Source organism: Pteropus alecto, unplaced genomic scaffold, assembly GCF_000325575.1.
Source record: "Pteropus alecto unplaced genomic scaffold, ASM32557v1 scaffold3, whole genome shotgun sequence".
Classification (NCBI taxonomy): domain Eukaryota; kingdom Metazoa; phylum Chordata; class Mammalia; order Chiroptera; family Pteropodidae; genus Pteropus; species Pteropus alecto.
Genome location: NW_006442484.1, coordinates 33058336 through 33130424, shown reverse-complemented (window position 1 = coordinate 33130424; position 72089 = coordinate 33058336). Strand labels below are relative to the sequence as shown.

The window sequence follows — 72089 nt, the reverse complement described above, 5'->3', positions numbered from 1 at the left end:
CACTTATTTCACCTAGAATCTCACCTAGAATTCTCTCCCAGTTCCAGTCTCCTTAGCATTAATCATTAACCTTTTCTTATAGTATGAACAGTCTAAAGAGACAAATATTTCTCGAAGTAACTTTAAATATTTTATAAAACTTATTTCCATACATGTTATATGATTCCATTTATGTGAAATATCCAGAATAGGTAAATCCATAGAGACAGAAAAACAGATTTGTGCTTGCCAGGGAGTGGGAATAGGGAGGAATGGAGAGAAATGCTTAATAGGTAAAGGGTTTCCTTCTGGGGTGATGACGACGTTTTGGAACTAGATAGAGGTGGTGGTAATTCAGTGTTGTAAATATACTAAATGCCACTGAACTGTCAACCTTAAAATGGTTAATTTTATCACATATGAATTTCACCTCAATAAAAAAAAAATAATTCTCAGAAGAAAAAGAAAATGGATGAGGTTACTTAAGGGTTTCATTAACTCTGTGAGCTCATTACAGATAAAGAAAATTTTATTTATTTTTATTATTGATCGTATTAGAAGGAAGGAGTGAAGACTGTACAAGGTATTTCATCAAAGAAATAATTTCACTATTACCATGTCTCAGAGCTTCACAGCATACTTCATGGGTATTTCAAATGGGTAAATTATTTCAGTTTCCATCTTACCATTAGTTAGAATTATTTTAAATTTGAATTTCCAGAAGTCCTCTTTCAGAATGTATTGATTTGGCTTGAGTTGGTTTGAAATGAACCATTCTTTTCTTACCAATAAGTTTAGACAGATTCATTCACCTTTCTGTTCTCTTATTCATCTTATTACAGAGAAAGAGAAGTGGGCTTATCCCACCAAAAAAGCACAGAAATCACAGCACTTCTTATTGAAAGCCAGTTCCTCATAATGTTATCTCTGGTAAAGGGATAGCAAATGCTTTTTTTTTTTTTTTTGCTTGATCTGGGTCATCATATTCCAATACTTGAGCAAAAGAGCATATTTGAAGAGAGAAGAGAAATGGGAAATAAGAAAGATTTAACACAGTGGCATATCCTGGGATGTGTTTAAAAGCCACAGGGCAAATCTAATGTTTATAGTGCATAGGAAGCATTTACGTTTTATCTGCTGCAACTAAATATTTTTGAATGTGGGTAATAGGGGTATTACAAATAATACAGTTGATCAGAGAGGTTAATAAACTAGTCAAGTGGGATGAGGCTTCTAATAGAATTGTGATATAGGTCAAACAGGAAATTGGATGTGGGGAAAATGCTAGTTAGTTGAAATATATCTTGATGTTCAGAAATATGTTTTTCCATTTTACCTGTCTTTAAATCCTATATGGTTCAGGGCACGTGTAGTTTTTTAAATGTTCCATTTGTAAGAGGGTATAATACATTTTATAAAACTTTAAATGCAGTTATCCTAATATTTTTCTTTCTCCTTTCAGTTTTACTTTTTATTGTACCTTTTATTACCATTTCATTTGTTTAAAAAAAAAAAAAAAAGCCACCCTACAAAAGCAACCTCTTTATCATGTGTTTTCTTTCAGGTATCCAAACCTTGAATCCTTTGCTCTAGATGTCAGGCTTGTTTTTGACAACTGTGAAACATTTAATGAAGATGATTCTGATATAGGCAGAGCTGGCCACAGTATGAGGAAGTATTTTGAAAAAAAGTGGGCAGATACTTTCAAAGTGAGCTGAAGTTATAATAATCTTTTTTTTTTCCTTTTAAACAAGGACAAATGAGACCAGCAGTGTGAACTCTATTTACGTAAATGTGCAAGGCACATACATAATGACTTTTTTTTTCTTAAAATAAGTATCACAAAAAAAAAAAGTATCAGAAGAATGATACCATTTTTAAAGGCTTCACTCCTACAACAACCAAGGCCCTTGGTTATTGGTTTGTGTGATTTATCAGCTACTTTAGGTAGAACAGGGAAGCACACCCAAAGAATTTTCAAAGGAAAGGGTGTTATAGTGCAATAGCAATTAAAATATATCAAATCGCACTGAATATTCAACACCAGAGCTCTAACGTGGGAAATGGTTCTCCTTTCCCTCTCAATAAATATCTATTTTTCATTTTTTTACTTTGTAGTTTATTTTTTAGTGAATGTATTTAATTTTATGAATTATTTATGATTAAACCACATCCAGAATCTTCGTTTTCTGTGAAAAGGAAGAACTAGAAAATTGCTTTAAATCTTGAAAATACAACAAGGAATGTTTTAAAATATAAAACAAAGCCAAGTTAAACTGTTTACACTGATGTGCTATAAAAGCACCAAAAATAAACTTTACTGTAGAGTTACAAGTACATTTATATATATACATATATATATGTTGCTGCATCACTTGTGTAGTAAATTGTATTTCAAGACAGTGAAGAAAAATCGACATGTATATACTGTTCATTATTGTTTATATTGTCTTGTTTTAAATATGTATTATGTGTATATATTGTTTGCAAACATTATTGTTTATGCCTTAGAAGGATTGTAGCATTTTATTTTAGTCCGAAGGTAATTAGAGCTATACAGCTTGTACAGTAATTATCCTCTACCAACACTGTGGCGTCTCCTTGATCTTGGTAGTGCCTGCCTTTGAAACAGGGTGTAGGGGATATTAGTTTTCCATTTTTCTATTTTGTTATATAATTTTAAGCCACCAGGGCCTAAATTAAAGTATAATCATTTGTATCCATGTGGAATAAAATTGTGACAATTTCCTACACACACAGTATTTTTTCATAGAAACATTTTCCTCCCATTTGCCTTGCCTCAGAAATAAATTTAAAAGACGTTTGTAACCACTGTGTTTTATCTACTGTGTGTCGTGGTGGTCTGTTGGAGGCAAATAGATCAGAATTTTTTTTGTACCTATGTAAGAGTACTTGAAGTTTTATTTAAAATAAAATGTTGTGGAAAAGGTAGCATTCTTTTTTTTAGGAGTGTTATTTTTCACTACTATGTGTGGCACGGATACAATAAAAGACTTTTACAAACTAGTTTTTTAGTTTTTCTTAATGAACCTGAAAATACAGGCTTTTCAAAAAAGCAGTGAATTTAAATTTGATTTTTTTTTAAGAGAATTATAAAGGAGAAGCAGTAGAGTATGGTTCAGAGATAACTGGACTGAGTGGAACGGGGTGGCTTTTGGTCAAATGATATGAATTTCATGAGTCAGAACCTCTCTGGACCACGTTTTATTATTTCACATTTTCAATATGGACATATTAAAATACACTTTAAGGTCTTATTCTGATAAGAGAAATGTTTCTGTCAGTGGACATATAACAGTGGGCAATAAGAAAAACTGATCATATAAATTAGTCTAATCATAAGATACAAAGTCAAGTAGTCATGAAATGTGATGTGATGTGAAGCTTTCCTGGGCTCTAAGGAATCACTGGTGAAGAAGGCAGGCCCAGGCCTGTCTTCATGGGGCTTATTATTATACCTAATAGAAAAGTCCTTAGATAATGTCCTTTAAAAATCCTTTTAATTGTGAAGGGAGAATAGAAAAGTTTTCAAGAAAATATTTCTGACTTTAAAATACTTCGAAACCACAGAGTATTTTCCAAAAGCCCTTGATTTTGTGAAGACTTATATGAAAATCAGCTGTTATTATGCAAATATGTCAGTTTCTGTTAACCAAATATTGCAGTGATGCCTTAAGGGGCTGGTGCTTAATCAAAAATACCATGTGGAGTAGGGAACAAGGTGGTGCTGTGAATAAAGTGTATAGTTTTTGTGTTTATAGAACTGCCAGATGCTCCATGGGCATTTTCTTCGTGGGGGCTTTTTGCCTTAGGGAAGATACATGCTTATGGTAATTTACATTAGATGGTATGTAAGTGACTTATTTGATAACATGTCTGGTGTCTGAGGGGCTCATAATGAGAAATAAACACACAAAAGAATAATTTTTCAAGAGTGATAATTTTCTTTTCAAAATAAGATATTCCCTGAAAAGTGTAAAGATTGGTCAATTTTGGCTACTTTAGACTGGTGTCTTTATTGTTGTTACTCTGCAGGAGTAGCTGCTCAAGAAGTAGTGAACATGATCCCAAAAGGATTGCAATTCGTCTAGGTAACACTTGTCACTATACATATGTGGCTCATTTGTTATGTGAATGTCTCTTGCATTCACAGTGCCCTATGTTGAATATATTTTCAATAAAACCAGTATCATTGTTCTCCTCAAATATAAAAAATTTTCCTAACCCTCTGTCATCACACAACTACATGTATACACAACATAATTTTATTAAGGTAAATTAAACTTTAACATAAACCTTATCCCTTTTAGTCCTGCTTGCTCTGTAAATTATAAAAACTGGCCTGCTCTCAAATTGAGATTCAGATTATCACTCAGTGACCAACCAAAGATAACCAAACAATCCACTACTATTAAATTCAGAAAATAGTTTTTACTTTGAAACAATATGTAGAGAGTAAATTAACATTTATTGAGTTGTTAACCATAGTGAAAATTAAACAAGTGAAAATCTATGGGTATACCTTGAATACAAAAGAACTAAATTACCATAAATGCAAGGTGATCTCTTTTTCTTGTTTTAACCAAAAATGAAATTTGTTAAACACTAATTTTAATCAAAATTTTAAGGGATCTAACCTGTTCTTGCTACCTTAATGCACCCTCTCTGTACTCCTTCTCTTTTCCATCCCCTCCACCCCAATACCCTTTGAAGAAATTTAAAATCGTGTTCATTTAGTCTTCCATTAAACATATCCTCAACAAGGAAATCGGATATCAATCGTTTACTCCTTATTGTAAATTTTATTTGTGGGCTCTCTGTCTCAAGGTTCTTTGCATCTTAAATATCTCCATTTGAAAAGTGAAAGAGGTTCATGTCCTGTTAAAAGAATTTTATTCCAACAAGGAGATAAGGGAAGTATTTTAAGAGGACTGAAATTTCTATTCCACAGGAATATCACATAAAAATTACAAGGGGAACTAGTAGAATCTTATCTACTAGAAATTTTGCTTCAATACCTGGGCCAAATTGCAACTCTGCCTTAAAAAAAAAAAAAAAAACTTTTTTGTTAAACCTCAACTACACAAAATTGAGGTAATTTCTCTCCTCAACTAATGGCAAACTGTTCACATCATTATTGCAAAACCTCTCTTTTTTTTTTTACTTCTTCCTTCAGGTCCTCAATTCCCTTCCTCTCCTATACATTCATTTTTAATTGTCTTTCCAGTCAAGGTTTTATATATTTATTTAGCAATGTGTATATAGTGTTATATATGTACATATATATATGTATATACATATATATATATATACACACACACAGATACAGTGTCAACTTGTATCAGTTGTGTTATGCTCAATTTCATTCTTTTTTAGTCTAATTTCTGTTTCTTTTGAATTGAAAAAGAGTATATAAATTTTGTTCATTACTTTGGATCGCTGCAAGGTATTCCATCACAGGTATATACCACATTTTACTTTTCAAATTTCTTAGGAATGAAAACCTAAGTTGCTTGCAACTCCTTATCAAATAATACTGCACTGAATGTTGTCATACATGTCCTTTATGGACCTGTGCATGCAAGCCAATTTCCAAGGTGGCCCCAAATGCTTCTTACCTTCTGGTATTCATCCCCTTGTATAATCCTTTCCCACACTATATCAGGGTTAGCCGGTGTGACCAACATAATATGTCAGGGTGGTGATATGTGAACTCCCAGACTAGGTCATAAATTCCATGTTGCTTCCATCTTGTTCTCTTGGATCACTTGCTCTGGGTAAAGCCAACTACTATGTTGTGAGGACACCGTAGCAGCCTTACGGGATAGCCAATATTTAGCACCAACTTGCAAGCGATGTGACTGTGGCATCTTAGAAGTGGATCCTTCAGCCCAAGCTAAACATTCAGATGACTGGCACCTCTGCCAACATAACTACGACTTCACCAGACCCTGAGCCACAACTGCCAGCTAAGCCAAGCCACTCCTGAATTCTTGAACCATAGAAACTATGAAATAATAAATGTTTATTATTATTTTAAGCCACTCAGTTTTGAGTAATTTGTTACACAGCAATAGATAACTAAGAGACTGTGGGAAAAGTTTCTCTAGGATCTATATGTAGGGAGAGACTGCACTCTCCAGATGACTGACCAGTTTACACTCCTGCCAGCAGTGGAAGAATTTTTTATCCCTAACTAGTGTTCAATATTTGTTTGGATTAGTTCTCACTAACAATTCATTGCAGATTTTGAATTCGAATACTACGTTTTGAAAAATATCTAACTTAGCAGATTCTCTAATCATATTAGCAACTTCAATTTTGATTTGCCTTTTCGTAGTTTTCATTTTATGTAGATATTGTAGCTAACCCTCTCTGCTTTACAGTGACAAAGGTACCATGTCCAGGTTTCTAATGTCATGACATCTGGGAAAGAGACTGAATGAATCACTTGAAAGAAGCCAGGTGAGCATAAAGTCGACACAATGAGAATGAGATGTACTTGGGAGTGTTTTATCCAGGTCTTGGTGGGGGCAGGTGAACCAGCCCTTCACAGCACAGCAAAGCATAGTGGAGTCTATCCAGAGCAATGAGGCAAGAAAAAGAAAAAAGGCATCCAGACTGGAAAGAAATGTGAAAACTATTTCTAGTTGCAGATGACATGATCTTATATATTTAAAAAATCCTAAGGAATCCACACCAAAAAACTATTATATCTATGTAACAAGTTTAGCAAGATTGCATGATATAAGATCAATATACAAAAATCAACTGTATTTCTGTACACTAGCAATAAAAAATATCGGAAAATGAAATTAAGAAAACAATTTCATTTATTATAGTATCGGCAAGAATAAAATACTTGGAAATAAATCTAACAAAAGAAGTGCAAATGAGTACCCTAAAGACTAAAACATTGTGGAAAGTAAGTAGAGAAAATCTAAATAAAAGGAAAGATACACCATGTTTATGGATTGGAAGACAATATTGTTAATATGACAATAATCCTCAAACAGGTCTACAGATTCCACATAATGCCTATCAAAATCCCAGATGGCTTTTTGGCAGAAATTGACAAAGTTTATATGGAAATTCAAGGGACCAAGAATACCTAAAACAATCTTGAAAAAAAAAAACATTGGAGGACTCACACTTGCAATTTAAAAATTCTCTGAAAGCTGCATTAATCAAGACTATGTGGTGCTGGCATAAGGAGAGAGACATATAAATCAGTGGAACAAAACTGAGTCCAGAAATAAACCCTCATCTTTATGTCCAATTGATTTTGACAAGGATGCCAAGACAATTCAAAGGGGAAACAAGTCTTTTTAACAAATGATGCTGGAATAACGGGATACCCACACGCAAAAGAATAAAGTTGGACCACATACAAAAATTAACTCAAAATGGATGACAGACCTAAACGTAAATGCCAAAACTAAAACACTCTTAAAAGAATTCATACGAATAAATCTGTGACCTTGGGTTAGGCAAAGCCTTATGTACTATACCAAAACACAAGTGACAAAAGAACAAAACAGATAAATTGGACTTTATCTAAATTAAAAATTTATGCTATAAATGATACCTTCAAAAAAGTGGAAAGACAACAAACACATTCTAAAATTGTGATATTTGCACAATTCTGTAAATATATTAAAAAAATAAGTTGTATACTTTAAATGAGTGAATTGTATGGCATGTAAATTATGTCAATTAAGCTGATTAAAAACACTGGCTCACTGTTGTGTTTCAAGGTGATACAGCTATTGTAGGTATGGACACATGTTGCCTGTTTCGTAAGGGAATATGCCTGAGAAATTAGGAAGTCACAGGACAGAGGAGGCATATTAAAAATTTATGGGGCAAAACAAAAAGTTCAGGCCTGTTACATATTGGTCTTATAGAGGATTATCTATCTCAGGTATGATTTTCCTAGATAAGCCAAGTTCGGCAAGAATGAATGCTTTGGGCAGTCCTAGAAACATGACCATGGAAGACTCTAGACAAATCAGAAAAACAAATGCTGAGTTATTTTCCTTTGGGCAAGATAATTTGATGTAACTTAAATTCCTTTGAATTTTTATAACTTTGGACTTAAATTTTCATAAAGATTTAACCTTTGGTCCTTGATTTCACCTTGCAGAGTTCATAATGAGAAGCAGTTTATATTCACATTTTGGTCATTTCGTTGTTGCGGTATCTTAATTTAGCCATTTAATCTCATTGCAGAACCACTCATAAGCAAACTTGGACAATACAGCTGCACATAATTTAAAACCAGAACTAGGTTAGGGAGTAAATGTTCTGGTTTGAGTACAGAATTGCTTTAGAATCTAATTAATATACTGTTCCAAGGTCCATTTCAGAGTTTTCTGGAGCAAAATCAACATTGACTTATATTGATTAAAAGTGGCTCACAAAAGAACAATAGTTGACATTAGGGAGTGATTTTACCTCTTTAGTATATGAAAGATATGGGTAATTATAAAAGTTGTATACCTAAATTCACCGATTGTGTATTGAATATTTGTTAAATGTTTACTATTAAGCTTTCTTTTAAAATATTTCATGCCTGAGGGTACTAGTTCCTAAATTGGTTAAATTGTCTTTTATTGATAAAAGTTTTCCATGACATCATGGCATCTGTTTCATCGTGTAAATCTTCCATGATATCATTTCAAATACCTGCCTTAAAATAATAAAAACGGTTTCATGTGTATTACACACATTAGCAACAGAGCTTCTGTTTTTCAATGTAGTCATAATTTAAAACACTTAGGAAAAATTAGAATAAATCCATAGAGTATAAAGGAAGCTATATGAACCTTGATGCCTCCTGACAGCATAGTGGCTGGGTGAGTAGGGAGAGTGACCCAAGAGCTGTATCAACTTTATGACCTAGTCTTGGGAGTTATATAGTATACTCCATTAGTTGAAGCAGTCACAACAGCCCACCCAAATTAAGGGGAAGGGACATAGCCTCACCTCTTGATGGGTGAGTTGCAAAGTTGAAAAATGTAATTTGTCACATTAGGTATGACATAATCTTTTAAATATGACAAGTGCCGTTCCCTGTCTGTGTTACAAAACAAAACTAAAGGAAGATCTTGATTTCCTTTCGGGAAAAATAAGTTCACTAGTTTGAAAGTCATTAGTGAAAAGCTGGAAAAATATTGGTACCAAACAATCAGGTTTAAATAGAGAGCTAACTCTTTTGGTTGGTAATTGATAGGATGTTACAGTATGACATAAACTGGCATCATCAAACTATGGCATTCCAGACTACAATGAATAGGAAACATGATTCACATGTTCTGTACGTTGGACTATTGTTAAGTGAATTGATTCAATAATGTCCTATTTTCTTCTTTTGTAATTAAAAACCATGAATCTGAAAAAAAATGGGTTTATTTTCAAAAATGCATTTTTAACATTTCAAATTCTCTAGAAGAGCATTAATAATAAGTAGTGGAAAATAAAGGAAAATGAAGAATTTCAGACAGCAGAATAAATTTAAATTATGAGAAGTTAGAATTTAGAAATCTATAAACCCGAAAAATATGTCTTGTATCAAAGGCAAAAAAAAGGGCCTTGTTGGAACTGCAAAATCTCTTTAGTACATACCGAATATCAAATGTCATGCATGTCATCACATTTGTTTTTAGTATTCTTACTTCCAGGCATATGTAAGTTTTCTACCATCAGGCAGTTCTCACAGGCCCGGCATGAGCCTTCCTCATTCTCTGTTTGGCAGCTCCTGGGTCCTTCCTTTATATGTATGGAACACCAACTCAAAGAACTCCACCCAACTCATCACTTGCTAGTTGAAAGACAGCCAGTTAGAGGATGTAAAATTTATTGACTGGAGAAAGACAAGGAGAATTCAGAGATTGTTCCATTATACAGAATGAAACAGCACACTCCCCGAGCCACAGTGTCTCAGATCCCCAGAGTTTTGTGCCGAGAGGTGGTGCTGTGGATGATACCAGGTGCAGAGAGTGAACGATTGCATCAGTATGAGAATCCCTGCGACATTCTCATGGATATTTTTTAAAAACTTTTTTAGAAGTATAAATACACATAAATGCACATATCGTTTGTGTTCAGCTTGATGCATTTTTGGAAAACGAACACACGAAAGAGTTAGTACATTTTGTACTCTACCCTGCCCAACTGTTCTGGAAACTCTGGCCTGGGGTTTGTTCACAAAGTAAAACCACCCAAATACATCCGAGTATTTACTATGAAAACTCTATTTCCTCAGCTGGTCCACGCTTCAAGCCTATTTAAGACCCTCTTAACAGCCACCTTTTCTAATTACTCCAGCGCCTATCATCTCTCTCCTTTGAGCTCTTGGTTACCACATATTTTAGTAATTTCTAAACTAACTAATTGATTCACACCTATTCTGCTTTCATTGCAATTGCGTTTTGAGAACATGTATTGCTTACTATTTAATTGAGCAGTTAGTTTTTCTTTAAATATACCACTTAAAATTGTTTTCTATATTCTTTAGTATTAATACAGGAACAAAAACAGAAGATAGTGACAAAATAGAATTATTGACCACAGTTACCTAATTAAACAAAGAGTATTCAAATCTTTAATGTCCAGGTCAAAGTTCCAACTATTTTAACACTCTGTCCTGTGAGATAACCAGTTCACTGATGTGATCAAAGATATCTATAAATTCTTACAATATTTCTCCAGTATATTGGCAGGATATTTTAATTAACATCTCCCAAATTGTGAACTTGTACACTTGAGACCAACTACAATAAGGCTTCCCTTTCTACAATTGCCTTTCCCTGCAGGACGGGCAAAGTTGACCATATTGGCCTTGAGGTCTCCAAGCTAAACTATTGGCATATGTAGGCAGAGTTTTCTTTTACAGATTTTACTTAAAGACTTACAACCAATTTTACTCATCAAATTAGTAAAGATTAAAAAAAATTACTCGTCTGTCAAGAACGTGGAGAAACAGGTACAACCAAATATTGCTGAGAGTGTAAACCATACAACCTCTTTGAATACAATATGGCAATATTTATTAAGAAACTGTACACTCGTATGCCCAATAATTCCATCTCAACAATTTTCTTAGTAAATGTTCATGGATGTAGATAAAGGTTTACATGCCAAGCCATTTAATCACAAAAATATTGAAACAACCATCTAACAACAGGAAAAATGTCAAATTATTACATGTTTTTGGAAGTGCGGACCATTAGGCGGAAAAAATAAGATACTGAAGAAATTTTAGATATGGAAAATGCTCAGGATATAAGTTTTAAAAGTTTGCAGGACTTCGTAAAATTAATAATTATCTGAGTGAAAGACTGAAAGAAAATGTTCTGAGTTGGTTATCTTTTAGTGGTGTGGTTATTGGCTATTTTTCTTATTTATATTTTTTACAGAGAACTATTATTTTTACAATCAAAATTTTTTTTTAGAAAAATACTGTTTTGGGAGTACTGTGGCATGTAATCAGGCATTCAAAGTCTCAATCATGAAGCACTCGTTAATTTAAAAACCACGGTAGCATCTCTAAATCATAAATTTTGACCTCTTTTCCTTTTGCTTTTTTTCATTATAAATCATTTCCAGCTACCTGAATTTCATCTCTAAATTTGAGCATTTTATGTTATTGCTCTTCAAATATGACTTTGGTTTCTTCAGCTTGATAAATTTTTAATATTTCCACATTAAAGAAAAATCTGAAGTTGCATGGGTTAAAAATAAAAACTATCGGTATCTTTGATTTTCATCCGAAGATAGTCCTTTACTGTGTCACGCACTTAGTTAACAAGCATTAGCATGTTAGAACTTTTTCCTGGACAATTTTTAACTTCAAAAGGAATGGGCAAGACCACTTTGTAGTCAATTACACATGGAAACTGTGGTCCACCTGTGAACCTAGGAGACACAATTGGAAAGGCTGGAAAAAAATGCATTTATCAGAATATCTATTCAGACCTGTTCAGCGGATGGCAGGAACTTCAGGAGTGGGACTCAGGAGCAAGGAGCCTGCCCTAGAAATAGAGATTTGGGAAACCTGAGCATAAAGGTGATGGCAGAAGACATCCAGTGATGGGCTACTGCGGGTAGAGCTAGCCTAAACAGAAAAGACCAATCAAGGAGGTTAGTGAGAGAACACACAGATTAGGGTGGAGGACTGTGGAAGAGGAAGGAGATTCACAAAGTTTGAGCTGGAATAACCGGATAGTTGATACAATGCTCCCTTTAAAACCACATTTCAGGCACTCGCTAGACCTCAGCTTCCTCAACTTGGAAAACTTTGCAGTTAAAGGTGTTTCCCCCGTCTGGACTCATCTTGATCCTAGAGCCAGAACTTAGACACCTCCTCATTGCAGAGCTGGAGGGCACGCATGCGCCGCAGCGCAGTCCGTCCCTGGGGGCGGGGCCTGTCCTTTCGCTTCAGGGTTTGCTCGGGCGCCAGCCCCGCCAGCCTCACCTGCGGGTCACGTGGCCCACGCCGCTCGCGGAGCACCTGAGGGCGGATCCCGAGCGCGGCTTGGCTTTGAAGTGAATGGGGCTGCGCCTATGGGCCAGTTTAGCAGCAGCAGCTGCAGGTGGGGAGTACAACGGGGGGAACTCCCACCTGCCAGCGTCTGAGCCCTCGGTTTCGCTGCATCTGGGTTTAAGTGCGCGATAAGGACGGGCCTGGACCTTAACTGGAGCGAGGCACGGTTGTGCTGCAGCCCCGCGCCGGGAAAGGCCCGGCACCCCACCGGCCGTGGAGTGAGCGCCGGGCTCCGAGGCCGCCTTCCCGCCTGGGTCACCAGACCGCAGAGGCCCGTCTGGCTCTCAGAGTTGGGCAAATTCTTGATCCCTGCGTGCGGGGGGAGTAAGTCACGAACTTTATTTTGGGGTTCTTGGCACATTTCGCGTTTGCTTTGGATTAGGTGAGGATGCGTGTGTTGACACAGGCGAGTTGACTGGGTTTGCCCGGGGATCGAGCGGCCGATGTGACAGCCGAGGCCTTCGTGAAGGCCACACTCCGAGGCTTGAGTGCTTTTCAGAATAAAATGGCCTCGAACTGCAAAGGGAGCTAGGGCCACAAGGGTGTGGACGCCTAAGTTAGTTTGGAAAATTACCTGTGTGCACTTGCACAGTTGGGATTTGGGAGTTCGCTAAAAAGCACCGCCTGATCTTGTTTGTTTTCAGTGCAGTAATACAGGCGATTCTCCAGGTTTTTCGCCTATTTTTGTTTAGGCTTTATTGGAGCGTGTTTGAAAAAAAGGCCTAACTTTAGGAGTAAGATGAAAATGGGAAAAGGCTCCATCTTTTTGTATGTAGAGATTTCTGTAAGTAAGATTAGAATAACAGCCTGTGAGTTCTACAATCCCAGGTTATACCTATCTTCAGGGCTGGTTATGAATTACCTCTTTTTACACGATTTTTCCACTGAGATTTTTTTTTTTAATAATAGTTTTATCTTAACTTTTCCAATCATTTTGTATTATGTTTATATAAAATTTAAAGGCCAGAACCCAACTGGATTTGGGAAAATATAAATATTCAACAAATATTTATTTAAGCACAGTAGGCGTCTGACATTGTTTTACATGCTGTGGGTACAGAAACGAGCCAGGTAGACAAGATCTCTACTCCTTTAGAGATTGCATTTTACATGGGGGTGGGGTAGACAAATAAGTACACCAGCTGGTGGTAATTGCTACCTGAGGATTAAAATAGGGTAATGTGCTCGGCTAGAGAGTGGCTGTTTTAGATTGGGAATCCCTCTCCGAGGAAGGACACTGAAATTGAGATCTGAGAGAAATAGGATCCCAAAAGCCAGGGAAGAGAATTTCAACATAAAAAAATAATAATAAAAACAACAACAACAACAACACTTTGTGAAATAGAAGACTGGAATCTGTTTGACCGGGGAGGCTGTAAATAAGTGAGGGAGAGGGAAAGTGGCAGGCAAGGGCCAGATCATAGAGAGTTTTGTAAACCATGGTGAGGAATTTGGATTTTATTCTAAACTTGTAACTTTTGTTTTTAAGTGCCGTCTGGCTAAGTCCATTTTGCCACGGTCTTTGGTTTCCTTGTCTCGGTTTCCTGCATTTATTAACTTGGTTCTTCACCTCAGATCTCGTGTCATTTTATTCTTTATCACACAAGATGACAAACCATGACATAGTTTACAACACTGCCACTTAAATTTGGAATGCAACTTTAGTTTTTCTGAGTGAACCCTACAGTTCTGCATCTTAAAGACAGAGCAATAGCCTTGGTTCCAACCTGTGGAAAGAGCCACTGAGACAGTTTGTTAAAATAGTGAAAAATCTTTTTGAGCTAGCAGATCTGGAATGAGGCAGCAAGGAGAAGTAATGAGTTGAGGGAAAGGCTTCAAAGATGAAATACCTGAGGTTTCTGATGTTCAGTGTCAAATCAGTTTGAAGTTATCCAACAAAGTTCTATTTTAGGAGTTAACAGAGCTTTATTGGTGTGGCAATGGTGACTGATTATCAGAGGTGGTAGTCTTATAAATTTTATTTCTCAATATCCCTGGTATAATAGATTGTCCTTTAAAAATATGTAGGAGCTTTTATTGAGCAAATTCTTAAATCAATTTTGGCGTTTTTATATGGATTTGAGTTGAATTTATTTGCTTTCTAGGATGAAGTAACCTTAATCTATTTAAAAATTGCAGGATATTTTACTTCAAATAAAGAACATGGTGAAACTAATTCACACATTAGCTGATCATAGCGATGATGTCAACTGCTGTGCCTTCTCCTCTTCCCTCTTGGCTACTTCCTCCTTGGACAAAACAATTCGCCTGTACTCCCTAAGCGACTTTACGGAACTGCCACTCTCTCCTTTGAAGTTTCATACCTATGCTGTCCACTGCTGCTGTTTCTCCCCTTCGGGACATATTTTGGCTTCATGTTCAACAGATGGTACCACTGCCCTTTGGAATACTCAAAATGGACAGATGCTGGCAGTGATGGAACAGCCCAGTGGGAGCCCTGTGAGAGTTTGCCGCTTTTCCCCAGACTCCACCCGTTTGGTATCAGGGGCAGCTGATGGAACTGTTGTTTTGTGGAATGCGCAGTCATACAAGTTACATAGGTATGCATATTTAAATCGTTCCTGTTTTCAATACTTTTAATAGGTCTACCAAAAAAAAAAAATCAGGAAGAATATTTTGATGACTTTAAGAATCAGATAATTTTCACACATCACAAGGAAAAATATTTTGAGCTGTCTTCTCATGGTCATAAAAACAGATGTGTAGTATGATCCTTGAAGTAGATTTGCTTGGCTCTGAGTGTTTTAAGAATTTTCAGCCTTTTGTAAAATAAGGGTTAATCTTGTTAGACTTTTATGAATTTTTTTACTGCGAGGGGCAAAAGTCTTTTGAATAAGATTAGTAATTTTAGGTTTTGTTTTTGTAGCTTGTGGCTCAAGTGTTCTTAATAGTGAAGTAATGGTAGGTGAGACTTATCTAAGAGACACAGCTATTTCCTGATGAGAGTTCTTGCTGGTTGAATGAGCAAGCCCACAAGAAAGAACCTTGTGGTTAGTGTGGTGTTGTATTATCATTTCCAAATCAAACACAACACCTGAAAAACTCCTTTTGGATAAAAATATATCAATTGATTTAAATGAATATGTTCCGTTACAATTTACCACCATTAAAATCACATACTTTTCTGTATATGCGAAATGTTTATAACATAAAATTTACCATTTTTAAATGAGAAGGTATACAGTTCAGTGACATTAGGTACTTTAAAAACCATAAACATTTAAATGTTACCAATTAAAATAGCCTAATGTACCCTCTCTCCCAATCCCCAATACCATTCTGAGTACAATTGTTGCTCATTTAGGTTTAGGTCTTTGGTTAAAAGGTGATGTGTTTCAAGTGGTGGTTAATGAACAGTTTAAAGAGAAAGCACAAAGAATAAAATGTCTAAGTTACAGCTGTCAGCTAAGGAATCTTTATCAGGTGGTAAATTCTGCCTCTACAGCATTACTACCCAAATGTCTGTAATTAATAGTGTAAAGTGATACTCTGCAATAGATTTAAGTACGGATGGGACACCACACTAATTGTTGGTTTTTTTACTAGTTTATTTTTCCTAATTGAGAAAATAATACCGTTAGCACAGTATCATAGTGCTTCTTTATCTTCCCAAGATAATTTTAACTTGCTCACAGCATTTTCTTTTCATAAAGAATTTATATTTGAAGATGAAAGGCCTTACTGTTGCTTCTGGGTGATTCTGAAAGTGGTTTTGACCCCAATAACATGTTTTTTTCAATTAAAATAGTTTCATCTTTTTTTAAATATGACTATAGTTGATATTGTTGGTTATTATTGCTTTCGTTAAGTTTTGAAGATTTTAATGTGTTCATACTGACTCGCTACATGGAAAAATATGAACAAATGTGAACTTTGGTTTGGATCCTTATAGTTTAGGCTTGAACATGGTGAGATAATGTTTAAATCCTATTATTTTTAGAAAGCACATCTCAGTTTATAACATATAAATTATATTTTATTTCTATAGGCATCTATTGCCCTTTCTTTCCCGTTCTGTGACAGCCATTTATCAAGCTGCTGTTAGAGATTGTGATATAAGATAAAAGATGCTCTGAAGTGAAAACCTCCATTTTCTGCTTTTATTCCAGATCTGGTAGTGTTAAGGATGGCTCCTTGGTGGCCTGTGCATTTTCTCCTAATGGAATTATCTTTGTCACTGGCTCTTCATGTGGAGATTTAACCGTGTGGGATGATAAAATGAGGTGTCTATATAGTGAAAAAGCACATGATCTTGGAATTACCTGCTGCGACTTTTCTTCACAGCCAGTTTCTGGTTAGTTTATTCTTTTAAGCATTAGTGAATCCTATTTGTACTTTGTATATGACTTGGTTCTTTTATTCATTTTCATTTCATCATTAGTAAAACAAAGCCCTTTTAATTCATTTCTTTTAAGGAATCGTCTTTCTCCTTTGTATTTTTGTTGTTCAAAACGAAATTTCAAAGAAATATTATATAGGAAAATCAGGTTCTTGAATGTATGTAGGGGATGATGCAACTTGGTACAGTAGATCTGGATTAATTAAATAGGGTAATTTAGAGGACTTAACCCTATTGGTTGTACTGCGATTTTTTTAAATGCAGTGTGTTGATATTCAAACAGAAGTGTGAAATTAAAAAAATTGGAAACAGCATTTACATTTTCCATTTACTTATTTAATCTTCCAAAAGCTAAATTTATAAAATAAGGTGTTTGGCATCACAATTAGTTTTTAGCAAAAGAATAAAAAACTCCCTAATGTAGACTCTGTTTTAAATAGATACACTGAATTGGAAAGTTTCCTTTTATTTTCATCTTCTATGTTAAGATGAAATTTCTGATTTTGTCCTCTTCTGATCTCGTTGCCAGACCAGTGCTGTCCTATAGAAATATAATGTGAGCTACATATGTAAATTTAAATTTTTCTAGTAGGTGAAGTATATATTATGTATTTTATCCAGTATACCTAAAATATTTCAATAATCGATGATAAAAATAAGATATTTTACTATGTTTTGGTACATCTTTGAAACCTGGTGTGTATATCATGTCACATCTCAGTTGGAGCTAGCCACATTTCAAGTGTTCTGTAGCCCCATATTTGGCTAGTCACTGCCTTATTGGACAGCTCAGGTCCAGAGAGTAGCAGAATGGTTTTGGCAGTACCTGTTTCAAACCCATCATGGCTTGTTAAAAAAACATTACAGTAAGATCAAATACCACATCCAAAGCACAAAGCCTGTAAGTACCTTACATGTTCTGTTTCCCTGACTCATCTCAAATCACACTCGGCCTCATGCATTCTTTTGCCACACTGGCCTCCTTTCATTCCTTAAATGTTTCTAAGGTTTTTCCAACGGTTTTACATGTGGACCCTTCACCCTGTTCGGTCTTAGTCATCCTTTAGATTTCAGCTTAAAGAAAAAGAACACTTCAAAAAAAAAAAAAACCCCAAAACCCACTTCCGGTGAGTCTCCCTTACTCTTACCACCTGCACTCAATCTAAATCGTTTTGATAATCTTTTATTTGCATACTTTTACAGTACTTAGAGAAGTGTCAAGTTTAATTATATATTTATATAGATCACATTTAATGTTTTTCCTAGACATCATTAAATCTCCAACAGGGCAGAGCCTGTGTCTGTTTTATTCACAGTGCCTGGTACATAGAAGGCTTTGAAATGTAGATTGATGAATAAGATTCCTTTTAGTGATTTGTTGAAAAAATTTTTTTAATGTTTTAACATTATGTGCTACAGCCACTATGGGAGACAGTGTGGAGGTTCCTCAAAAAATTAAAAATAGAATTACCTGATGACCCAGCAATTGCACTTTTGGGTATTTATCCAAAGAAAACCAAAACACTAATTTGAAAAGATTTATGTACCCATATATTCACTGCAGCACTATTTACAATAGCCAAGATACGGAAGCAACCTAAGTGCCCATCAATAGATGATTAGAAAAAGAAGTTATAGTATATATATATGTATGTACATATATATACAATGAAATATTACTCAGCCATAAATAAGGGAATCTTAACCATTTACAACAACATATACAGACCTAGAGGATATTGTGCTAAGGGAAATACGTCAGAGAAAGACAAATACCAAATTATTTCATTTATATGTAGAACCTGAGGAACAAAATAGATGAACAAACAAAAAGAAAACAGACTCATAGATACAGAAAACAAACTGGTCGTTGCTACATGGGAGTTGCTACATGGGGATTGGAGAGCTGAGTGAAAAGGCAAAGAGATTGAGAAATACAAATTAGTAGGTATAAAATAGCAATGGGAATGTGGAGTACAGCACAGGGAATATGGTCAATAATGTATAGTGCCAGACGGCTACTAATCAGGGGGATCACTTCATAAATTATATAATTGTCTATGCTCTACACCTGAAACTAATATAAACCAATACTGAATGTCAACTCTGATGGAAAAAAGAAAAAGGTATGGATGAAAAATTGCAACTAGAGTAATCGGGAGGATCACTTCGTAACTTTTATAAATGTCTAATCATTGTGCTGCATACCTAAAGCTAATAGAAAATAAAAATAGAAAATAAGTATAATACCCACAGCCTTAACGTGCCTTTTAAATATATTTCAAAGTATTTCTGAGTATAATTCTAATCTGTGTCTCAAGATTTTTTAGTTCAGCTTCTGTTGAAATAGATATTAACCTTATGTTTAAATTTCCTGAAACTGATACATGCTTTAAAAGGGATTATTATAGGAATTTGTGGGAACTGCTATATTTTCTTAAAAGACAAAGTATGTAATTTTAATTAATTGGTATTAATATCTAAGTATTTATGACACATTGACACTTCTGTCTTGGTGATATTTTGCTCATATAAGGAAAAATAATCCCATTTGTGCCTGAGGATAAATGATCAGTTCTCTCCAGTTTTTAAATTATAAAGAAAACTTGAATTAGGTTATTATTATAATTTAAATATCTTCCTGAACAAAAGTATATTTTTATTTAGATATTGAGCATAGGCACATTTTAAGCTCCATATTTTTCCACTGTCCTAGCTGACTTCTCACTAATTAAATTTTGAAATTAACTTCAAAGGATCTATTTAGTCAAGAAACATTGAAAAAAAATGTTTTCCTGATTGAATCTAGTACTGAAATATTTTGCTCTTAGCCATTTGAGTAAAATAGTTGTGTTTTGTTTTGCTTTAAAAAGACTTAATATCAGGAGTTGTTTACATCCATCAAGATCTCAGAAAGGATTCCCTTTTGACTGAGCCTGTGCTACAAGAAAAATGTTATTGAAATGTAGAGTTAGAAAAACTTCGAGGGAGAAGGCAGTTACTTTGTTGTATGTTAGTAAAGTATGTGTGCTTTCAGTAAGACAAAGTCCATAGAAAAAAAATTATTTTGTATACCCAGGTGTATAAATTCAATACCATATACTGAATAGTTGCAAAACTAGAGTGCATTCTTAAGATGGATTTTAGTTTTCTTAATTGTGTCTTACTGCATATGAGTGTCAGAACTTTCTTTGATGAAACTCCTTCTGTGGTATTAGGTAGAACTCATGTAAAATTGAGTTGATGATATCAATATTTATATTACCCACAAGTATTTAGGAACTTATCTAGCAGGTATATAATAATATAATGAAATTATCTAAGCATAAAAACTAGTCAGGTTGTTTTGGGAACACCAAATCTAACTGATTACATATCCTAATTTGTGTAGTATTTTCCACCAAATCAAATAGATTGAGTTGATGTTATTTTGGATTTACAGAATTTCAGCCTTCATCTTGATTAAATCAAATGGGGAAAAAATTTCTCATTCCATATGAATTATAGACTAAACTTTTTAAGAAATGGATATAGTCTTTAAAAAGTTGGGAATAATTAAACATTTAACACTCAAAGCTAATCTTCCTAATTTTTTCTAACAGTGCTAACCTCATGGACTCTAAAATTGGGCTAGAAGATGCCCTAGGCTTGGTGGCTCAATATTGGCCCTTCAGCCTTCATTTATATCCTTAGTGGAAGATAGACATTTTGTTGTAGCAGTTTGGGGGCTAAAGTTATAATTCTTTGAAGTACCTGTTTAAAAAAAGTCTTTTCTTTAACAGGCATTTCATTCTATGGCATAAGGTAATTAATATTGTTTGTGAATCCGGTTTAAATAGAATTAACAGATCTCAGTATAAGAAATTTTAAAATTTTTTGTTTAAATGTTTTGTCAATTGTGTATTTATTTTTAACAAATTTACATTTTTAGATGGAGAACAAGGTGTTCAGTTTTTTCGATTAGCATCATGTGGTCAGGATTGCCAGATCAAAATTTGGGTTGTTTCTTTTACCCATATCTTAGGTACGTATTCAACAAGTAGTTCTCTGAAATTATTTGTGATCCAGACAAAATTTCTATTTTAATTATTCTTTTTACCTAAAGTACTCTAAATATCTAAAAGTGATTATAAAAATGTTTTAAGGACTTTTAATCAGAGTAATACATATATATAATTTAAAAATTGTGTGCTCATTGCTGATTATGACCTCACCACCATTACACACAATTTTGCTTACCAAAGGTCACCATTTTGCACTTTATCTACTCTTTGGGTGGTTTTCACAGTTTCTATAAATATTGTTTATTCCACCATATTTTAAATTTATTCACTATAGTGATAGTTTTTTGATAGTGTGTGGGTCTTTCCCTTCAGGTGACCCTTCAGTCAAGAAACAATACTGGAATATAGCATTCTTTTGTTGTTTTTTAAATTTCTTCTCCACTTCCTCTATTTATAACTCACATTAATTGTTGGACCTCCTGACGTAATTTCTTATGTCTTTCCCCATTCCCCATCCTTTTTTCTACTTTATGGAAAAATTTCTCAGCTTTATCTTTTAACCTTCTGTTGATTTTTTTTTTAATCCTATCAGTCATATTTTCAATTTTTAAAGGCTCATGTTCTTTCTTTTTCATAGTGTCCTCATTTTATGAATACAAGATCCTCTCAAAACTCTCAGGATACCAATTAGAGGCTTTTTGTTTTTGTTTTGTTTTTGAAGTTCCCTTCTGTTTCCTGATCATCTTTGTTTTTGCTCTTGGGCCCTTTTTTTGTTTACCCTGATATCTCTCTCTGATATAGTTTCCTTGGTGAACCTTACTATTGGTGAACCTTAGTATTTCATTTACATTTAAGAATTAGGCAACAGTAAGATGTTGGTTGGTTGTCGTTGGCTTCTGTTTAGGGTATGGAGGTGGGTTCTTGGCCTTTATTGGGGAGCAGTTGTGGGCTTTGAAAATTTGGGTGCTGTGTCTCTCTGGAACTGCCATGAAGCTCCCTAGGCAGTAGTTATTTTCCTTAGAAATGTTTTGCCTAGAGAGAAGCATCTGGCTTTTGACCAACATACTGTGGTGGGGTCAGGGAGGGATTGGAGGCAGACAGGGAGTGTTTCATAAAGAGACCTAGTTAATTTTTCTGTTTCCAGGTCCATATCTGTGTCATTCAGACTTTGCTTTTCCCCGGTTGTTAATTGTTTAAAGGTTTGGGGGAGCTTTCTAGGGCAGATTAGCTTTCTCTTGGCATTCTGGGCTGTCTCGCCACTACACTACTTCATGAATGAGCTTTCTGCCTTCCCCAAATTGGTTTCAATTTCTGATTTGGTGATGTCCCCTTCCTATTCTCTTTATTTATATGAATTTATATTTTTATTAATTCATTATCATTTTAATGGAAACAGAAATATGGTCAGTTGGGCATCTTGCTTCAGATGCCTAAAAATATTTTGTTATCTCATAAGCTTCAGTTAAATCAGACTACATTTTGTTTAGAATTATTGTCAAAGATAAACAAAGCTGGACATTACAGTGGTAAGGACAGATTTTAATTGGGAATATACTGTTGCAGTAAGGAAAAAGAGTCTAGTATGAACAGAGTGCAGCTTCAGTTAATACAGAAGTGACTGGATGTTTTAAAGGGAGAATGAGGAAATTAGGAAGGGTGTAAGTAAGGGCTCTGTAGTCAGAGAAGTGAAAAATTACAAAAAGCAGGAAGCCGGTCTAGTCCATGTGAAACCCCTCTGGGTTTGCCAATTGGCACTTGGAGAAGTTAAGCGCCTACCCTCCCACAGAGCCTGGGAGTCAAGGGCCCTATCTTAAGGTGTTGGTGGGAAGAAACAGTAGATTTTGGGGAGAAGTCTTTAGTTTTCTCAGACAGGCACTTTAAGGGGGCTAGGGTCATCCTGAGGATGCAGCCTTGAGCTCTTAGAAACTGTTAAAGTCTTTGTAGGCCAAGGTCAAGGCCTAGTTGAAAGGAGGGCTCAGAATAGCTTGCCTAGAGTTGGGTCAGGGAGAGAATCTTTTTCATTATACTAGTGTGTAGAGAAGGGCCAGTTATCAGGAAATAAATACATTTATTTTTGTGGAAATTTAATTCGTTGCCGATTAGGTTACATTTAGTAATTCTTTTAATGAATTCAATGACATGGTGATGAGGATGATGTTCCTTTACCTCTCTGTTCTATCCTACCTCTTCCTTCTGCTGCTATCAAAGTAAAATTTTTATAAGAAATCATGAATATAGTCATAAATGTGTATGTTGTAAACATATATCTTTAATAAAATTGTTCAAAAGTAAAGCTTTTCATGTGTTGTCTGGAAAATGTGTTTTTTACACTGACTTTAAAAAACAAATTTATAAATGTGCCTTTTTACAAAGCATTTATTTTATTCGTACCTAATTTTAATTGCTTTTTTGTAGGGAGTTGTAGATAGACATAGCTCTTATACTTGAGCATGTAACCTATTCCTAGGATCATATTACAAGTTTTTTTGTCATTTGATTCGCAACATAACATTTTTGCTTTGATTGTGTCTAGTTATTGATCTGTATGCTCTACACAGAGCCTTTAATGCCCACATCTGTTCTCCCAGATTAGAAAAAATATTTTTTTTCTATTTTGAATAGAAATAAGATACATTTTAATAATAATGAAATTATATATTTCTTCTATTTGTTGTTGAAACTTTTACTTGCTCTAATGTGACCATTTTGTTTAGTTAAATGTTTGTCATCTTAAGAGTCATTAACCCTTTTAAAAAGTTTTTATTAGGTCTGAGAAAATTATAGATTTCACTTAGTTCCTTGTCTCCCCAGGCCAACTTCTTAATAATTTCTAAAGGTTATCATTAAACTATATTGAATTCCCTTGGTTTACCTTTAAAATAGTAGTGATATTTCTCTTCATAGGAAGCATAAGAAGTATTTTAGTATTGCCATACGTGGCAGGAGTGTTATAAGATATGTTAGAATTATAAGATATATAAATTACCATTAACTTTTTATTTATGGAATGAGAAAATATTTTTTTAATATCAGATTCTAAAAACTACAGGTATTTGATTCTTTTTAGGCATTTGGGCAATTAGTGTGTGTGTATATATATATTAACTAAAATATATAATATATATTAAAATTACCAAGATTGTGGTATAGTTTAAATTTTTAGATTAGTTTAGAATTTTATATTTTAAAAAGTTTGATAATTATAACAATCCCTGTCTAAAGTTTGCTGAACACACTTTTTTTAACTTATTATTCAACTTTCGAATCCACTTAACCCTACTAAATTCCAATACCAGAATTGCATAAAGATTTTTTTTCATTTTTGTGTCCTTTAGGCACTCAGAGATTATTGAATAAGTGAAATAGTTTTGATTTAAGAATGAATTCTAAGCACGGTTGGCTTGATATGGTTTCTTGCCTTCTTATTTGCAGGTTTTGAATTAAAATACAAAAGTACACTGTATGGGCATTGTGCTCCTGTTCTGGCTTGTGCTTTTTCTCATAATGGGCAGTTGCTAGTCTCTGGGTAAGCGATTTAATTTCCTTAAACCTTTTTGATATGAAATAGAAGAGATATACAGAAGAGTACATAAAACATAAGAGAACAGTCTGATAAGTTACTGTGAAACTTGTATAACCACTGCTCAGGGCAAGAAATAGAACATTGCTGGTTCTGTTCCAGACGTCGTCCCCTTACCACACACCTTTCTGGTGACAGCACCTCAGGTCATAAGCAGTGTTGCTTTTTTCTTTTTAAACTGATTTAGAACAAATCACACAATGTGAATTATTTTTGTCTGGCTTCCTTTACTCAACATTATGTTTGTGACATTCATTCATATTCCTGCATATACCTGTAGTTTATTGATTTTCATTGCTGTGTCATATTACATTACATGTATATACTATAATTTATCTTAATGTTGATGAGCATATGCATTATTTCCAGTTTGGGAGCATTACAGTAATAATTCTATGACGATATCTGTATCTCCTGGTACACACATTCGTGTGTTTCTGTAGGATAAATACATAGGAATGAAATTGATGGGTCATAGAATAGTTATATTTTCAGCTTTGACAGGTGACACCAAATCGTTTTCTAAGTGGTTGAATACTTCTGTAGCAGTTATTTCATATTCTAGCCTATACCTGTGGATCTTTTTAACTTTAGCCATTCTGATGTATGTAAAGTGTTGTCTTACTATGGCATTAATTTGCATTTTCCAGAAACAATGAAGTTAGAACCTTTTCAGAATTTTATTGGCCATATGTATTGCCTCTTTAATGAAATGCCTATTCAAGTCTCTTGCCCATTTTTCTTCTGGGTTATCTTTTTCATATTGATTTGTCGAATATATATACACGCACATATACTGTCTGTATTTCTATATGTGAGCCATTTATTGGTTATATGTGTTGCAAATATCTTTTTTTACCCAGCAGATTTGCCTTTTAACAGTTTACAATTTTAATAGTCAGTTTCTATTTTTAATTTTTTTAAATTAAACTTACTAGAGTGATAATGCTTAATAAAATCATATAGGTTTCACGTGTACAATTCAATAATACATCGCTTGTATATTGCATTGTGTGTTCACCACCCAAAGTCAAATCTCCTTCCGTCACTTTATATTCATTTAACCCCTTTACCCTTACTTATCTCTCTTCTCCCGTTTCCCTCTGTTAACCATTAAACTGTTACCTGTGTCTGTGAGTTTTTGTTTGCTTTGTTTGTTGCTTTCATTTTTATATCCCACAGATGACTGAAATCATATGGTTCTTGACAGTCTTATTGAGGAGAATTTTAAGGCTTCCAGTAGATATGACTTCTGTGGTCAGACTATAATCAGCTACCTTGTAATAAGTACAAATATTATTAAAGTTGTATAGAGAACACAAACACCTGTATTGTTGATATACTTTCTTTCCTTGCAACATGTATCATGTTGGTATAAATACAGTTTCTAAAAGGGGGGGAAATAATATAGAAGCATATTTATCTGTTTTTAATTATGTACTTTGTTATAGCATTGAATTTTTCTTTGATTTTTTTCACCACTAGACTAATCCCAGATAGTTTTTAATTTTTATACCATTGAAAGAACCCATATAGAGTCCAGATCAAGTTTAGAGCTGTAATTTTCAAAACTGAGTCATGATCAAGACAATATCTATATAACATATATATGTATATATTGATTAGTAATTAAGGCACAGCTATGTCAATGATAAAGCACAATGCTACCTGAAAACTACCTGAAACAAAAAACAAGTAGCAAGTAATGGCTTCTCCTTATAGTGGTTTTTTCTCTTTGAGTTACTAACTTGATATGGGATTGTATCTTATTTATACATAACAAATGCTTATTCTGTTTATGGCTATATAGTATAGCATGCACTAGTGTTTAATAAAGTTTATAATTTTAAATTTCTTATATAGCATGTAGTTTTGTGAGAAATCATACATGCGAACAAAGAGACTACATGTTAAATGTATATCAATATTTCAGCCTTTTCTAAAATTATTTAAGTAATTTTAAAATACTAATTAAATAAATGCTGTACTTTGTTTCTGTAGAACTTTACACTCATAACATTTTTCTTTTAAAGATCAGTGGATAAGTCTGTCATAGTGTATGATACTGTAAGTATTTCAAAATCTTTGTGCAATCTATGTAAATTGCTTTTAGGCTACTGAACTTCAAGTTTAGTTAAGCAAGCTGAAAAAAATGTATACCTTTTTTCTGTTTATGATGCCTGAGAATATAATATATACATTCATAAATGCTAAAATAGTTATGCAAGTAAGGTATTTCTGGGACAAGCCAAACTCTTAAATAGTTCAATAATGATTCTAAGATGGACAGATGTTTCATCTGATCAAAGAAAATACAGATTTAAAGAGCACCGCTCTCCAAAGTATCAATTTATATCAATTATTCTTAAACTTCTATATGACCTTTTCAAAACAGCAAAAGATGAATGTTTATCCCAGGGTTTGGGGATGGTATAGCTGAGAGTGGCCTACCACAGTTAAGAGTTTTGGCTGGATCTAGAGATTAGTAATTAGGAAGAGTAGGGGTTATAATGGTTTTGGAAAAATGGGAGTTTTGGGTAGATCCATGTGAATAAAGAAAGACCAGTTTGCCAGTTTGCATGAGTATGAAGATGAATGAACTTTTTACATATAGTAAGGATGTAATTGATGAAAATATTTTCCAAGAGAAGTCAGTGTTGAGTAAAACCTAATGATGACTGAATTCAGGCTGTAGCTATTCCAGCATATGAAATGGAAACATAAATCATCAAAATGTAGTGGGACAAATAAGGAATCTAAATTAGTTCTCCATATAGAAGTTCAAATCACTGAGAGTTCTGACAGAAAATGGGAAAGAATACTTACACTAGGTGAAGTGGATCCTTAATATTTCTAATTAAATTTTCATGAGATTATACATTTACAACAATAGGTATAACATTAAATTTTCTCCATAAAGTATATATGTGAGTCTCAGTTATATCCATCTAGATGCTGGATGGCCAGCTAAGAAAACTCAAAATCTAAGTGACTTTTTTTCTACTCACCAATCCTGCAATGAGTACAAATCAAATATCATAGCAAAAACACAAATTATTTCATATAATAGACATTTAGGTTATTATTAGTAATTTCGAACAAATGAACAAAAGCCAAGAGTCTATTATACTTAAAATTTCTAGGAAAGTGGTCATTAGACAACTGTGCTGATAATTAAGAATGAAATAGCTACCTGATAATATTAGGTATAGATGCTCTTTTTTATTCGTTGGGTAAAATTTCAGCTTCTATTAGTGACATAATGTTTAAATACATATACCATATAAACCATATATGTGAAACAAGTTTTTAGTAGTAAATATACTCTTGCTTGACTAATTGTAAAGCTGTTTTTGTTTGTTTTCAGAATACTGAGAATATACTTCACACATTGACTCAGCATACCAGGTCTGAACTTAACCTCACTTTGTATTAATATTAATTAAAAAAATTAGTCTGAAGATACATAATAGTTGTTTTTATTAACTAGGTATGTCACAACTTGTGCCTTTGCACCCAATATTCTTTTACTTGCTACTGGTTCAATGGACAAAACAGTGAACATCTGGCAATTTGATATGGAAAGACTTTGCCAAGGTTAGTAAGGGCATCACATTTAACCCAGTTCAACCCCATTCACCATTAAAATCAGAAATTCAGTAATTTTTTGACAAATTATTCACATTGCTTTTCTCAATATAACGTATACATCAATATTTAATAAAATTTAAAAATAATTTTAGAGAAGACAGTGTTAAAGTAGTTGACCTATGTTAAAACTGCTGATGAATACTTTTGGGTACACATTCATGTATGTCACACCTTCTATAGTTTTGTAAGCTATTTATTTATATTCCACATTTTTCAGATAATTATAGCCTGAGAACAAAATAGTAATTATAGTTTTATTTTGTTCGTTTTGGCCTCATCAAGCTATGATGACATATAATTTAGGAGTTTTTTATTTTTATCACTGTCAGAGTTAACTAAATATTGGTGCTGATATGCGGATGATAGAGCAAATAGAATTTTTACTGATATCAATTTTATATAATAAAAAAAATCTTTGAGTAAAATAGAAAGTTTCCAAAGAGTAATATTTAATGTATTAAATAATATTATAAATACTATTATTTGAATTTCTGAAATTTCTTGAAAAGATGTTGAAGTAGTAAGACACGAATTTAGGACATTTTATTTACCTTTTAATTCAAATTAAGACTGTTTATAAAAGAAATGCTTTTTTTTTTCATTATTTCACTTGCCTTTTTCTTTGTGTGTGTGTGTTTTTTAAGCAAGGAGCGCAGAAGATCATTTGAAGCACTTTACTGAAGATTGGTCAGAAGATGACGTCTCAGCGTGGCTTTGTGCACAAGATTTAAAAGACCTTGTTGATATTTTCAAAATGAATAACATTGATGGAAGAGAACTGTTGAATCTTACAAAAGAAAGTCTGGCTGATGATTTGAAAATTGGTAAGATTAATGAAAGATTGTATAGGACAGCATATTTTAGATTATAGAAAAGAAATGTTACATAGTATTTCTTTAGGTAACTTAAGGCCACCATGTAAGTGTAATTTAAAAAAAAATGTTTTAATAGTTTAGGTATAATTACATATGATAAAACTCACCTTTTTATAAGTGTGCAGTGCAGTGATTTTTAGTATGTTCACGAAGTTGTGCAACTACCACTACTAATCCCATGCTGATTAGTAGTCCTTCTTTCCTTTCTCTCTCGTCGCTGGCAAACGCTAACCTATTTTCTGTCTCTAAAGATGACTATTCTTGACATTTCATACAAATCATACAACACACCGCCTTCTGTGTCTGGCTTCTTTTATTTAGCATGTTTTCAAGGTTTATCAATGTCGTAGCATATATTAGTACTTCATTTCTTTTCGTGACTGAGTAATATTCCATTATACAAATTTGTCACTTTTTGCCGATTTGTTCATCAGTTGATCGAATTTAGATTGTTTTAAATTTTTTAGCTATTACAAATAGTTGCTAGGTATATTCATGCACAAGTTTTTTGTGTGGGCATGTTTCCAGTTTTCTTGGGCGTATAATTAGGAATGGAATTGGTGGGCCATATGGTAACTCTGTATTTACATTTGAGGAACTGCCAGACTGTTTTCCAAAGCAGCTGTGCTATTTTATCTTCTCAATAGCAATTATATGAGGATTCCAGTTTTCCATATCCTCATCAACCCTTGTTTGCTTTTTAAATTATAGCCCTCCTAGTGGTTTCTAATTGTGGTTTTAACATGCATTTTTCCTCGCGATTAGTGATGTTGAACTTCTTTTCATGTGCTTGTTGCTAAATGCCTATCTTCTTTGGAGAAATGTCTATTCAGATCCTTTGCCCATTTTAAAAACTGGGTTGTCTTTTTATTGCTGAGTTGTTTATATATAAATTTGGATACTAGAACCTTATCAGATATATGATTTGTAAATATTTTCTCCCTTTATTACACAGAAATTTTTAATTTTGATGAAATCTAATTTATCTGTTTTTGTTGTTGTTGCTTGTACTATAGGTGTAATATCTAAGAAATCATTGCCTAATCCCAAGTCTCAAAGATTTACACCTATGTTTTCTTCTATGATGTTTATAGTTTTAGCTCTTATATTTAATTGTGTTATTAATTTTGACTTCACTTTTGTATATGGTATGAGATAGGGGTCCAGCTGCATTCTTTTAGATGGATATCCAGTTGTTCCAGCACTGTTTGTTGAAAAGACTGTTCTTTCTCCTTTGAATTATCTTGGCACCTTGTTGAAAATCAATTGACTGTAAATGCGAGGGTTTATTTCTGGACTCTCAATTCTATTTCATTGGTCTACTAGTACCACACTGTCTTAATTACTGTAGCTTTTTAGTAAGTTTTGAAATTGAAAAGTGTGTGTTCTCCATCTTTGTTTCTGTTTTTATTTTCAAGATTGATTTTGCTACTCTGGGTACCTTGCATTTCCATATGAGTTTTATGCAAAATTTCAATTTCTACAAAAAGAAAACACAATATTCATAGGGATTGTAATGAATCTGTAGATCAATTGGAGGATTGTCATCCTAATGATATTAAATTTTCCAGTCTCAAAGCACAGGGTGTTTTTCTGTTCAGGCCTTATTTCTTTCAACAATCCTTTATAGTTTTTACTGTACAAGTAATCTTTTCTTAGGTGTACAGTTTACTGGCTTTTAATATGTTCACCACTATCTGATTTCAGAACATTTTTATCCCCCCCAAGAACCCTGGTCTCCTCTCCCTAGTCTCTGGCAACCACTAATCTATTTTCTGTCTCTATGGAGTTGCCCGTTTTTGACATTTCTTAGATGTGGAACCATACAATATGTGGCCTTTTGTATCTGGCTTCTTTTATTTAACACAAAGCTTTCAGGGTTCATCCATGTTTTTGTGTGTATAAGTACTTCGTTCCTTTTTATAGCTAAATAATATTCCATTGTATGGCTATGGCTATACCCCATTTTGTTTCTCCATTTATCACTTGATGGACATTTGAGTTGCTTCCACTTTTTGGCTGTAATCAGTGATGCTGCTCTGAACATATATGTAGGAGTTTTTGTATGAACCTATGTTTTCATTTATCTCAGGTATATGATTAGGAGTAGAATAACTTTACATTTAACATTTTGAGGAACTGCCAGACTATCTTCCAAAGCAGCTATACCATTTTACATTTCCACTACAATGTTTGAGGTTTCCAATTTCTTCATATTTGTCAACACCTGTTTACTACTTGTCTTCCTGATTATAGCTGACCTAGTAGATGTGAAATGGTATTTCATTGTGGTTTTGATTTGTATTTAATGATATGGAGCATCTTTTCAAGTGCTTATTGGCCATTTATATATCTCCCTGGGAGAAATGTCTGTTCATATCCTTTGACCTTTTTAAATTGGTTTATTTTTCTTTTTGTTGTTGAGTTGTAAGAGTTGTTTGTGGATTCTGGATACTAGATCCTTATCAAAAAACAGTTCGAAATCTTAGTGTTATACTCTGATAAAAATAACCAGACACTGTTATCAATAAGCAATAATAAATTCTTAACCAGAATGCTGAGGAAATAGGATATCCATAGTGAGAATTATTGTTAATGAAAAGTCAAAGTTTGTTATAGAAAACTATTTTAAAGTTTAGTATTACACTTTCCATGATATAGTACGTGAACCTATTTAAATTTCTCGGGAGCTTATGGCTTTTTAAAAAGTTAACAGAACGATGATTTTGTGATAATACTTAGGGTTGGATGGTTTTTGTACCCAGGCCATACTATGAAAGTTACTTTTGTATCTCTGACAACTTATTTTCTTTGTAATTTACTGTTTCTTCCTGAAAGTAGGTAATACAGTGTAGTTTTTTTTAAGTTCTGGTAAATTTAACATCTTCATTGTTAAATTTGAATTTAACAATGTGACTTACCATTACTCACAATAACTCTTAACTACCTTATCATACAGGAACACTTGACAATGTTAAATAAATTCAGATTTCAACAGTGGATGTTTGAAAACACGAGAGAAGCATAATAAAAACAATAGTAATAAAATTCTATTCTGATAGCCAAATATATAAAGAATAAGAAATTCTTATAGGATTTAATGGCCCGAAATAATTTTTGAAGGATGAGTCTCAAGTTTAGTAGTTATGGTCATTTTAAAGTTAAGTGAAATAAGTTTTGAGAGTATCAGACCCAAGCCAAAATTGAAATGTAAGTTAAATAAATTCTGTGGTGGTCCGATAGCTACTTGAATTAGGAAAATCATTATTATGAATGGAGAAAACAATGTTGCACATTCTCTAATAAATAAGAAATCTGCTTTGTGTTTGTGTTCTAAGATTTCTAAAGTCTGCAAATTCAACAAATTCAACAGAACAAATTAGTAAATAGACTAGCACATTTATTTTTTCACATCATTCTAAAGTATTTTAAAGTTTTTGCAAAATTATTAAAGGATCAAAAGGCTAACTTTAGTCTTCTACAGGTGCTACTTTAAGCTACAGCGAATTTGTCTTGAGTTTTAAGAAAATTTGTTTCCTCTAAACAATAAATTGGAATAACAGAAAATTGAAATTGGGTGAGGAAAAAAAAAATGTTAAGTAAACTGATGAATATATGATAATGAATTTTTACTCATTCCGTGCAGAACTATTTACTTGTATTTGCATTAGTGGTACAACTGTTAAAACAGTTCCTATGTCAGCATGAATAAATATGAATTTGCTTAACATTTATCATATGGAGGAAGTTGATTAATTGAGCAGTAAAGTATATTGGAGTGTTGGAGACCAAAGTATATCGGTATTTAACACTTAAAAAAATTATTGTTAAGGGATCAAGCAGTCCATCAAATCTTTTTTTCAGCGTCTTTTGTAAATATACAATAAAGGAACTTTCTGTAGACTTAAACACCTGTTGGAATCTGGTGCTTTAACCTAGGATAATGGTCATTTTCTAGGATTGTGTTAATGAAAACAAGGGTACAGTAGACATACAGTTTTAGGTAGGAAATAACTCCTTATATCTAGTCCTACATTTCCATAAGGAATGTCCAGATAGATAACAGGTACAAAATATCTTTGACATCTACTATAGCATTTACTATCTCATTCAAAAGACTCAAATTATGAAAAGTGAAGCACAAGAAAGTCTCTCAGATGTGATGCTAGGCAAGCAGTAAGTCTACTAACTAGCCACGTAACTTTCATCTGCACATTAGCCTCAGTTTATATCTGGACCTTTGAAATATTGCAAAATGCTACTGATCTTGGAGTTTGGAATTGCTGTAGATAATATAATAGTAGAAACTTGGAATGACAAATGCCAAGAAACTCTTGTATATCATGTCAGTCCTTATATTCAAATATTTATCAATCGTAGATTCCTAATTGGGAATGAGGTTTTTTTCAGAGTTCCCTCTACCTTTTGCTCTTGTGTTTCCAAGAAACTATAAAAGCACATGAGACATTTTTAATCATTTTCTAATTTAAAAATTATATCAAGTTATATCAAATGCATTTTAAAACTTTATACAACTGTCTTAATATCCTCAGATTTTGACAGTTTCGCATTTCAATACCTAGTTCATTTCCTAGTAATACAGTACTTCCTGATGTATATTTTCACTTGTTGCCTAACTGCATATAGTGTTAAGTAATAACTTTACTGTAATTTTTTTTTATACATGATTAAAGTGAAACAATTCCTTCAAATCTAGTTACTTTTGGCTGACCTGCTGTTAGAGTGGGCATAACCCTTACAATTCAGCAGCTGTCCTTAAATTAGCCAACCCCACTTTCCAGTGAATACTTTTTGGACATTTTGGGATCTCTTTTCCTCAGGCCTATCAGATGTCCTGTTGCTTCTTTCCACACAGATGTCATCTTCAGGTCTTAGGGATATTGGCAGTTTGTTGTCACCTATTCATCTTGTGGAGTTCATGAGGATACCTAACTTTGTTGGAAATGTTACATGTGGGATTTGATTTTGCTATCTAGTTTCTGTTTTTATGTAGAGATTCAGAGAAATTAAACTATAATTCTACTACCACTATCTTCTCCAAATCCTTTAAAAACTCCCTACTGAACCTATAGTTGCATTTCCCTTTTCTTTCCTAATATAGTTTTTATGTATTTGTTTTCTCTTGATTATTCTAGACAGAAGCTATTTTTTTAATAAAATTTATTTTAAATACTAAGCTGTTTTTTAGTTTTCCTGAGAAACTAGTTTTTGGTTGTGATGTTCTCTCTCGAGCAATGAAGAGATAATAAAGTGACCACCCTGATGGGCTGTGCTTGCTAGTTTCAGGCTGTTGGGCCGTCTTGTTACCTGCTGGCAGCTGGTGCTGGCGTTGCTCTTTTGGCAATAATCTTATAGGACAAAACTGGAGAGAGTGAAGGGTACAAGTAGAAAGGTCTCTCTTCCATTTTGTGCACGCACATCTCTGCTATAAGCTCTCATCTCCCATCACCGACTCTGGAACCCAGTTACCTCTGTTTCCTCATGGGTTTTCAGAGTTTTGTTTTCTATTTTTGACAGTTACCTGTCTAGAAGCCGTCAATTCTCAATTTATGTAGCATTTCCAGAGGTGGGTAAGCAGTAGGAATGAGGGTAGAAGAGTTAGTGGCCTATTTAACTTGCATCTTATTAACCAGATGTCTTTTCAGGGATATAGTATATACAGGCATACCTCATTTTATCACATTTTGTTTTATTGCGCTTTACAGATGTTACGTTTTTTACAAATTGAAGGCAAGACCCTCCACTAGCAAAAAGATTATGACTCGCTTTATTGCGGTGGTCTGGAACTGAACACAGTATCTCTGAGGTATGCCTGTATATCCAGATATTGCCCCTTACCCATACTGAGGGTTTACTAGCCCTCGGCTGGAAAGGGTCCTTTCCTTCTGAACAGTTAAGTTTAATAACACTCAATCCTGACTCCCAGTCACAAAAAGAGGTGTTTGTTTCTGGCCAAGTTCTGTGGATTTGACTTGGTAACTGCTTCCCTGAAGGCAAATGGATATGACTGTTTTAAATTTAAGACATTAAAATTGGACAAGGGTAACACCCAATTTAACCTTTTCTTATCTGGGGCATTTTGAAATAGGCTTTCTGTATCCTGTATTATAAATATTATAAACATTCTAAATATTAGCGAACATATAATATTTTTGACCGAGTGGGAAATTTATATATTTTTCAGACTATTAAATGCTTCTATAGTCTTCCCTTATTATATGTTTTAAATTATCCCTTTAAATGAGATGGCTACTGTCTGATTATAAACATCCCGTGGTATTTTAAAAAATTATTTTAAAAATCTTCAGTTTGATTTCAGTGAATTACATAAGAAGTCATAAGAAAGCAGTGAAGTAGTCCCTAATAGGTGGCAGCTGCTAAATTGACTTGCCATACTTCCTTAGATATGGTTAAACAGTCCGGATAGATTTAAACAGCTTATGACACAACAGGCAGCATGAGCTTCATGTTCACGTTGGTTTCCGTTTTACCCTAAGTCTTGGAGGGACAATTTGTATTTGAGTCACACCTGAGGAACCTTGAGCCCATGACTCCCACCCCTACCCACCCATCACTGCCAATCTTGTAAGACTGTTGCTAGCAAACTAGCCCAAGAGGAAGACATCTGTGTACTAGATCAGGAAACAGATCTGCTCTCTGAGTGGAAGGAAGATGACACTCTCTAGCTTCTGAGGTTTGCAAACATCCTTGAAAAGATTGCAGAGACACAATGTATCAGAAGGTGTGTATAAACCCCATGGAGCATTGCCTCCCAACAGAAAAAAGCTGATTTGGCTTTTTATGGGAACTATTAGGCATTCTGAAATGTAATTCTTTTCTTCTACCCATGATACCCCAAACACCTGCACCTAAAGTAGAACTGTTAGTTAATTTTAAACACCTAAACGGCTAATAACACTAAACTTCCTAAAATTAATTGTATTAAACTTCCTGAAATTAAAAATTAAGGTAATTTTTTAAACAGGATAAAAATAAAAATACAGTAGAATGAAACTGTGTACAAACTTAGATAAACTTATTTTGCGATTTTGTTTCATATGAGAATTAGCAAATATATTCAATTTTATACAGTTTAAAAATATGAAATTTTTACATTATTAAGTTGAACATCTTTAAAAATTATTTTTAGGTAATTTTTTGTTGTCTAAATAACCAATAATAGCTTTTTCTGATTTTGCGTAGTATATTAGTGTTCAGCAATCTAATTCTTAAGAACTTTCGGAATCTAAGGTTGTTTACAATAAACTATTAGTCGCTGATTTAACTACACAGTATTCTGTACTACAAAAATTCATTAAAGAATTTATAAAGAAAACAGTTGTATGTGGTAAAATAGTATGTCTAAAGATTTTTGTTTGTAAATAAAATCTTCCCGTATTTGCTAAGGAGTTGCATAAAGGTTACCAGTAGTTCTAACAGAATAATTTCTTTTTAGAATCTCTAGGGCTGCGTAATAAAGTACTGAGGAAAATTGAAGAGCTCAGGACAAAGGTGAAAACCCTTTCTTCTGAAATTCCTGATGAATTTATATGTCCAATCACTAGGGAGCTTATGCAAGATCCTGTCATTGCATCAGGTATGTGTGATGTTATTCTAAGCTACAGGGCGTATTATGTGCTAAATGAATAATGCAGACAGTTCACAGAAATTTATTTACATGTGAAAAGTTTTTAAAACTCCTGTTTTATTATAAGTAATCCTGTTTTTTTTTCTTAAACACTTATTAGCTTAAGGTGAACTATTAAACATTGTATATTTCTTAATGACTAAAATGGGATGGAGTAGGTTTGAATGAGAGACAAAAGGAGTAAGTTTTGCCAGCTTTACTTAAACTTGTGAAATGTATAGTTACTAGAATGTAAAGTTAAAATATTGTGGTTTTTTTAGGGTAGATTGTTGAGATCACTTACATTTATTTTGTCCGTCATGGATTTAAACAACCTTACAGAAATAAGAATTTAAAGGTCATAAAGCATCATTCCACATTAATTTCTAATCTTTCAATAAACAGACATACATACTTTACATAGTTATAATCAGTGAATCCATATTATATTTTTTTATTTTTGTGTAAAACTTTTGAATTTTATTCTACATAATTTTCAGGTTTAATAACTTTATTCCATTGTGGGCCTATGCTACATTTTGTTTAACTCTTCTACTCTTTGGTGTATGTATGTGTTTGCAAATCTTTATATTGTAAGTAACATTGCAGTGATATCTTGCTACTTTTTCTTTTTTGTTATTACCATTACTTAGGATTATTTTCATGGCATGTGTGTCCCAAAGCAGAATTTACTAATGAGAATACTTTATGAACACAAAAAGAACAGTCTTGATAGTTTTTGTTAGATTTGTTATTAGATTGTTTTATAGAAAAAACATTTACAGTGCTACCAGCAATATATTTAAGTATACTTGTTTTTCCAGTTTTTTGATCATCAAATTTTATAACTATTTTTGCAAGTTTAGTAGTTGTTTGAAATTGTGTTCCTTATGTTGCTGTGGAGGCAAGAAAATTTTCTACATAGTTTACCAGTTAAATATACTTGGGTTTAAAATATTTCTCCATCTTCTTTGATAATTAACTTATCTGAAGGATTCGAATACCACCTTATATTATTGTGTCCACGTTATTAATGAAACTAATATGAAGTTTTATTTTGTTAGTATCATTTTAATGTATTTGTTTCTACTTCTCTGAACTTTTGTAGGCAGGAACATTTTCATTTATACAACGGTAAACGTTTTCTTCCAGTTTTTATTTTATTTAAATGCATTGGAGTGACATTGGTTAATAACATTATATGAGTTTGAGGTATACAGTTCTATAGTACCACATTATATTTATATCTGTATATCCATTGTCTGCTCACCATTCAAAGTCTAGTCTCCTGTCACCATATATTTGACTCCTTTTACCCTCTTCATCCTCTCCCCACCACACTTCCTCTTTGGTGACCACCATACTACTGTCCGTGTCTATGAATTTGTTTTGTGTTTGCTGCTTTCTGTTTTATATCCCATGAGTAAATTCATGTGGTTCTTGTCCCTGTGACTTATTTCACTTAGCATGATACTCTCAACATCCATCCATGTTGTTGCAAATGGTAGTATTTCATATTTTATTATGGCTGAGTATTTCATTGTGTATATGTACCACATCATCTTTATCCAGTCATTAGTCAAAGGACACTTAGATTGTTTCCATGTCTTGGCTATTAAAAATAATGCTCTAAAAAAAAAAAGAAGAAGAAGAAAAGAAAGAAATAATGCTGCAATGAACATAGGGGTACATATATCTTTACAAATAAGTGTTCTCAATTTTTTCGGGTAGATACCCAGAAAGAGGATTACTGAGTCATGTGGTAGCTCTATTCTTAATTTTTTGAGGAACCTCCTTACTGTTTATACTTAGAAGCTATACCAACATACATTCCTACCAGCAGTGTACGAGGGGTCCCTTTTCTCCACATTGCCTCCAACACTTATTTCTTGTCTTATTGATAACAGCCATTCTAATAGGTATGAGGTGATATCTCATTGTGATTTCGATTTACATTTCCCTCATAGCTTGTAAGATTGAGTATCTATTCATATATCTGTTGGCTGTCTGTATGTCTTTTTGGGAGAAGTATCTGTTCAGATCTTCTGCCTATTTTTTAATTGGGCTGTTGTTGAGTTTTATGATTTCTTTATATATTTTGGACATTAACCTCTTATCAGAGGTATTGTTTGCAAATATCTTCTCCCATTCAGTTGGTTACCCTTTTGTTGATGGTTTCTTTTGTTGTGCAGAAGCTTTTTAGTTTGATGTAGTCTCATTCATTTTTGCTTTTACTTCCTTAGCCATTAGGATCAAGTTCATAGAAACCTCTCTGAGACTAAGGTTCATAAGTTAGGTGCCTATCTTTTCTTGTATGTATTTTATTGTTTTAGGTCTTGTATTCAAGTCTTTAATCCATTTTGACTTAATTTTTGTGTATGGTCTCAGCAGCCTAGTTTTATTTTTTTGCATGTGGCTTTCTAATTTTCCCAGCCCCATTTTTTGAAGAGGCTTTTCTTTTTCCATTGTATGTTTTTAGCTCCTTTGTCAAAAATTAGTTACCCTTATATTTGTGAGTTTATTTCTGGGCTCTCAATTCTGTTCCATTGGTCTGTGTGTGTTTTTCTGCCAATACCATGCTGTTTTGAATATTGTAGCTTTGTAATATCATTTGAAGTAAAGGACATTGATACCACCAGGTTTGTTCTCAGGATTGCTCTGGCTATGTGGGGTCTTTTGTAGTTCCGTACAGATTTGAGGATTTTGGGTTCTGTTTTTTGAAAAACGCCATTGGGATTTTGATGGGAGATTGCATTAAATCTGTATATTGCTTTAGGTGGTATGACCATTTTAACTGTTATTTCTTCCAGTCCATGAACACGGAATATCTTTCTATTTCTTTGCATCATCTTTTTCAATAATGTCTTTTAGTTTGCAGTATTTAGAGCCTTCATGTCCTTTAAGTTTATTCCTAGGTATTTTATCCTCTTTGTTGCAATCGCAAATGGGATTTTCTTAAATTTTTCTGATATTGTATTAGTATATAGGAATACAACACATTTTTGTACATTGATTTTGTATCCTGCAACTTTACTATGTTTATTGTTTCTAATATTTTGGTGGAGTTGTTTAGGGTTTTCTGTATATAGAAGCATCTCCAAATGGTGACATTTTTACTTCTTCATTCCCAATTTGAATGCCTTTTATTTTTTTCTCTTGCGTGATTGCTCTGGCTAGGACTTCCAGTACTTTATTGAATGAGTGATGAGAGCATCTTTGCCTTGTTCCTGATCTTAGAGGAAAAGGTTTCAGTTTTTCTCCATTGAGTATGGTATTAGCTGAGGGTTTGTCATATAATGGCCTTTATTATATTGAGACATTTTCCTCCTATATTCATTTTGAGTATTTTAATCATAAATGGCTGTTATATCATGTTAAATGCTTTTTCTGCATCTATTAATATCATGATTTTTATTTTTTATTTTGTTAATATGGTGTATCACATTGATCGATTTGCATATGTTGAACCATCCTCACGTCTGTGGAATGAACCCCACTTGATATGTTATCTTTTTAATGTATTGTATTTGATTTGCTAGTATTTTGTTGAGGATTTTTGTGTCTGTATTCATCAGAGATTTTGTCCTGTATTTTGATTTTTTTGTGTTATCCCTGCCAGGTTTTGGTATTAAGGTAATATTGGCCTTGTAAAATAGTTAGGAGGTATCCTCTCTTCAGTTGTTTTGGAAGAGTTTTAGAAGGCCGGGTATTAAATCTTCTTTGAATGTTTGGTAGAATTCATAAATGAAACCCTCTGGTTCTGGACTTTTGTTTTTTAGGGAGGTTTTTGGTTGCTGTTTCAATTTCCTTACTGTTTATGTCTATTTAAGGTTTCTAGTTCTTAATAGATCAATCCAAGAAGGTTGTGTATTTCTAAGAATTTGTCCATTTCTTCTAGGTTATTTAACTTGGTGGCATATGGCCTTTTATAGTATTCTTGTATAATCCTTTGTATTTCTGTGGTATCCATTGTAACTTCCCCTTTTGATTTCTGAATTTATTTGAGTCTTTCCTCCTTTTTCGTTAGTGAGTCTAGCCAGTGGTTTGTCATGTTATTTATCTTTTCAAAGAACCAGCTCTTTGTTTCATTAATTTTTTCTATTGCCTTTTCTCTATTTTGTTTAATTCCATATTTTTTATTATTTCCTCTGTGTACTGACTTTGGGCTTTGTTTGTTCTTTTTCTAGTTCTTGAGGGTGAAGTATTAGATTTTTCTGATATTTTTCTTCTTTCCTGAGGTAGACCTATAATGCTGTGAACTGCCTTCTTAGTACTGCTTTTACTACAAACCCCCAAATTTTGATATGTTGTATTGTCATTTGTCTCTATGTATATTTTGATCTCTTTATTTCTTCTTTCACCTAGTAGTTGTTCAGTGGCATGTTGTCTAATCTTCACATATTTGCGGTTTTTCCAGTTTTCTTCTTCTTGTTAATTTCCAGTTTCATATTATAGTTGGAAAATATGCTTGGAATGAGTACAGTCTTATTAAATTTATTGAGACTAGTTTCGTGCCCCACATATGATCTATTCTTGAGAATATTTTATGTGCACTTGAGAAAAATGTATATTTTGTCATTTTGGGATGTAATGCTCTGTAAATATCGTTTATATCCATTTGGTCTAGTATGCCATTTAAAGTCGATACTTCTTTATTGACTTTGTTTGGTTGATCTTATCCATTGCTATCAATGGGGTATATATGGCCCCTACTATAATTGTATTTTTATCAGCTTCTCCCTTAGGTCTATTAGTAATTGTTTTATATATTTTGATGCTTTCATGTTGGGTGCATATGTATTGATAAGTGTTATGTCTTCTTGATGAATCGTCCCCTTTATCATTATAAAATATCTTGGTCTCTTGTTACCTTTTATCTTTCCATCTGTTTTGTCTGATATAAGCATGGCTACACCTGCTTTTTCTCTGGATGCCATTTGCTTGAAGTATCATCTTCTAACCCTTTGCTTTGAGTCTGTGTTTATCTTTGTAGCTGAGATGGGTCTCCTGAAGGCAACATATAGCTGAGTCTTGTTTTTTAATCCATCCCACTACTCCGAGCCTTTCAAGTTGGCTACTTTAGTCCACTTACATTTAGGATGATTATTGATAGACAAAGACTTATTGTAGCTATTTTATCTTTTGTTTTCTGGTTGTTCTGTATCTCTATAATTTCTATTCCCTGTGCTTCTGTGTGCTATTTTAGTTTGGTGGTGTTCTTTTATTTTTTTCCCTTGTTTTTTTATGTTACATGTCTTAGTTCTGGATTTTTGTTTTGTAGTTACTGTGAAGTTTAGGCAAAACTTTCATATGTACAGTAGTTCTTTTTCTTCTAATATATCTTTTCTCTATGCGCATTCAGTCCTTTTCCCTCTTTCCTTTTACGTTTTTGTTGTCACAAATTATCCCTTTTTTATGCTGTGTATTTGTTTCCAAATTGCAGAAACTATAGTCTTTTTAAAATTGCTTTTACCCTCTTTAACCTTTATGTTGTAATTAAGTGTTTAATACCCTATTCTGAAATAGAATTGCAGTTTCCTGCTTCTGTCTGTCTGTCATCTTACTCACAATTTTGTATCATTTTGTCTTTTTGATTCAGGTGGAAGAGCTCTTTTCAACATTTCTTGTAATGCAGGTCTTGTGGTGGTAAACTCCCTCAGCTTTTGTTTGTCTGGAAAAGCCTTTATTTCTCCTTCATATCTAAAAAATAACTTTGCTAGATGTATTCTTGGTTAGTGATTTCTCTATTTCAATACTTCGAATATTTGATTCCACTCTCCTGGCTTGTAAGATTTCTGCTTAAAAATCCAATGGTAATCTAATGGGGTTTTCTTTATAGGTAATAGTCTTTTTCCCTTGGCTTCCTTGAGAATTCTTTGTTATTACCTTTAGAGGGTTTTGGTATAATGTGTGTTGAAGGTGGTCTTTTTGCATTGAGATAATTAAGTGTTCTGTTAGCTGCTTGGATTCAAGGGTGCAGCTCTTTCCAGTAGGTTTGGGAAGTTCTTATCAATTATTTCTTTGAATAGGTTCGCTGTTCCCGTCTTCCTCTTTTCTCCTTCTGGTATACCCATTATTCTTGTATTCCTCTTTCTAATGGAATCATATAGTTCTTGTAGACTCCTTTCATTTTTTTTTCCCCTTTCATTTTTTAAAACTCTTGATTTACTCTCTTTTTCCAACTGAGTCATTTCTAGGTGTCAGTCTTCAAGAACACTAATTCTATCTGGTCTACTCTATTTCTTAAGCTAATTCATTCCTCATTTCATTTGTTGAGTTCTTCAACTCCAAAATCTGTTTGGTTCTTTTTTATAGTTTCATTCTCCTTGGTAAAGTACTCCTCTTGTTTATCGATTATTTTCCTGAACTCATTGAACTGCCTTTCTGAGTTTTGTATCTCATTGAGTTTTTCAGAACTGCATTCTTGAATTTTCTGTCATTTAAATGACAGTCTTCCATGTCTTTGAATTTATTTTCTGGGGACTTTTCATTTTCTTTCTGCGATACCTTGGTACCTTGTTATTCATGATGAATTATTTGGCCATCAAAAATACCCCATATTCCCAAGGTGGGCATCCCTCTGTGACTGGGCTGCCTTTGTCTCAGCGCACCACACCCTTGGTGGGATGTGGCAGGCAATGGGGCTCCAGGCCTGTAAGTTCCTAGCACTTCTTTCCTGCATCCAGAAGCTACCAGCCTCAGTATACTATCTGAGGTGTCCTGGCTGTCTCTGAGATTCCATGCAGTGGGTTGGGGAGGGCTAGGTATGGGGAGGTGAGTTTGCATTTTCGCGATTTTGTTTTTTCCATTGGGTTTAGCCACAATGTGTACTGGCCACTCAGGCTGGAATGTTGCTTCTGCCCCTTTACAACCTGCCATTGAAGGATCTAATCCAGTACCTCCACTGCTACCATGTCTGCTGAAGCTGGGCAGGTGATGGGAAGGTAGGGAGGGGCAGATTCATGTGTCTGCAGATTTGTTGTTTTCCTGGTGATGGCTGCTGCTCCACCCAGCCACCATACCTTTCAACTGTGTCTCTACCCCCATCACTTGGCTCAGCCATATTTATCAGCCACTAAAGCTGGAAGGCTGCCTCTGCCCCTCCGATCCTTTCTGGGTTGCCAAATGAGTACTGTAGTCCAACCCTCCACTGCTACCCGGTCAGCAAGTGCCACTGTAAGTGCCAGACTGTGTCTGCTGCTCCCATCTCTCTCCTTGCCACATACTCCTGCTGCTGCTAGCTCAGATACAGCCACCTTCAGATGTCTCAATGCGCAGATCTCTCAGACTTATTTGTATGCTGAGCAGGGGATCCTATGTTGAATTATAGTTGTCTGACTTGTTGAAACTTTCATAGGAGAGGCTAGAAGGTCTTCTCGTGCAGCATGATCTTATGTCATTATGGACATAATAAGCACTCAATAATTTTTTATACATGGCAGTTTACCATTTGAGTATGTTTAGGTATAAAATATTTATTCATCTTCTTTGATAATTACCGAGGGACCTAAATACTGACCTTATATATTGTGTCCGCATTATTAGTGAAACTAGTCATATAGTCTTTTTTTTTTTTGTAAATATTGTAATATATTCGATTGTCTCTACTTGCTCTGAACTTCTGTAGGCAAGAGCATTTATCATTTATACAACTGTAAAAAGTTCCTTCTAATTTTTCAAAAATGCTTATATTTGGAGTTTTATATTTGCTCTGAGATATGACTGAACCAAGAACATAGTTTGTATTCTTTGCAGCTATCCTCTTTTAATTTTAAAATAATATAGTGACATTGTATAAATTTTTTTCAAACAGCACAGAGGTATATAAAGTGAGGCATGTCATCTATTTGGTCCTAAACATAAGAGGTCCTAAACATAAGAATTTATACCAGTTTAGCATATAATTCTAAATATTTTACTCTGTATATTCTTAAATGTCACATTTTTAATACCAATAGTGTCAAGATAGTTTTACAAAACTAGTCTTTTACATTTTAAACTATTTTCTGTCCTGCCTTTTTTTGTGTGTGAAATGTTCATGGGCATTTTCCGTTTTTATGTATGTAGTCATCCCTAAATGCTGTTTTAATTTTTATTTAGTTCCCAGGGAAAGAAGAAGGGATCATGCTACTTACTTTATTCTATTTTAAAAGACTGCCTAATATTCAAATGTATCTGTGCCCTATAATTTATTTCATTTCCTATTGATATTTTGCTATTATAAACTATAGCAGTAAACATCATTGCACAAATTTAGCCTTATAGGCTTAATGTGAATGTTTCTGTAGAATAAATCACCTAAAGCTGAAATTACTGAAAGATATTGACAAATAATCCTCTTAATATAAGAGGTCCATATTTCCTGCATCCTTACCTATGCTGATATTAGCAATCTTTTACTCATTCTCATTTTAAGTAAAAAGTAATCTCAATTTGTAATCTTTGTATAATAAGTTTGACCACTTTTTAATGATTTTAACCATTTATCATTTTCTTATGTGACTTTACTCTTCATAAGCATTTAATTCAAGTTTAGTTACTTTATCTTTGGTTTTTATTATTTAATAAGAAATATACTTTTGGGAGGTCATTTGGCCTAGTAGTTGAGCACATGCACTGAAGAACCAGACTGGCTGGTTACATTACTTATTAGATGCGTTACCTTGTGAGAGGCCATATTACTGATCTGTGCCTCATTTTCCTAGTACTTAACTCGAGATTCTTGTAAGGATCAAATGAATTAATGCATGTTAGATACTTAAAGACCACCCGGACATAATAATCACTTAATAAATATCAGTTAGCTATTTTTATTTCAGAATATGAACTTTCCTATGATTATAGCAATGGCTGTTTAGATTTGGCTTTGGTATGTTATATCAGGACCCTTGTTTGCAATTGAAAGAAACTCAACTCTAATTAGGGTAAGCAGAAATGGCAATTAATTTATTGAAAGTTATGGTGAGTCTTAGGAAAAGCTGACACCAGAGACTTGAGTACAGTCAGGGTTCTGTTTTCTTATCTATCAGAGGCTTCTGAATGTTCACATTCTGTGATAGTCAATGTGCCTTTTTCCACATGGTAGGAAAACATGACCACTAATGGGTTCCAAATTTTACGTTTTATCATTTCACCCACCAAAGACAGATCAATTCATTTGTTTCCAGTGCCAACTCCAAAATTCCCAGATAAAGGACTCACTGCCCTAACCTGAGCCAGGAGACTACCCCAGTGTTAGTCCTTAGAGGGATGAGGTGCAGTACTCTGAGTCACCCAGCTGTGGAGAGTTGCGTTGCATATAAATGGGGTAATGGCATAAGAAGAATAGTGGTGGAAGAGAGTTTACAGAAAAGGGGTACTGACCAAACAATATGCACTACATAGGTTTTTCCATGTTTTCCATGTCTTCAATTTCTTAGTAATATACATTTTCAGTTGACATTTTTTCTTTTACCCAAAGATTGTTAGGAAGTTTGCAGGTTTTTAAATTAGTTTTGAGGACATTTTGGGGGAAAAGGGTGTCTAGCTTTTTTGTATGGGATTAAAGAATATGAAAAGTTGTTTCTTTTGGAAGTTAGAGATTTTCCTTGTATGTTCTTGGTTAATTTTTATAAAATTTCACTGAGCATATGAAAATTTTTCTTTGGAAAATTTTTTGCAACATTGATATAATATATTGATATATAGATATGTGAAGATATCAAAGTGTTAATTGTCTAATTCATATCCTCCATAAAACATTTCTATCAAGTAGAACTTTTTGTGATGATGGAAATGTTCTCCATCTATGCTGTCCAATATAGTAGCATTTAGTCGCATGTGGCTTTGAGCACTTGAAATGTGGCTAATGTGATTGATGTGACATTTTCACTTTATTTGTGATTGATTTAAATTCAAACAGCTACATGTGTCCTATTGGACAGCACAGCTCTATCATCTAACTATTTTTTTTTTTGGGATAAAACTTATCGAGGTATAAATCACATAATAAAATTTCTCTAGTTTTAAGTGTGATGAGTTTTTTAAAAGTATATACTATGCATCCACCATCACAATCAAGATATAAATATTATAATCCCAGAAGGTTCTCTTGTGCCCTTTACAGTCAATCCTCATCCACGCCTGGCCTTATGTAATCAGCTTTTTGGCACTATATGTGGAATATATATGATATAAATGGAATCACTTGTGTCTGGCTTTTTTCACTCAGCAGAATATTTTGGATTCATTTATCTTTTTGAATGTATTAGTAATTCATTCCTTTAAATTGCTGAGAAATGTTCCATTGTGTGGATATACCGTAATATATTTATTCATTAATCTTTTAATGAACTTCATGTCTTTTCCACTTTTTAGCTATTCTGAAGTTACTATAACATTTATGTACATATCTAAGGACATGTTTCATTTCTCTTGGTTAAATATTTAGGAGTGGAATGACTGAGAGTGAATGTTTAAAGTGACTGCCCAAACTGTTTCTCAAAATGGTTGTACTGTTTACATTCCCAACTGAAAATTCCAAATTCTCCACATACTTGGCAACACATAGTATCGTTAATATTAGTCTTTTATTTTTTCCATTCTAATGGTGTGAATTGGTATCTCATTGCAATTGTAATTTGCATTTTTCTGATTATTAGTGATGTTGAGCATTTATTCATGTGCTTATTATCTGTGTCTTCTTTTGTAAAGTGTCCCTTCAGATCTTTTCCCCATTTTGTATTGGGTTGTTTGTCCTGCTATTGAGTTGTGTGAGTTCATTAAAATTCTAGATAAGTCTTCTGTCAGATGCATGTATTGCATATAAAGGTGTACCTCGGAGATGTTGTGGGTTAAGTTCCAGATCATCACAATAAAGTGAGTTGTAATCTTTTTGCTGGTGGAGCTTCTTGCCTTCAATTTATAAAAAAATGTGACATCTGTTAAGTGCAGTAAAGCAAAGAGCAATAAAACAAGGTATGCCCTGTATTTTCTCCTAGTCTGTAGCTTGTCTTATTATTTCCTTTTTAAAATTTTTTAATTTTTCAATTACAGTGGCCATTAATATTATTAATTTCAGGTGTGCAACATAGTGATTGGACATTTATATACCTTACAAAGTCCAATAAGTCTAGAACTCATCTCACAGCTTATAGTTATTACAAAATTATTGACTACATTCCCTATGCTGTACTTTTCATCCCTGTGACTGTTTTTATAACTGGCGATTTGTACTTCTTAATCCTTTCACCTTTTTCACCCATCTTCCCAACCCGCCTCCTATCTGGCAACCATCAATTTGTTCTCTATATCTATAAGTTTGTTTTTGTTTTGTTTATTTTTTAGATTCCATATATAAGAAAAAACATGGTATTTGTGTTTGACTTATTTCACTTAGCATAATACCCTCTAAGTCTATCCATGTTGTCACAAAAGGCAAGATTTCATTCTTCTTTTTTATGGCTGAGTAATATTCCATTGTACATATGTATCACATCTTTATCCATTCATCTCCCAATGAACATTTAGGTTACTTCCATATCTTGGCTATTGTAAATAATGATGCAATGAACATAGGGGTACATATATCTTTTCAAACATGTGTTTTTGATTTCTTCAGATAACTACCCAGAAGTAGAATTGCTGGGTCATATGGTAGTTCTATTTTTAATTTTTTGAGGAACCTCCATACTATTTTCCATAGTGATTGCACTAATTTACAATCCCTTTTCTCTACATCCTCACCAACACTTGTTTGTTGATTTGTTAATGATAGCCATTCTGACAGGTATGAGGTGATATCTCATTGTGGTTTTAATTTTCATTTCCCTGATGACTAGTGATGTTGAGCATCTTTTCCTATGTCTATTGGCCATCCGTTCTCTTTGAAGAAATTTCTATTCAGGTTCTCTGCCCATTTTTTAATTAGATTGTTTTTTTGTTTTTTGTTTTTTTTTTTGGTGTTAAGCTGTGTGAATTCCTTAAGAATTTTGGCCATTAACCCCTCATCAGATGTATCATGGGCAAATATCTTTTCTCAATCAGTAGGTTATCTTTTTGTTTTGTTGATGGTTTCCTTCACTGTGCAAAAACTTTTTAGTTTGATGTAGTCCCATTTGTTTATTTTTTTATTCCGTTTCCTTTGCTTGAAGAGACATATCCATATAAATATTTCTAAGAGGGATGTCAAAGAGTTTATTGCCTGTTTTCTTCCAGGTGTTTTATGGTTTCAGGTCTTACATTTATGTCTTTAATTCATTTTGAGTTTATTTTGGTATATGGTGTAACAAAGTGCTCTAGTTTCTTTTTCTTTTTTTTTTGCTGTATCTTCAGTTTTCTCAACATTTGTTGAAGAGACTGTCTTTACCTCATTGCATATTTTTGACTTATTTGTCATATATGACTTGGTCATATTGGTGTGTGTTTATTTCTGAGCTCTCTATTCTGTTCCATTGACCGCTATATCTGTTTTTATGACAGTACCATGCTGTCTTGATTACTATAGCCTTGTAGTATAGTTTGATGTCAGGTAACTTGATACCTCCAACATTGTTCTTATTTCTCAAGATTGCTTTCGCTATTCAGAGTTTTTTTGTAGTTTCATATAAATTTGAGGATTATTTGTTCCAGATCTGTGAAAAATGCCATTGGAATTTTGATAAGGATTGCACTGAATCTAAAGATTGCTTTGGGTTGTATGGTCATTTTAATGATGTTAATTTTTCATATCCACAAGAACAATATATCCTTCCATTTGTTTGTATCTTCTTCAGTTTCTTTCCTCAATGTCTTAGTTTTTCGAATAGAGATCTTTTACCTCTTTGGTTAAATGTATTCCTAGGTATTTCATTCTTCTTGATGTAATTGTAAATAGGATTGTTTTCTTAATTTCTCTGATCGTTTGTTATGGGTGTATAAAAATGCAGCTGATTTCTGAATGTTAATTTTGTATCCAGCTACTTTACTGAAGTCATTTAGTCTAATAGTTTTTTTTTTTTTTTGGTGGACTCTTTAGTCTTCTCTGTATATCATATACAAATAATGACATTTTTACTTCTTCCTTCCCAATTTGGATGCATTTTCTTTTTCTCGTCTGATTGCTGTGGCTAGAACATCCAATACTATCTTGAATAAGAGTGGTAAAAGTGGACATCATTGTCTTGTTCCTGACTGTAAAGAAAAAGCTTTCAGCTTTTCACTGTTGAGTATGTGGATTTGTCCTGTATGGCCTTTATTATGTTGAGGTATGTTCCCTCTGTCCCCACTTTGCTAGAGTTTTTATCATAAATGGATGTTGGATGTTGTCAAATGCTTTCTCTGCATCTACTGATATGATCATATGATTTTTATCCTTCATTTTGTCACATATCACGTTAATTGATTTGTGGCTATTGAACCAGACTTGCATCACAGGAATAAATCCCACTTAATCATGGCATCTGATATTTTTAATGTATGGCTGAATTCAGTCTGCTAATATATATATATTTTTAATTTTTTACTTTTTTATTTTATTTTTTTATGGTGACATTGGTTAATGAAATCTAATAAGTTTCAGCTGTACACTTAACAGTAAGGCATATATATATTTACAGTTTGTTCACCTCCCATAGTTAGATTTCTTTCTGTCACCACATATTTGACCCACTTTACCCCATCTCCCTCACCCTCTGGTAACCACTAGTGTATCAAACATGTCCATCAGTCTGTTTGTTTGTCCTGTTCATTTGTTGCTTTTAGGTTTATATCCCACATATAAGTGATATCATGTGATTTTCAGCTTTTTCTGTCTGTCTTATTTCGCTTAGCATGATTATCTCGAGGTCCATCTATATTGTCGCAAATGACAGTATTTCATCTCTTCTTATGGCTGAGTAATATTCCATTGTATATATGTACCACAGCTTCTTTAGCCAATCATCTATTTTAAGACATTTCGGTTGATTTCATGTCCTGGCTACTGTGAATAATGTCACTATGAACATCAGTGTGCAAATATCTTTTCAGATGTGGGTTTTCAAGTCTTTGGGGTAAATACCCAGTAGAGGGATTGCTGGATCATATGGCAGATCAATTCTTAGTTTTTTGAGGAACCTCCATACTGTTTTCCATAGTGGCTGTACCAATTTTCAGTCCCACCAGCAGTGTATGAGGGTTCTTTTTTCTCTGCATCCTCTCCAACATTTGTTATTACTTGTCCTGTTGATTATAGCTATTCTAACAGGTGTGAGATGGTATCTCATTGTGGTTTTGATTTGTATTTCCCTAATATCTAGAGATGCTGAGCATATTTTCATATATTTGTTCACCATTTGTATGTCCTCTAGGGAGAACTGTCTGTTCAGGTCCTCTGCCCATTTTTTGATTGGATCGTTTGTTTTTTTGTTATTGAGTCGTATGAGTTTTTTGTATATTTTGAATATTAGGTCCTTAACAGAGGCGTTGCTTGCAAATATATTTTCCATTTGGATGGTTGTCTCTTCACCTCGTTGACGGTTTCTTTTGCTGAGCAGAACTGCTAATATTTTTTAAAGGATTTTTGCATCTATGTTCATCAGGGATATTGGCCTATAATCTTTTTTTGTAGTGTCTTTGTCTTTTGTACTGTGATAATGCTGGCTTCATAAAATGAGCTTGGGAGCCTTCCTTCTCCTTCAGTTTTTTGGAACAGTTTGAAAAGGATAGGTATTAATTCTTTGAATGTTTGGTAAAATTCACATATTAAGCCATCTGGTCCAGGACTTTTGTTGGGGAGTTTTTTGATTACTGGTTCGATATCATTTGTTGTTATTTCTCTGTTTAGAGTTTCTGTTTCTTCCTGATTCAGTCTTGGAAGCTTAAATGTTTTCAGGAATTTATTCTTTTATTCCAGGTTGTCCAGTTTGTTGGCATATAATTGTAGTTATTTCTTTTGTTTTTATTTGGATCCTCCTTTTTTTTTCCTGGATGCATCTAGCTTAAGGTTTATCAATTTTATCTTTTCAAAGAACTAGTTCTTGGTTTCATTGATTTTTTTTGTTTGTTTTTCTAGACTCTATTTCATTTCTTTCCACTCTGATCTTTATTATTTCCTTCCTTCTACTCACTTTGGGCTTTGCCTGTTCTTTTTTTGTTGTTGTTGTTGTTGTTTTTTTTTTCTAGTTCCATTAGGTGTAAAGTTAGATTTTTCTTGTTTCTTGAGGTAGGCCTATATTGCTCTAAATTTCCTTTAGAACTACTTTGGCTGTGTCCCATAGATTTTGGGACTATGTGTTTTTATTTTCATTTGCTTAAGGTGTCTTTTGATTTCTTCCTTGATCTCGTTGTTAACCATTCATTGTTTAGTAGCATGTTATTTAGCCTCTGTGTGTTCGTGTTTTCAGTTTTCTTCTTGTAATTGATTTCTATACCATTGCGATTGGAGAATATGCTTGATATGATTTTAGTCTTCTTAAATTCATTGAGACTTGTGACCTAGCATATGGTCTGTCCTGCAGAACGTTCCATGTGCACTTGAAAAGAATGTGTATTCTTCCGCTTTGGAGTGAAATGTTTTAAAAATATCAGTTAAGTCCGTCTGCTCTGTGTCATTTGAAGCCACTATTTCCTTATTAATTTTTGTCTGGATGATCATTGATGTCAATGGGGTATTAAAGTCCCCTACTATTACTATGTTACTGTTGATCTCTCCCTTTATCTTCATCAATATTTGCTTTGTATATTTAGGTGCTCCTATGTTGGGTGCATGAATGTTTACAATGGTTATATCCTCTTGTTGGATTGATCCCTTTATCATTATGTAATGTCTTTTTTTGTCTCTTATTATAGTCTTTGATTTAAAGTCTGTTCTGTCTGATATAAATATTGTTACCCCACCTTTTTTTTTTTTCACTTCCATTTATGTGAAATATCTTTTTCCATCTCTTTCAGTCTCTGTTTTGATCTGAAGTGGGTCTCTTGTAGATAGCATCTGTATGGGGCTTGTTTTCTTATCCATTCAGCTACTCTGTGTCTTTTGATTGGAGCATTTAATCCATTTACATTTAAAGTGATTACCAGTAGGTACAGTTATTGTCATTTTATATTTGTTCTTCACTCTCCCCCTCACCACCCGCAGTCCTTCTTCTTAAAAAAGTCCCTTTAACATTTCTTGTGATACTTGCTTGGTGGTGATGAATTCCTTTAACTTTTTCTGGTCTGGGTAGCTCTTTATTTCTCTTTCGATTCTAAATGAAAGCTTTGCTGGGTAAATTTATTTTGGTTGTAGGTCTTTGCTTTTCATCATTTTAATATTTTGTGTCAATCTATAGTAAAGTTTCTATTGAGAAATCAGCTGCTTGTCCTATGGGAGCTCCCTTGTACATAATAAGCTGCTTTTCTCTTGCTAATTTTAAGATTCTTTGTCTTTAACATTTGGCATTTTAATGATGATGTATCTTGGTATAGGCCTCTTTGGCTTTATCTTGTTTGAGACACTGTGCTTCCTGGACTTGTATGTCTGTTTCCTTGTGCCAGGCTTGTGGCTGCTTAATTGAAGCTACGTTCCAAGCTAACACTAACTGTAGCTTATGCCAGGCTTGGGGCCACCTGATAGGAGTAACAATGCAAGTTGAGACTGGTCACTGCTTGTGCTGGGCGTGGGTTCACTTATTAAGATGTACAGGGCACAGCAAAGCTTGCTGCTACTCCTATGGGGCATGTGGACCTTTGAGTGATTTTAGAAAAGTCTTTGCAGCACAGAGGCGGGGTGCTTTTGTGCAAGAGCTTGTAGAAGAAGTTTAGGCTGGATGCATGAGTTGTGCATGAGAATTGCAGGGAATCACCAGAGTGGAGTGAATGTTATTAGCCAGGTTAATGGAGAGCACACATTTGGCATTCATCTGCACCTGCTGGCTGGCTGGGAGAAGCTCTCAACAAAGGAACAATGAATGGCACCTACTAGCACTTGTGTCCCTGGAGAGTGCTGCCTTGATCCCTGTTCCTCCAGCCCTTGCCTCAAAGCCCGTCAGTTAAGTTCCTCCCAGTATGTCCTTGGTGCCCTTTGAGTTGCTGTCCCTGTGCTAGAATCCAGAGCAAGTGAGTTTGTGAGCGAGTGAGTCCATGTACAGGCCCCTCAAGAGGAAAGCCTAGGACTCCAGCAGCCCTCCATCTTGGACGCAATCCTTGCTGGATATTATAGGGATTCCTCTTCCCAGCACTGGTGCCCTAGACTGTGAAGCCCAGTGTGGGTCTGGGACCTCTTGCTTTTCACAGGGGACCTCCATAGCCAAGCTATACCCTCTCATTCTTAACCTTCACACCATGGGGCCTGCTTGTTCAGTGTCTTCACCCTTCCTACCAGTCTTGTTGTGCCTTCTTTATATTCTTAGGTATAGAGCTTCTGTTCAGGTGATTCTCAATGATGGTTCTGAAATTTAGTTGTAATTCTGATGTGCTCATGGGAGGAGATGAGCACGGTGTTTACTCTGCCATCTTGACTGAAGCACCTCATCATTTTCTTAATGATGTCTCTTAAAGAGCAAACATTTAAAATTTTTGATAGTTCAATTATTTTTCCTTTAACAATTTACACTTTTAGTAGCATATTGAAATCTGTCTACCCCAATATTGCAAAAGATTTTATCATAAACTATGTTGTCTTCTAAATATTTTACAGTTTAAAATTTTATGTTCGTGATTTACTTCAAACTGTTTTTGTATGGTGTGAGGTAAACTTCTTTTCCTAAATGGATACCCAGTTGTTCCAACGGCATTTGAAAAATCTTTTCCCATTGGATTATCTTGGCACCTTTGTTGAAAATCAGTGGAATCTACCACTGATTATTCAAGACTTTCTCTAATATTCTCTTGATCTTCATGTCAATTCTTATGCCTCAGTGCCTTGAATACTTTAGCTTTGTATTAAGTCTTGAAATCAGATAGTGTAAGTCATTTTAGTTCTTTTTCAAAACTGCATATTCCATATAGATTTTAGAATCACTTTCCCATTTCCTACAGAAAAGCATAATGGGTGTGTGTGGGGTGGGAGTAAAAAAAAAAAAAAAATCTTCTCCAAGGTTCATCCAGGTAGTTGCAAATATCAGGATTTCCTTCTTTATTAAGATTGGATAATATTCTATTGTGTGTATATACCACATTTTGTTTATCCATTCTTCCACTAATGGACCCTTGTGTTGCTTCTACCTTTTGGCTATTGTGAACAATGCTGCTATGAACATGGCTGTGCAGATATCTCTTCGAGATCCTGTTTTCAATTATTTTTGTATAACCAGAAATGGAATTGCTGGATCACACTGTAATTCTATTTTTAATTGCTGGATCACACTGTAATTCTATTTTAAACAGTATGGAGGACCTTCCATACTGTTTTCATAGCAGCTGCACCATTTTACATTCCTGCCAACAGTGCACAAGGGTTCCAATTCTTTTGCATCTTCACCAGCACTTATTTTCAATTTTTTTTTTTTGTAGCAGCCATTCTTATGGGTATGAGGTGACATCTCATTGTAGTTTTAAATTGCATTTTCCTAATGATTAATGAGGTTGAACATCTTTTCATATGCTTATTATTCATTTGTACATCTTTGGAGAAATGTCTATTCAAGTGCTATGCCCATTTTTAAGATCAGGTTTTTGTATTGTTCAGTCCTTTCCCCCTGCCCCTTTCCCCTTTTTGTTTATTACACTGGCCAAGGATTTCCAGTATGATATTGAAAAAAGTGGTGAAAATAGACATTCTTACTTTAACCTTCTCTTAGGAAGCATTCAATCTTCACCATTAAGTATGATGTTAGATGCCCTCTATCAAGTTAAAGAAGTTGCTTTCTATCCTGAGTTGCTGAGAATTTTTTTAATGCTTATCCATTGAAATAATATGGCTTTTTCCTTAAGCCTGTACAATGATAGATTACTGTATTCGTTTTCTGTTGCTGCCCTAACAAATCATCACAAAAGTAGTGGCTTAGAGCAGAATTTCTGTAGGTTAGAAGTCCAGTACAGTCACTCAGGCTAAAAGTAAGGTGTTGGTAGGCTCTGTTCCTTTTTGGAGGCTCTAATGGACAATCCTGCTCATTTGGAGGCTCTAATGGACATTTCCTGATCATTTAGGTTATTGGTAGAATTCAGTTCCTTGCGATTGTAGGACTGAGGGCCCTATTGTTTTTTTGTTTTTGTTTTTTACTGACTATAAGCTGAGGGCTGTTCCCAGCCCTAGTAGACAAAACGATGGCTTCCCAAAGATGTCCATGCCCTAATCCCCAGAGCATATGAATGTTAGCTTATATGGCAGAAAGTGGCTTTGCAGATGTGACTAGGGATCTGGAGAAGAGGAGATTCTCCTGTATTATCTGGGTGAACCCAAGGTAACCACAAGAATCCTTATAAGTAAAAGAGGGAGGATAGGAGAGTGAAAGATGACGTTATGACAACAGAGCAAAATTGGAGTGATGTGAAAATGTGAGCCAAGGAATTCAGTCAGCCTCTCACTGATAAAGGCAAAGAAACAGATTTTTCCCCTAGAGCCTTCAGAAGGAATGCCACCCTGCTAACACCTTCATTTTTAGTTCAGTGAAACTAATGTCATACTTCTGATCTGCAGAACTGTAAGATAACAAATTGTGTTGTTTTAAGTCATCAATTTGATATTGAAGCAATAGGAAACTAATCCACTGGCTTCTAGAGGTGGTCAAATTCCTTGGCTTGTGGCCTTTCTGCATCTTTCAAACCCAACAGTAATGGGTTGTATCTCTTTGCCTCACTTTGCATCTCTTTGATCCACTTTCCTCTTCTGTATTTAAGAACTCACGAGATGATATTGGGCTGTTCTGGATAATCTAGTATAATTTTCTATCTTAAAATCAGGTGCTTAGCAACTTTTTTTCCCTTTTGCCATGTAACATATTCACAAGTTCCAGGATTAGTACAGATAAATTTGTGGGGCCATTATTTTACCTGCCACAATTCCATTCATTGATATTTTAAATGGCGCGAATACACACAGACACGGACACACACAGACACACACACACACAGACACGGAGACAGACACACACACAAAATTTACAATTTTAACAATGAGTGTGCAGTTCCTTGATATTAACTACATTCACAGTGTTGTGCAACCATCACCACTATTCATCTCCAGAACTCTTTTCATCATGCGAAACTGAAACTATACCCATTAAGTAATAGCTGCCATTTTCCCCTTCCCCCAGCCACTGGTAACTACCAGTCTTTATTTCTCTAAATTTGACTATTATAGATACCTCATATAGGTGGAATCATGCAGTATTTGTTTGGTACTTAGCATAATGCCTTCAAGGTTCATCCACATTGTAGCATGTGTCAATTTCTTTCCTTTTTAAAGCCGAATAATATTCAATTGTATGTATATACTACATTTAGTTTATCCAATCATCTAACTATGGATATTTGGATTGTTTGCACCATTTGGCTATTGTGAATAATGCTGCTGTGAACATGGATGTACAAATATCTGCTCAAGTCCACGCTTTCATTTCTTTTGGATACATACCCAGAAGTGGAATTGTTGGGTCATACAGTAATTCTATATATATATATATTTTTTTTTTTGAGGAATCACCATACCATTTCCACAGTAGCTGCACCATTTTATATTCCCATTAGCAATTCACAAAGTGTTCCAATTTTTCTACATCTTTGCCAATACTTTTTTTCATGATACCTCATACCTATTAAGATGTCTTTCTAATTGTGGTTTTGATTTGCATTTCCCTAATGATTAGATTGTTGAGCATCTTATGTGCTTATCAGCTATTTTGTATATTTTCTTTGGAGTGGAGGAATATCTACTGAATTCCTTTGCCCATTTTTCAGTCTGGTTTTCTTTGTTGTTGAGTTATAGGAGTTCTTTGTATATTCTGGATATCGATCTCTTATCAGATGTATGATTTGCAAATATATCTCTCATTTCATGGGTTGCCTTTTCACTGTTAGAGTCCTTTGATACAGAAGTGTTTATTTTTGGTGAAGTCCAATTTACCTATTTTTTGCCTGTGCTTTTGGTGTCATTTCAAGATATCATTACCAAATCCAATGTCATGAAGCATTCCCCCTATGTTTTCTCCTGAGTTAATATTGTCTTAGTTCCTACATTTAGGTCTTTGATCCATTTTGAGTTAAATTTTGTATATGGTGTAAGATAATGATCCAACTTCATTCTTTCATATGTACATAGATATCTAGTTTTCCCAGTACATTTGTTGAAGTGTTTTTTCCCCCATCGAATGGTCTTGGCACCCTTTTTGAAAACATTTACTATACGTGTGAGGGTTTATTTCTGGACTCTGTATTCTGTTGGTCTACATGTGTGTCTTTATTCCAGTACCACACTGTTCTGATTACTGTCTATTTGTAGTAACTTGAAATCAGAAAGTGAGTCGTCCAACTTTGTTTTGGCTGTTCAGATCCCTTGCAAATCCATATGAATTTTAGGATAGATTTTTCTATTTCTGCAAAAAATGTCACTGATTTTGATAGGCATTGCATTGACTCTGTAATTGCTTTGGATAACATGAGAATTTTAACTGTTGAGTCTCCCAATCCATGAACACAGGATATCTTTACTTCTGTATCTTTGATTTCTTTCAGCAGTGTTTTATAGTTTTCAGTGTATAGTCTTTCGCTTTCTTGCTTGTTTATTTACCTAAGTATTCTTTGTGATGCTATTTGTAAATGGAATTTCTTTAATTTCCTCTTTAAATTCTTCTTTAGTGTATGGAACCATAAGTGATTTTGTATGTTAATTTTTGTATCCTGCAACTTTTATTATACATTTTTTGTGGAGTCTTTAGGTTTTGAATTATCTTACTACATATTGCTAGATTTGATGTAATATTTGCAGTATTTTTGTATCTGTTCATAAGATATGTTAGTTGTAGCTCTCTTGTAACAACTGTCCTGTTACGAGGGTAATTCTGGCCTCAGGTTATTGGTAGAATTTTTTTTCATTAAAAATTTGATAAAGCTTATCAGTAAAGTAAGTCATCCAGGTGTGGGTTTTTTTTTGGAGTTTTTAACTACACATTGTTATGAATTCAGATCTAGCTTTTAATAGGTTAGTCTATCAAATTATATTTGTGAATGCTTTTTCTTGGAGGTTTGCAGTTTTTATGACCTTAAAATAGTCTCGTTGGCATCACTTAATGTATTTTGTCTTGTTTTAATCTTCGGTCTCTTGCTTTTTGTTTATAGCTGCATGCTGTCTTTCAATCTTTTTCTAAACCATAAGTGTGCATCTTAAATTTTCACATAGTGAATATCTTTCACCAAGGATAATCAATATCCTGACTTTTATCATAGTTTAATAAAAATGTACTTATGATTAATCTCTTTTAGGTCAAACTTCTTTCATTAAGCGCCATGTTTTTGTGATTTGTTCACATTGTTGCACAAAGCAGTAATTGTTCTCATGGGTGAATATACAATTTATCCATTCTACTGTTGATAGTCATTGTTGGCTGTTATAACCAGTGCTGCCCTGAACCTTTATTCATGTTTTTTTGGCGAACATACATATGCATTTTTATTGGGTATATTCTTAGGCGTAGATATACAGATATTCAGAGTGGACGAATTCTTTTACACTTTCACCAGCAGTGTATGAGAATTCTAGTTGCTCTATAGCTTTAAGTGTGTCTTTCAGTTTGACCTTTGTAGTACCCCTCATTTATTTTTATTAAAGCAATTGTAGATTCACGTGCAATTCTAACAGACTTGTATAATTTGTCCAGTTACCCCACTGGCAACACTGATGTAATCCACAAATCTTATTTTTCCAGTTTTACATGTATTTTAAGTTCTACACAATTTTGTCCTTTTTGGAGGATTGAGCATCAACCCACTGGTAAAGACAGAACAGTTCCAAACCTACAAGGACCCTGCTGTTGCCTTTTTATAACTATATCCAGCACCTGCCCATTTCTAAAATTTGGTCATTTCAAAAGTGTTATATGAATGGAATCATACTGTAAATAACCTTTTGGGACTAGTTTTTTTACTTAGCAAAATCCCAGAAGAGTCGCTATTTTTAGCTTTCCTGTGTTACTTTGTTTTAGAGGTGTTCTCTCTGTGGAAAATATACAGTTGATTTTTAAAAAATAGTCCTCATCTTTAATAGAATTGATTTCTCTATATTGTGATATATCTGTGTGAGATAATTCCTGCTAGCATGTTTCCAATTTAGTTTGCCGCCGCCTTCTAGTTTCCTTTTCCCGCTGGTACTCTGGAAGCCCTGTACTTTATATATCTATTGAATTGACTGCCTCAAAATTTTCCAAGACTTGTTTCTGCCTATAGTTTAGTATTCTTATACAGTATTTTTATTCATACATCCTTTTAAGTTATGAAAGGAGCACGTGCTTGGTGAAAAATACCATATTTTGAAAATTGGCAGATTTTGAAAAAATTGCTTTTATTTAACATATCAGTATATCTTGTCAGTATATATTCAGAACTACTTCATTCTCTATTATAGGATAGTTATTTCATGTTATGCCATAAATTTAGTCTGTTGATAGACATTGTTCTCCAAGTAATTCTGTAGAAAAAATCCTTATAGTATATACAGGTACACTTAGGCACAGCTATATTTTTAAATTTTATTATGTTCATTATTTTTTAAAATTGTCTAATTTTTGCTCATTTAGATTTCCAAATACATTTGAGAATCATTTTGTTATTCAACAAAGGAAAAATCAACATTTTGATTAGAATTACAGAAAACCTAAATGTTAAATTTGGGGGTAATGAGTAGAAATGACAATTAGGCATTTCATCTATTCTTTTAGGTCTATTCTTAACAATTTAAATGTTAATTCATTATTTCAAAATTGTAAAAACCTAATAAAAACTATCTGACCAATTTGCTTTTTCTCTAAAGTTTTGTCTCAATTATAAAGCAAGGACACACTCTTTGGCTTCTCTTGTTGCAGTGCAATGTCAGTTTCATGCTGATATTTTTTTCTTTGATACATATTTCTCGTTCAGGGTGCATAGTGCCACTTGAATAGAATTTAGGGCCTTTTATCAATTCAGCCATTCTCTGTACCTCTTTAGACCTTTTAGGTAACTTTCTCAGACCTTCCTACCAGCCTTCTATTCTTAACGTTATTTAAAGCTTGTTTTCTGACTGTATTTGTTATTTCTGGAAATCTGATGTAGCATGTAGATTACGGGCATAGGCACTGGAGCCAGACTGCTTGGGTTTATACCCCAGCTCTGTCACTCCCTACTGTAGCCTTGGAGTTATTCAGGCCATGCATCAATTTCTCCCTACGGTTGTGAAGATTGAGTTAATATAGGTAACAGTGCCCTGGTACAGTTTAATACTCAGCTGAGTATGTCAAAATATTTTTTCATAGTATACTGTTTCTTAGATTTTAGAAGTACTTACAGTTTGTATGTTTTCGTTTTCTGAGCTATGTGGGATCCTAATCCTGCTCTTTGTTGTCTGAGTGTGTTCCCTTTGTATTCTCATCTTCAGTCGAGTATTACCTGTGGACTTCCAGTGTGGGAAGAGGGTATGTAGCTCCAGAGGTGTTGGGTTTGCTTTGTCCGTTTCCCAGGACCACAGGTGGGTAGCATAAATTCAGAGCCCGGGTCTGTGAGCTAATATTTTTCCCTTGAACCTTTCACTAGGGTGAAGCTATCTGAACCAAGAAGTTTCAAATCCATGTAAAGAGTTGCTTCTTTTAGTCACTATTTAGTGTAGCAAGAAATTTTGGGGTTTAATCTGCCAGAAATGGAATTCTAAGTTATGAAAATCTTATAATAGGTATTATTTTGGTATTTTACCAGAACCAATTCATCTGAGTATATTAAACTGATTTAAAATAAGATTTTGTGAATGGAGCTTAATTACTTCCTAGAACTTTCTGTACAGTTCTTGGTATCTTGGCTTATAGCAAGTCAGATGGTACTAATTGGATGAAAATAAGGTAGTGAAAAACAAGCAAACTTAGTTAATACTGAATGTAATATGCACTATTTGATTTCAAATAAGCTAACTAGTTGCAGAAAACTTCATATATGATTAAAGAACCCAAGAGTATCAATATTGAGTCAGCTGTAGTTGTTTTTCGTTATAATAAAATAATTTCATTCATACATAAAAGGTTCTGTATCACTGATAATTCCTCCTGCTACTTTGGGATGAACTTTGGTAGAACAGTCTCAAACTGTTTAATTAGCAGTGCTGTGGGTCCACTTAGAATTCTTGTTTTCTCTGTTCATCAAATGTGTCACCAGTAGAAAACTGTTGATTATTTCAAAGAATCACTATAATGCCATGGAAAGGTGATATTAAACTTGGGGTAAACTAGGGCCAGTGTAACTGACTTCCCTACAGTAGATAACTTGTACTTTCCAGAGTGGTTTGACATTTTATTTAATGCTACCACAAACATTCAAGGAAAACCTCACTAAGGGACTTCAATTGAAGGTAACAAAATACTATATGATAAATATAAAAAGGAATTATAAGAATGATAGCACTATTACCGAACATAATGGTAATCTTGAACAATTTTTGCTTGACTCATTCCTAAAGATTAGCTAACAAAGTGCTTCAAGCTAAAACAAGGATTCAGAAAGTTTAGAGATAGGCGAAAATGAGACAATTGCAACTAAAGGGGTAACATACTTGCCAACAAAAGGAGAATTAAGACCTTCCCAGAATTTAAAAAGACCATGATTCTCAGTGAAGATAACCATTTAGCTAGGCAATTCTAAACACAGCAACAATTTTCATACAGTAGAAACTATGGACAATGAGGAGAAAGCACAGTAATAGACTTGATCATACTTCTCAGTTCAGAATAAAGAATACATCTTTTTGAACGCGAGCCATTCATAACCATATTTAAACACTGCCACCAGCAGAAATAAAAGTGAGTCCTTTTTACCTGAAGGTTAAAAACATGCTATTATTGAGCCTAGTGGGAAATGAATTAAAGGTCATTGAACTCACAATATTTCACAGTACTATTAAAAGGCATATCAGAGCTTCACATGGATCTCTCAGAACCAGGCCTCTAAGAAGGAAGAGCTACCCAGCTGGTGCTAGTTTCTCTAAAGGGGGAGGATAAGAATTTTAGGCAGTGCCAACAATGAAGCAAATCTGGAGTGTAACCAACTATCCCTGCCAGATGAAGGGCCATAGCCAGGCACATACTGGGAAGAGCCTTCACCCTGTCTTTGTCTCCCTTTAGAAGATCCTATTCCAAGATCTAACAGGGAGCCAGCTGGCAAAACAAATGTGACTTGTAGTATCCTGGCCTCAGCATGCCTCTCAGCATCATTTAGGTTGGGAGCTGAGAGATAATAGCTTAAGAGAGCTAAAGAGAAATAGCCTTCGTGTGTGTGTGAACAAAAAGCTTTTAAAAGGTAAGTGAAAGATTTAAGAAAACCCTAGACATAATTATGCAAAATTTAAGTGTGAAACATAGCTGTAAAGTATACCTGGAACAAATGGAAAGCATTGCATTGTGATTGATAGATAGGAAGACTATTAGGTTTCGTACTAGAGATTCAGGTGGTTCCACTAGAAAGAACACACAACCACCTAGAAAATTGAGTCTTGCTAGCTTTACTAGATATGAGAATGTTATAAAGTCTCTATAAATAACACAGTGTGGGATGGTCACATGAATAGACAGACCAACGGAAAATAATTTAAAAATTCAGAAATTGATCCAAGTGCATTTGGAAATTTAGTGAATAATGAAAATGGCATTTCACATCAGTGGGGAAAAATCATTCAAATAAGTGGTAGGTATTCTGACAACTAGCCATATGGAAAAGGATAGAACTGGCTTCATCTCTTATACTGTACATCTAAAATAATTTTAAGTGGAACAAAAACATAAAAAAGGTAACTTTACAAATCCCAGAAGAAAATAACTTGGTGGAAATAGGGATACTTCCTGACCTGGAATCAAAATCCAAAAGAAATGTGAAAAATTGCTGAAGTGTTAATAGTCCATAGATATAAAAAGTAAATCTAACATTTAAAGAATACTAATCCTTCTCAAACTCTTTCCAAAAACAGAAGAGAGAACTCTTCTAAACCCATTTTACAAGGCCAGCATTAACCAGATAAGGAAACTACAAGAAAATTAGACCAATATCTCTCATGAACATTGATGAAAAATCCTCAAAATAACAAACCATATTCAGTGCATTAAAAGGATCATACACCATGATCAAGTGAGATTTATTCCAGCAATGCAAGGATGGTTCAATACTTGTAAATCAAAGTGATACACCACATTAACAAAAGGAAGGATAAAAATCACATGATTATCTCAATAGATGTATAAAAAGCTTTTGACAAAATTCAACATCTATTTATGATTAAAACTCTCAGCAAAGTGGATGAGGGAACATACCTTAACAAAGACCATATATGACAAGCCAAAAGCCTTTCCTCTAAGGTCAGGAACAAGACAAGGATGCCTACTCTCACCTTTTTTCTTTTTTCGGCAAGGCAACCCTTGGTTGATCTCACAGATTGCAAGGACCTTGTCAGCTTACAATCCCTTATTTTTTTATTTTTTATGCCTACAGCACCAGGTCTTCCTAGGTGGTCTCCCATCCAAGTACTAACCAGGTCTGACCCTGCTTAGCTTCTGAGAACAGACGGGATTGGGCTTGTTCAGGGTAGCATGGCCAGAGACGCACTCTCACCACTTATTTAACATAGTATTGGAAGTCCTAGCCAGATCAGGCAATAAAAGGCATCCAGGTTGGAAAGAAAGAAGTAAAACTGTCTGTATTTGCAGATGACACGTATAGAAAACCCTAAAGACTCTACCACATATAGAAAACCCTAAAGACTCTACCAAAAGACTGTTAGAACAAATTTAGTAAAATTGCAAGATACAAAAATCATTTGTATTTCTGTATACTACCTACAAGCTACCAAAAAGAAAAATTAAGAAAACAGTACCATTTACAATAACATTTAAAAGAATAAAATACCTAAGAATTTAATCAGAGGTGAAAGACCTGTACACTGAAAACTATATGACATTGATAAAGAAATTGAAGAAGGCACAAATAAATGGCAAGATAACCTTTGCTCATGGATAAGAATATTCTTAAAATGTCCATTCTACCCAGAGCTATATACAGATTCAATGCAATACCTATTAAAATTCCAGTGGCATTTTCCACAGAAAGAGAACAATCCTAAAATTTGTATGGAACTACAAAAGACCCCAAATAGCCAAAGTGATCTTGAGAAAGAACACAGCCAGAGGTACGATTCCTATCTTAAACTTTATTACAAAGCTATAGTAATCAAAACAGTATCATACTGGTGGAAAAACAGACACACAGAGCAATGGAACAGAATAAAGAGCCCATAAATAAACCACACATGTAAGGTCAACTTACAACAAAAGAACCAGGAATATATGGTGGAGAAAGTATAGGCTCTTCAATAAATGGTGCTGGGAAAACTAGACAGCCACATGCAACAGAATGAAACTGGTCTGCTATCTTATACCATATACACAAATCAACTCAAATTAAAGACTTGAATATAAGACCTGAAACTACAAAACTCCTACAAGAAAACAGAGGTGGTGAGCTTCTTGACATAGGTCTTTGTGATGACTTTTAAAGGCAGCAAAGTGAAAATAAACAAGGAGGATGACATCCAACTAAAAAGCTGCTGTACAGCAGAGGAAACCAATAAAATGAAAAGGCAACTTACTGAATGGAGAAAATATTTGCAAATCACATATCTGACAATAGTTAATATCCAAAATATATAAAGAATGTATACCACTCAACAGCAAAGAGGAAAAAAAAAACTGAATAGACATTTTTTCTAAATATCTATTTTCTAAATCAAACCATAAAAGATACCACCTCACATCTGTCAAAAATGGCTATCAAAAAAAAGTGTTGGTGAAGTTGTGGAGAAAAGGGAACCTGTATACACTGTTGATGGGAATGTAAATTGGTGCAGCCACTACAGAAAACAGTATGGAGGTTTCTTTAAAAATTTAAAAATAGAGCTACCATATGATTCAGCAATTCTACTTCTGGGTATTTATCTGAAAGAAGCGAAATCACTAACTCAAAAAGCTATGTGCACACCACCCCCTATTCCTTGCAACATTATTTACAACAGCCATGTAAATAACCTGTGTCCATCAGGGGATGAATGGATAAAGAAAATGTATATTTTCTTTATGTAAAAGGAAATCCTAACATTTGTAATATCATAGATGGACCCTGAGGGCATTGTGCTAAGTAAAATAAGTCAGATAAAGACAGACAAATACCATAGGATCTCATTTATATGTGGAATCTAAAACAAGACATAAATCCAGAGAATAGACTGGTGGTAGGGAGGGGGTTAGGGGAGTGTTTGGGAAACCTCCAGTTATAAAATTCATATGTCCTGGGGATGTAATGTACGGCATGGTGACTATAGTTAATAATACTGTATTGTATATTAGAAAGTTGCTAAGAGAAGTCTTAAAAGTTTCTCATCACAAGAAAAAAGGAAAAAATTTGTAACTGTGTGTGGTGAAAGATGTTTACTAGACTTATTGTGATCATTTCACTACATATATTTAATCATATATTTAATTATGTTATGCAATATGTTGTCGATTATATCTCAATTAAAAAATCTTCCTAAGAGCAACCCAGTAGAAAAATAGGCCAAAAATAGAAGTCAGTTCATAGGACAAGAAAAAGTAAATAGTTCTTAAACATATGAAAAATGTTCTCTTTCATAATAAATTAAAACCACCTGATATGCTATACTGTTACTCATGAGAGACTGGAAAAAATACAGTTTGACAACATATTATTTTGGTGAGGCTCCAGGGAAAAGGAATTCTCATCAATATCGTTAGTAGGAATTTTTAAACAATGGGAGAATTCCTATGGAACATTGGCATACGTAGCAAAATTATATATGTTTACCCTTTAATGTAGCAGTTCTACTTCTGAAATCTCCCCAAAATAAGACTGTTCATTGCAGCACTATTTGTAAAAGGCAAAGAATGGAAACGACCCAGATGTCCATTAATACATCCATACCATGGAATACTGCAAGAGAAATAAACATGCAAGGCATAGTTAAGTAGAAAACAAACCATCCAAAATAGTATACAGCATGCTAGCTTTTATGTAAGAATGCATATATACTGTGTGTGTACACATACACTTGCTTGTATTTTCAAAAAGAAAATGATAAAAAGTAATATACATGGTTACCTACAAGAGAAGGGAGGGAACATGGATTAGAGATAGACTCCTCTGAATGTACCTTGTTTTGTAATTTTAACTTCAAAACCACTTAAATGTCTTACAGTTAAATCATGAAAACCAAACCAATCTCTAAAAATTAGGATAAAAAGGGAAGCAAATGGACCAAAATGTATGTCGAGCTGGTAACATAATCAAACAGGACAATTTTTTTCAAGTGATTTTCAAACACAGTATTGTAATTAGACAACCTCAGTGGATCCCTTATGTTAGTAATATACTGCCATTGTTAGTCTGAAACAATTGTGTGCATTGTAGATTAAAGCGAATAGGTTAACATGTACATGTAATTAGGAAGCCTTTCAGTTTGAGAAAGAGCTACCAGTATAAAAAGGTATAGTGAAGCAAAAGCTCCAGTCTTTATATGTGCAAAGAATTTTCAAGAACATGGTATTAAAAATTTTAGCCAGTGGATCTTAATTTTACTTTTTGTATCATAAATCCCTTTAGTGTCAGGTCCTTAGTGGGATGAATTCTATAATCTCTCCGTATCTGTTTCCCTCACTTTTCAGTGTGTTGGAAAGTTTTGCCAAGTTATTCCTAAGGCTCCTTCCTGTCATGTTTAGCCATTTTAATTTACACACATAGCTAACATTTCTAATGTATCTTTAGTACCACTCGACCTGGCTCATTGCCTTGTCTTCCTCTCCACTACATCTGAATTACCGGCAGAGTTCTTTTTCAGTTGTAGTCTTCAAAAGGCAATAAAATATGGACAGTGTTCAAGGTAATTTGTGCAATATTAATGCCTCTTAAATGGTAGAATTTACGGTGTTGTGGTAGAAATATTTTGGGAGTAGTGGTACAAGAGGACCACTTAAATCACAATAAAAGCCTTGGCAATGGAGTTTTTATACCTAACTCATTTTAATCATAACTTCTCTTTCCTACACTGTAAATAATTTTTGTGGTTTTTTTTTAGATGGCTATTCATATGAAAAGGAAGCAATAGAAAATTGGATAAGCAAAAAGAAACGTACGAGTCCAATGACAAATCTTGTTCTTCCTTCAACAGTTCTTACCCCAAATAGGACTCTGAAAATGGCCATCAATCGATGGCTAGAGACATATCAAAAATAAAATTGTTTATATTTTCTCAGTGATCTCATTTGAATGAGTTAAAGGTAATCAGATGTTATTAAAAGCAAAACAGGAGAAAGGTAAACTTCTTAAATTTAGTTACCTATAAAAAACTACTAATATTTTAAAAATACATGGGCTAAATAACACATCTAATCTCTTTTCTACTTTTATTGTGAAAACTGTTTTGTACCTGTAGAGAAATAAAGTCTTATTTTGATTTTAAATTGCAATGCTCAGATTTATCCTTGTTAGATATAGGTCATATCCCATTACAATCAAAGATTGGAATAATCTAGAATATAACAATTAAATCCTAGTTAAGAGCCATTCATTGATAATTCTTTGGAATCCTTCTAAGGAGAATCTGTAGCAAAATAATTTTAGATGTGTTTATGACTAAACTGAGAAAATAACTTTGACATGTTTAAGTGGTAATGAATTTTTCTTCCTTGTCTGAAACCTACATACAAGTTAGATGGAATAAATTATCACAAATACATTAAGTTGACTTTGCTGAAAAACAAAGTGGCAGAGTAGCCCTTTTTTAGGATGTGGAAGACAAAATTCTCACATAATATTCTAAGCTAGGGTGACTAGACGTTTTTACACAGTAGACTGATATTTAATACAACGTCTTGAAAGCATTCACTTAGAAGAAAACTTCAGGAAGCTGAGAATGTATTGACTTTACATACCTGTCGTAGGCTGCTTTCCAGAATGGAAGCCATTAGTGGGAGTGCTCATTAGGATTAAATAGGAAGGGCAAGCAGGCCCCAGGCCCTGTGTTTATTCCCCAAACTGTCGCGGTAGTTGTTCAAAAATTTCAAAATGCAGAAATAAAAGGGGAAAGGCAATGTTAATTACCTTATATATTTAGTCTTTTCCTATATTTTATAAACTTAAAGCCAATAAGCTATATGTTCACAGAAAGGTAGAAAGCCTAACGACCACAGAAATCTCCAAATGCCTTTTCTTTATAATTGCTGCTTTGTACAATTTTAGTCATCCTACTGTATCACTGAATTTTACTTCCTTTGTGTCATAGCTGGGATTCACAATCTGATTCTAGAAGAGTATCTTTTTTTTATATACATGTGTTTCTCACATTCTTATGAGGACAAAAAATGGTTGGGAACATGTTCTAGGTTTTTTTTTTTTCCTGTTGTAGTCTGTAGTGAAAGGATGCTAACATAATTCTAACATAAGATTTTTTTTAAATTAAGTCCTCCATTGGACCAAACGTCTTTTGTTTTGATAAACAGACTTATTTTCCAAAGGACTTTGGCTGGTTTTATATAAAAATTACTGGAAATCAGTCATTTATACAAAAACAATAAAAGATTATTTTTTAAAAAATGTGTTCATGGTGATTTTTTTTTTACTTTTCACCAGAATAGTTTCTTGTTAAACAAACTGGCTGAAAACTAGCATGCCAAATAATTTAGCAAAGTGAAGTACTTCTGGTTTTGTATACAAATAAACCAAAGCCAAACAAACTCCTCCCCACGATCAAGCAAACAAAAAACTAGACAAACCAAATCCAAAACCCCATCAGAAGGGACAGCACACAACCCCTCTGCCATACTCTCCAGGCCTCACCGTTCATTCAGGACTGCATGGGAGCAGCACTCACCTGCCAGTTTCCCAGGCCTCAGGACTGACCAGTAGCTTCCCAAGGATACTTTACTATTGAACCAAATATCTTATTTTTACTAAGAATATATCAAAATCACGTAATATATAATAAATTCTAATAGTCACTAGCAGCTTCACAGGAAAAGTCATCGAACAAGAATTATCTATTAGCCAATAACACTTTTTCTCCTCCCACTCAGTCTACTGTTTTTAACCTTTAGCTTAAATATATCTTTAAAAGAAGGACTAAAAATAGTTTACCTAGCCCTTCTAGTGATAGCAGTAACCAGATAACCTGCAGTAGTATTAAGGAATACTTAGGCTTAAGGTTCCAAGTCAGGATTTTATTACAGTACAACACAGGTTAATATTCACTCATTCATACTACTTTGAAATACGCGGGTATAAAGACAAATGCACACTTTTAACTGAAATAAAAGTGCTGAAGATCAAACTTTTGTATTAACAGTGTTCAGGGTATTGTCAAAATGTTTTGAGATTTAAATTACTAAAGATAGCTTGTTGTCAGTAAAAAGACCAAGATTTCTGGAATATAAGTATAAAGTTCTTTGTGCTTTCTTCCTATTCCAGGCAAAAAGACTACTTTTGACCCTTGAATATTTGGGGATTTCTAGATGCTGTCACCCTTGTTTGAAATTATTATTAAATGAAATAAAATATGCACTTGGTAGTATCACTATAAAAATAGGCTTTTCACGATTTTCTTTAGGGTAACACGATCACCCAGGATAAAAGCAAGGCAGGAAGTGGCCATCAAGATATTCTCTCCTTACCCATGGTTTCATTTAATGCAAAACAAATTCTATTAATAGTCTTTATTCCATATGGAAAAGTACAGTAGTTGTGCAGAAACAAAACTACATAACGAAAGGGTAAGACTTTCAAAAATATTAACCAATAAATAAGCCATAGTAGTTATAGCAGAACTCAGGAAAAGCCTATTAAAAAATGGCAAAGCTGTACAAAATACAATGGGAACAAATGTTAAAGAATGACACCGGAAGATTCTTATTCGTACAAAACCATAAGGATGCTCACAGGAACTTCATTACAACTACTCATTTTTAAACATTCTGTAAATATAGAACTTCCTTCTCCCCAATTCTAGAAAATAAATTTCACATCCCAACATATAAAACAAATACACTCCCACTGCTCTCAAAACTAGCATTTTAACATCCTTCAATAGCACGCCATTTTCATATAAAAATACCTTTAAACCAAGGTTCATTCCTGTACCTTATCTTTACAAATTAATAATACATCAGTTTGGACTTAATTAGCACCTCAAAGGTGTTCATATAAAATGAGATAAAGTGCCGTTACTGGTACACTGTTAACATGCCGTAACGACATATTGTTCAGTGCAATAACCAGCATGGATGAAGCTTACAAAGAACATGCAAATATGACTTTTTTTTTTAAACTAGTTGAAATAGTTATATTTACAAGTCTGAATACAACTTGGCTATTTAATATGTACAACATGTGACTATAAAGTAATGATTGTATAACAAAAGCAACCAACCAACCAGACCTTAAGTATCCAAATTAAATACTGTCCTTAAAGGACCTTGGAAGGCTTGTTCCAGGAGTGCTATCATTGTTAAAAGCAGCTGAGAGCTAATTTACACGTCAGCAAGAATGCTATATTCTTAGTATTTAACCCAAACCCAACGTGACCACCAATCATGATTCCAAATGGCTTACACTGTTTCCAAATATTAAAACACCTTTGAGTGGGAATATAGTTCCAAAAAGTTGCTATAAAATTGTGTTTAATGCGAACCATAACATGGAAATAAGCGCCTAATCATCTTCAGGGAGCTGCTATAAAGGGAATAATATTTGGATGTTCTCATATTTTGCTTTAAAAAAAAATCAGCTATATACTATTTATAGTCACACATTTGGCTAGAAATCACTTGGATCTTAATTTTGTGTGTGTGTGTATATATATGTATAAATTGGGATCCGACTCAATAGAACTATAACTTGAAAATCCCATCTTTTCCAGAATATATCATCTGGATATTATATCATGAATTAAACCTATCACTAGACATTCTCTATGAAATATGATTTTACCACACAGCAAAAGCTCGAAGAAAAGTGATAAAACCCAAACCATTTCATAAGAGAAAAGTATGAGTTAATGTCATCTTGGCTATCTTAAATTTTTAACTTAATAGGCATAACTAATTGTAGTTTCCGATTCTGGTTAGCATTTTTATTTATAGTGACTTCTGGCTATTATCAAAGAAAGTTTATCCCACATTTTAAATAAATCAGTGGTATCTGATCCACTCCTAAGGAAAAAGGAAAAAAAATGTGGCTAAAAAGTAATTTTTTCTCATTAAAAAAAAACATTAAATTACCACCAGGAGCCAATGC

At 33.9% G+C, this 72089-nt stretch overlaps 3 protein-coding genes and 1 pseudogene across 32 annotated transcripts in view; 2 read left to right on the top strand and 2 right to left on the bottom strand.

The window, feature by feature from the left end:
• Positions 1 to 3006, top strand: part of BAZ2B (bromodomain adjacent to zinc finger domain 2B) — a 287601-nt gene extending 284595 nt beyond the window's left edge. For all 16 annotated transcript variants that reach the window (XM_025039212.1, XM_015596525.2, XM_025039211.1 and 13 more), the window contains one exon: positions 1544 to 3006. In XM_025039212.1, coding sequence (XP_024894980.1) covers positions 1544 to 1697 — 154 coding nt within the window. In that variant the 3' untranslated portion in view covers positions 1698 to 3006. The remainder of the gene's footprint in view (positions 1 to 1543) is intronic.
• A 9405-nt stretch (positions 3007 to 12411) lies between these two features.
• WDSUB1 (WD repeat, sterile alpha motif and U-box domain containing 1) lies at positions 12412 to 68269 on the top strand. Of its 4 annotated transcripts, none has more exons than XM_006921104.3 (11): positions 12412 to 12871; positions 14687 to 15108; positions 16678 to 16862; positions 20839 to 20931; positions 24344 to 24437; positions 26525 to 26558; positions 27859 to 27899; positions 27982 to 28088; positions 28787 to 28966; positions 36495 to 36635; positions 67879 to 68269. In XM_006921104.3, exons 2-11 carry the CDS (start codon positions 14711 to 14713, stop codon positions 68034 to 68036), a joined length of 1431 nt encoding a protein of 476 aa, XP_006921166.1. In that variant the 5' UTR covers positions 12412 to 12871; positions 14687 to 14710; the 3' UTR covers positions 68037 to 68269. The 4 variants fall into 4 exon arrangements, with proteins under 4 accessions (XP_006921166.1, XP_015451967.1, XP_024895005.1 ...); XM_015596481.2 differs by having other exon boundaries at positions 14934 to 15108; positions 67879 to 68263; XM_025039237.1 differs by having other exon boundaries at positions 12870 to 12929.
• Positions 64221 to 64339, bottom strand: LOC112470645 (annotated as a pseudogene).
• A 1728-nt stretch (positions 68270 to 69997) lies between the features above and the next one.
• TANC1 (tetratricopeptide repeat, ankyrin repeat and coiled-coil containing 1) overlaps positions 69998 to 72089 on the bottom strand; it is a 215529-nt gene continuing 213437 nt past the window's right edge. For all 12 annotated transcript variants that reach the window (XM_006921103.2, XM_015596701.1, XM_025039235.1 and 9 more), the window contains one exon: positions 69998 to 72089. This exon is cut by the window's right edge and continues 1469 nt beyond it. The gene's annotated coding sequence lies outside the window, so the exon portion shown is untranslated.

What these genes read in the sequence shown, in the direction of transcription:
- WDSUB1 (XM_006921104.3), top strand. Translation starts at nt 14,711, where the DNA reads ATGGTGAAACTAATTCACACATTAGCTGATCATAGCGATGATGTCAAC. An exon ending in TTCTTCACAGCCAGTTTCTG is followed by an intron (nt 16,863 to 20,838) that starts GTTAGTTTATTC and finishes TTACATTTTTAG; the next exon opens with ATGGAGAACAAGGTGTTCAG. An exon ending in TATGGAAAGACTTTGCCAAG is followed by an intron (nt 28,089 to 28,786) that starts GTTAGTAAGGGC and finishes GTGTTTTTTAAG; the next exon opens with CAAGGAGCGCAGAAGATCAT.